This window comes from Sinohyriopsis cumingii, chromosome 3 (assembly GCF_028554795.1).
Source record: "Sinohyriopsis cumingii isolate HCF-2022 chromosome 3, ASM2855479v2, whole genome shotgun sequence".
Classification (NCBI taxonomy): domain Eukaryota; kingdom Metazoa; phylum Mollusca; class Bivalvia; order Unionida; family Unionidae; genus Sinohyriopsis; species Sinohyriopsis cumingii.
Genome location: NC_142963.1, coordinates 154,143,393 through 154,215,481, shown reverse-complemented (window position 1 = coordinate 154,215,481; position 72,089 = coordinate 154,143,393). Strand labels below are relative to the sequence as shown.

At 36.8% G+C, this 72,089-nt stretch overlaps 1 protein-coding gene across 4 annotated transcripts; it reads right to left on the bottom strand.

Annotated features, from left to right (window-relative positions):
- Positions 1–19,005: 19,005 nt before the first annotated feature.
- On the bottom strand, positions 19,006–69,840 carry LOC149804182 (RNA-binding protein 5-A-like). 4 transcript variants are annotated; one of them, XM_089954166.1, is made up of 23 exons: positions 69,785–69,840; positions 64,853–65,163; positions 64,334–64,496; positions 59,019–59,219; positions 56,345–56,411; positions 54,314–54,387; positions 53,097–53,204; positions 50,705–50,765; positions 49,534–49,593; positions 48,049–48,313; positions 43,145–43,184; positions 42,288–42,501; positions 39,713–39,795; positions 38,544–38,634; positions 35,416–35,507; positions 34,718–34,888; positions 34,232–34,378; positions 33,407–33,445; positions 32,827–33,060; positions 30,419–30,484; positions 29,018–29,103; positions 25,583–25,709; positions 19,006–19,841 (listed from the first exon to the last, which is right to left on the bottom strand). In XM_089954166.1, exons 1-23 carry the CDS (start codon positions 69,794–69,796, stop codon positions 19,716–19,718), a joined length of 2,838 nt encoding a protein of 945 aa, XP_089810292.1. In that variant the 5' UTR covers positions 69,797–69,840; the 3' UTR covers positions 19,006–19,715. The 4 variants fall into 4 exon arrangements, with proteins under 4 accessions (XP_089810292.1, XP_089810293.1, XP_089810294.1 ...); XM_089954167.1 differs by having other exon boundaries at positions 42,288–42,498; XM_089954168.1 differs by having other exon boundaries at positions 49,540–49,593.
- Between the last annotated feature and the right edge of the window lie 2,249 nt (positions 69,841–72,089).

The window sequence follows — 72,089 nt, the reverse complement described above, 5'->3', positions numbered from 1 at the left end:
GTGTGGAAAATTTCGAGAACTGTTCATGGAACACGGAGGGGTCGATCCTTTGAAAGAAGCTTGCACCATTGCCAAAGCGTGTTCCTTAGTGTACCGGCAACGATTCATGCCTGAAAACACCGTGGCTGTCATCAGTCCTCAAACGACCAACTATGTCAAACGTCAATACTCGGTCAAAGCCCTACGCTGGTTACATTACTTGTGCGACAAGGAAGACAAATGGATTCAGCATGCCCGCAACGGAGGAGGCGAAAAGACCATCGGAACGCATTCCGTCGATGGTTGGGACTTAGAAAATCCCAAGATCGTGTACGAGTTTAACGGTTGCTTATTTCACGGATGTCCCGTCTGTTACCCTGACCGCGACACTAAAAATCAGTTTTTACAACGAACCATGGAAGACTTGTACCAGGCCACTTGTCAGCGACGCCTAAAGTTAGAACAGCAAGGATACCAAGTGGTGGAAATGTGGGAACACGAGTACGATCACCGTTTGAAAACCGATCCCGAGTGTAAACGCCTCGTGGAAAGTTACCAGTTCATGGACCCCCTGAACCCGAGGGATAGTTTGTACGGAGGAAGAACCAATGATACCTGTTTGCTGTACCAAGCCGACGAAGAGAAAGGAGAAGAAATCAAATACTTGGACGTGTGTTCGCTGTATCCCTACGTGTGCAAATATTGTCGCTCTCCTACAGGGCACCCACAATTGTTCACGGAACACATCGACCTGAAAAACATTCGACAATACGAAGGCTTGATCAAGTGTAAAGTTTTGCCTCCCACGGACTTGTACCATCCCGTCTTACCTCACCATTGCCAAGGCAAACTGATGTTTCCCTCGTGCCGTACTTGTGCCGAAACGTGCAACCAAGACCAGCCTTGTCAGCACACCCAGGAAGAACGGGCTTGGACGGGAACCTGGGTCAGCGTAGAATTGTTCAAAGCTCTGGACATGGGATACCAACTGTTAGAAGTGTACGAAATTTGTCACTTTCCCAAGACACAACAATACCACAAGGGTGACCCCACTCAGAAAGGCATTTTCGCCGACTACGTGGATGCCTTTTTGAAACTGAAGCAAGAAGCCAGCGGCTATCCTTCCTGGTGTCACACTCCCGAAGACCAAATAAAATTCAAAGAGAAATACTTGGCACAAGAAGGCATCACTTTAGATCACATCGAGAAAAACGAAGGCAGGCGATCGTTTGCCAAAGTGATGTTAAATTGCTTGTGGGGAAAAATGGCACAACGTCCGTGTTTACCCAAAACGGAATATTTGACAGAAACTTCCCGCTACTTTCAGATGATTCACGACAAAACCAAATTCATGAAACACGTGGACGTCGTTCGCGAGGATTTGATCTTGGTCACTTACGAAGAAGATCTGGACTTTGTACAAGACGACCCCTTTGGAAATGTCATCATTGCGGCTTACGTGACAGTCCATGCTCGCTTAAAATTGTACGAAGCTTTAGAACTGTTATGGGAACGCGTCCTGTACTTTGACACGGACAGTTGCATTTACATCCATCACCCGAGTCAACATCACCCTGACATTGAAGGAGACCGTTTAGGAGCCTGGACAGACGAGCATCCCGACGACAAGATTCTAAGTTTCGTCAGTGGCGGTCCTAAAAATTACGGCTACGAATACCGGGACCCACAAGGAGAAGTGCACACGTCGTGCAAAGTGAAAGGATTGACTCTGAATTATCGTACCAGTCGTGTGGTCAACTTTGGGGTATTGAAAGAAGCCTTGCAATCGGGAGAGGATGGAAACTTTAAAGTCACCACCTATCAACCGAACAAGATTGTACGTTTACCCACTCACCACATCGTCAGGCGACCCTTGGAAAAAGTCTATCAAATCGTGTACCAGAAGCGAGTGCGACTTCCCAATCATTTCACTTTACCGTATGGACACGTCGGTATTGGTCTGTATATAAAAAGGAACTCTAGGCAAGATCGATAGTTCATTGTGACTACTTAGCGAACAAGATGAATACTTTGAAAGAGACATCGTTCCAGTTTGGGGATTGTAAAAAAGTTGTATCTTCCTTTAGTGTGACTAATATTGGATGGATAAGACCCAGGCATTGCAACGGAAAATGTCCGGAAGGAAACTGCGATTGTCCATGTGGTTACCATTGTAATTGCGTAACGGAGTTTGCAGACGAGTGCGATTGTGAGCCTTGCGATGGGAACGATGCTGTACGCTGTGACCTTAGCGATGCCGTAAAGCATCATGGGAACTTTGTTCTCACTACTCCTATCATGGAAAGTGATGCTGTGCGTGCCAAACCTAAGGGATGCGAAAGCGATGTCGCTCGTCCTCTTGGACATTTTGCTGGGTTTTGTTTTAAGGGGGGATGTTCACCTTCACGTCTACCTCCCTACGGATGTCATCCAGCCCTGAGCAAACACCTGTCCATGTCACCCACCCCTCATCGAAACGAACCTGTGAAAGACGAATATTCGTTCCCTGTGCGTTTGTCGGAATACTGCGACTTTGAAAATCGTCTTCAATCGTTCAAAGGAAAATGGCCTAAGTATCTGGGAGGCCCGACCCCCGAAGAATTAGCCAGAGCCGGATTTTTCTACTTGGGCGAAGGAGATAAAGTCAAGTGCTTCAGTTGCGGTGTGTCACTTCACCACTGGGAACCGCAAGATTCGGCCTACGTAGAACATGCTCGATGGTCACCGAATTGTCATTACTTACCCTTAGTGGGACCGAGACATTAAAGTAACTTACCATGTCGTTGACGAAGAAGAAACCAGTTTGGCTAGGAGTCAAATGTTGGACATCACCGAGACCAGTATTTAAACTTCATTTCAAAAACGATATTGAATCATTACCTAAAGAACTACAAGAGAAGATTTACAAGGAAGTTTGGCAGGGACTTGCCAGAGTGAAATCTCAATGGGTCACTGTAGAACTTTTGTGCCGAGAAATTCACAAGAGGAAAGTGAAAAAAGTCAACCAGTGTGTTAGATTTCTCTGGGTCAAGGGTGCATTCATCCTATTTTATCGCTTTAGACCGTTTACATCAAAAGAGTTCAGTGACATTCTTGGACGTTACCCTGAATGGCAGTGGTCAGAAATTACTCACTATGTGGATTACTTTTGCTCTAGGAGAAGATTGTGAATTGTACGGACTGACCTATTCATGGATGCTTTGCTAGAGAACATTCGTGCTTTGCCTGTGGAGTTGAGAGAACGCATTTACCGAGAGCTGGTCAAAATACAAGTCAAACGTAAGGAACAATTGCATCCGTTACGTCACCAGATGTTTAACCACTGGTACCTGAATGGTATAAGAGAACTGATTCGTCAGAAATTGTTTCAGTGGTCAGACCTTGTTCAATACTTCCAGGCCTCCGATGATCGACGTGTTGGTTATTTTGGTTACTTCGAGATTCACTTAGTGCAACGCATTGACGAAGAAAAGGTAAAGGATTACCGATATATTTTACGTGGAATCCACTTAGCGGAAGAGGAAACTTCTAAACGAACTCTGACGTTTCGGTTACAGTATGCAACATTTAAATTCCCCACTGGAAAACGAAGATCTCTGGCTAGAAAGTACGTGCATTGTTTCCGAAACAAAGAGACTATAAAAACAGGCTGCCATGCCACGACTTTTATCACATGTAATTGAACAGATTCCGTGGAAGGAACTCAATGACCATATTCAAACCGTGGATCATTACTATCGATTATTACAAGAACTGTATCCATTTAATTTGGGTCGACAAGTGGTGTGTGTCTTAGTGACTTGTTTTCTGGGATTTCGTTTACCAGCCGATTCCTTGTGGACTCTTTACGAACAGTATTTACCACCCTATTCAACATGAAAGTGGTGCCTTTAAATGTTCACGAGAGACTCCTTTTGCTCAAAGCCTTACGTTTTCATCTGGATACTTCTCGACCTCTACGGGAAAAAAAGATTCGTCAACTTTTAGCTACCCAAGACGTGTATGACGATGTGTGTGTAGCTTGTGACTTAAACCCCCATTGGACAGATGTCCGTGCCTGGAAAAAATGGGATTTTGAGGCTTGGACCCAAGAAGTGACCCAGTATGCTCGAGAGTTGTGATCCTTCCTTTCAACGTCCAAAGAAGAAAGTTACTTTTCAACCTGTGTTAGTGACAGTACCAGAAGAACCCGTCACCCAGGACAGAACTGTCGTGGACAGGCCTGAAAGACCCTTTCGGGAGGACACTTGTGTGACCTTACCCCCAATAGAACTGGTCAGAACATTACCCAAAACATGTTGTACAGACACTTGTTTCTATTCCACGTTGATGGTTATCATGTGCATTTTATAGTTGTACTTAAGCCTTTGGCTTTTATGTATTTTTGTCTTTCGTATTCATATTTAAAACATTCAATAAACGTGTCCTCAAAAAAAGAATATAAACTCTCGTCTTGTTTGTTGTCGTGTCACAAGTGACATTCCTAACACTATGGCTACCTCTGCTGTCTCTGCTCCCTCTTCCTCCACTGTCAGAGTCATCGACGAACACTTAGATCGTGCCAGTTGGGAGGCTTTGTATCTTCGCCATCCCTTTAACATGCTCATTGCTGGACCTAGCGGTTCAGGCAAAACCGAATTAGTCAAACGTTTGATCGAACATAAACATCATTTGATCGATCGATCAACTCAGCGGATCGTGTGGTGTTACAAAGAGTGGCAATCGGCGTACAGCCTCTTGCGAGAAAGTCAAGGCGATTCCATCGTGTTTGTGGAAGGCATTCCTAAAGAAGACGACGGCATCGTCTCTGACTCCCGTCAAACCCATTTGGTCATTTTCGACGACATGTTAAGAGAAGACGAAGAAGAAATTAAACTGTGGTTCACGCGCAAAGGGCATCACCGCAATGCCAGTGTCGTTCACATCACTCAAAATTTGTTTCAACAAAGTAAAGCCCATCGCACCATCAGTCTCAATGCGCATTACGTGGTCTTGTTTAAAAGCCGTCGAGACAAATCTCAAGTGCAAGTCTTAGCCAAACAGTTAGGACCGCCTTGGCTGACTCAGGCGTACGACGATGCCACTCAAACGCCACACGCCTATTTACTCGTCGATTTGAAACCTATGACCCGGGATGATTTGCGATTTCGTACCCACTTGTTTCACCACTGGTGCCAAGACGGAGGGCCTCTCCTTTACACATCTCCGTCCTCGACTTAATTTCACTCCACAAAAAAAATCTATAAAAACCTCAGACCCTTTTCGTCTGTCTCACACACATTTTGAACATGACGTACCTTCAGTCGCATCTTCCCGTGAAATTGATTCGTGCCTTGTATGGCATCAGTCGAGAAAAAAATCCACAAATACGAGCTCGTGTCTTAGAAGCTAGTCTCAAAGAAGTCTTACGATGGTTCACGGTGACGGCACGTCAATTACTCCAAGGAATCATTCAGATTCCTCATCAAACCAAACGCTTTTTTGATCGAAACAAAGTCGCTTTGACCCAACTGGCCGATCCCCGCATCGACACTCAAACCAAAAAACAAATCATTTTGAAACCTGGAGGGAGCGGTACTCTAGGAGGCGTCATCATTCGCTTTCTCTTAAGATGGGATCCTAATGCCCCCAAACTTCTCCCCAAGAAAAAAGTCAAACGAAGCTCCAAGAAGAAGAAAAAGACCAGGTTCCCAAGGAGAACTTCTCCAGTGGCGGGACCCTCCTCTTACCAGACACCACCCCGGAAAAAGAAAAGAAGCCCCCAGAAAAAGAAACAGAGAAAATGTCCCCAGAAAAATAAAAGCCCACAGAAGAAAACTAGTCGCAAGAGAGGCACTTCGGCCAGGACGCAACCTTACACTCGCAAACCACGACCTGCCACGGCGGTGACTGCGTCTCCGGCAGCCTCACGTTCATCCACTGCTCCGTTGATGACACCAAGAACTGAAGAGTACTTGGAGACGTTGATCACACCAAGAACTTCTCCGTTGATGACCCCAAGAACTTCCCCAGTGGCAGGACCCTCCAATTTAGTGGCAGTGGCTGCTGCTCACAAAGTACCTTCTCCCAAAATCAAAGTCTAAGAAAGATCGGGCATGTTACAAAGTTTACTGGATTTGTCCAAGCAAGAACTGGCTCGATTTACTCCGTTGCGTACCCCTGCACGACGTGTCATGCCTGTCCTGAAGTTGATACGACGTAAAGACAATCAGTGGCGACGCGTTCCAGTATAAAAAAGGCCTGTGACCAAGTCGGGGTATCAGTGTTTTTGGTGCTGAAGACTCAAAGATGTCACCCTCCAGAAAACATCCCTCTTCTAAACAGCCCCAAGGAAAGAAAAGAAAAGGACTGCCTCCTCGTTTAGTCAAACATGGGGACATGTTATCTGTCCTGTGCAAAGCTTCTCCACCCCTACGAAAAAAACTCATTACATCAGCCTCCAAAGAGGTCATCGATACCGTGTGCGAATGTTGTTTGAACGTCTTGAAAGGCACGATCCCTTTGTCCAAACACCAGAAACAATGCTTAGGCAAACATCGTCACGTTCTTCGCTAAATGGTTCAAAAGAAAATTCCCATTCGTCAAAAGAAGAAGATGTTGGTCCAACGTGGAGGAATTTTACCCCTCTTGTTAGGTCCCTTACTGAAAGGAGTCTTGGGAACCATGTTGGGATGACTTGTGGGAGCAAGATAAAAAGGCCCTCGGAAGTCGAAAGATCTCAGAATCCACCCCTGACAACCCCATGGAAGGACGAAAACTAGCTTTAGTGCCTTACAAACGATGGATGGAATACCATCGTTGGCAAGAACAACGCACCCCGCATTTACCTCCCAATCCCCATTTGAGCGAGATGTCCCAGTTACAACACGAATTGCAGTCCTTGATGGATCGCCAAGATTTGTCCGAAACAGAAAAATCGCAAGAGTACGGTCAACTCTTGCAACGACTGCAACTCTTTCACTAGAAAGCTTTAGACGAAACAGCTCTACCCACTCTGAAAGATTTTAAGACCTTGATGAAAAGTCCAGCACCATCACCAGTACCAGTACCACCACTACCAGTGACCAAGACAGAAAAAGGAAAAGAAGAAGAAGAAGGGTTTCAAACTCCACCAGAAAAAGTGCGCAAGTTAACAACACCACCTACCTCCAGAATTGGATGAATTAAAAAGATGATGGCCACCCCTTCTTCATCACAAGAGAAAAAGAAAGTGAAGACAGAAGTGAAGACAGAAGTGAAACAAGAACCGATATCCCCTGTTCACACATCCTCCTCCTCGACACCTATTGGCGGTCGCACACGCAAAGCATTGCAATCCAAGAAAATACCCCAAGAGAAAAAGAGTAGCATCATCCAAGAGTGGGTGTCTTATTAACACACAAACAAAAAAAAATGGAAAAAGTGTTAGCCAGCATTTACTACGATCCCTCCCATCCTGCAGGTTACGCAGGAGTTCAAAAATTGGATCGTGCTGCCAAAATGCGACTGAAAAGTTTCCGTTTACCTCAAGTGCAACGATGGTTACAAGAACAAGCTACCTACACTTTACACAAACCCATTCGACGCAAGTTTTCCAGAAGTCGCACCCGAGTGGAAGGCATCGATCATCAATGGCAAGCCGATTTAGCCGATGTCTCTCATTTGGCCAGTTACAATCGCGGTTACAAATATTTGTTTTGTATCATCGACGTCTTTTCCAAATTTGCCTGGGTCGTGCCCTTGACTTCCAAATCGAGCAGCGAGTTAGTGCGAGCCCTGCAACGGGTGTTGAAACAAAGCGGTCTTCACCCTCTTCGATGGCAAACGGACAAAGGTACCGAATTTCTGAACCAAGCTTTCCAAAAAGAATTAAAGAAACGTGACATTCATTTTTTTACCACCGTACGACGATTATGCTTTGTGGGCTTTTGATTTCACTCCAGACCAAGGCAGCGACGAGGGACATTTCCACCCTATAAAATCGGGCCAGATTCGTGTGGAAATTCAGTTTGCAAAACGAGTCCCTGATGAAACGGTGAACGTCATCCTGTATGCAGAATTTGATAATACAATAGAAATCAACAGTTTGAGAGAAGTCATTCTAGATTATTAGAAGCCATGCAAGACTGTTATCCCTCTTTACCTAGTGGAGAAACTTTGGAGATGGAATGTAAGGAGATCGTGGAAGAAGAATCCCAAGACAAAGACGAAGAAGTTGTCATGATGAAGTCAAGATGGCCAGAACAAGAAGCCCATTTAGTCTCCTGTTTTGCCAAACACTTGGTCGAAAAAATGACGGAATTGATCAAAAAAGATTGCTATGGATGTCAAAACGATCATCCCAGTCAAATTCAACACGATAAATGCCTGATGTTGAGTCAAGAAGAAAAATTGGACGAGTATCTGGACGAAGCTTGGAGTCTCATCTCGGACGAAGTCGTGTTGCATCAGTGGTATAAAGACTTGCGTGAACATTCTTGTCCACCATTAACCACTCAAGAGATCCATCGTATCGAAGCTCTCCTGAATCAGAGTGAGGAGACGAAACGAAGAAACGGTTATTTGTCAGACATTTTCAACCAAGAAGTCAGGATCGAATTGATGACTTATTATTACCTGTGAAGAAGAAAAAAACATGGATACTTGGGAACTTTATTACCTTTTGAACCACAGTTCGTATACGGCTTCTTGGAATCCTGTCATTTGTGCTAAAGATGAACTCCCCAACGTAAACCTCAAGACCATCAATCTTATGTGATCAACACCGACGACAGTCATCTCCCAGGAACCCACTGGGTAGCCGTCTACTTTCCTCAAGAAGGATGTGTGGAATATTTTGATTCGTACGGATTGCCCCCTTTGGAAGACGATATCATCGACTTTATGAGAAGAAATGCTCAGACCACCCTATTCAATAATGTGAAATTACAAGACACAGATTCCTTGGTGTGTGGACAATATTGTGTGTATTTTCTGCATCATCGCAGCCTGGGCCATTCCTTAGAACATTTAGTGACTCATTTTGATCCTCTTCAAGAAACGATGTGAAAGTAGATCGATGGTTTTGTGACCATTATGCTTATCTTTTGTCTCAAGCTAGGAAACGTAGTGTCCATCAATAGCCTAATGACTTCCAACAGTGGAAATCACAGTGGAAATCACAGTTTCATTCACAACGTTGTCAACCCTGTCCAAAATAATGTGTAAATTGAAAAAATGTTTGTGATTTGAAAATATTGTTTGAGATTTGAAAAAAATTGTTTGATCTTATATTGTTGGATTATTGTTAAAAAATGTTAGAGTTGTTGGTTAGTGTTAAGTGATTTTTGAATAAAAAATGTTGTGTTTTGAAAAAAATGCCTTTGTCTTTTGTTTGGCTATAAGAATGTTGATTCATGCTCTTTGACTTCTTACTATCCCTCTCATGACACTCATTGAACGTTGCGGCTCGAAAACCGTAGAGTGATGTTTTCCTTCACTTCCGCGCTTTGACTTTAAGAACCGGGGTAGTTTCCAGTCTAACCATCCATTGTCGACTCATCCTCCTATGAAGATGTGCTCCAAACTAGCTAAGCTAAACGAAGCCTACGTGAATTTGCATAGGGTCAGACACAGTCTGATACCGCAGCCAGAAGAGATAGAGAAAGTGAGAATGTTAAAAGTCACTGAAGACCTGATAGAAGAGCTCTTCAGAGAAGAAGTGAACAGGGAGAAAGAAGAATGGACAGAGAAGTACAGACTTCAGAGACAGCAGCAACAGCAACAACAGCAGCAGCAGCAGCAGCAACCTGAACCTGACAGAGGCTTTGTCGATTGTCGTATCGACACCAAGGAGTTCTTCTTCTCTTTCCGAAGAAGCAGACCTATCGTCAGAAAGTCTATCCTCAGAGGACGTCGCATTCTTAGAAACTAAAAGATTGTCATAGCAAACAAAAAAAAACAGCCCTTTTCAGGGCTACCCAATACTCTAGAAAAGAAATAACAATCCATTTGCCAATGTGTGTATGTAGAGTAGTGTGAATATAAACTCTTTTTTATAGTGTGAGGGTATGTGTTTGTGTATATGATTGTGCGTTTGTAAGTGCTCACGTACGTTTGTGTGGATAGTAGATTAAGATCATGTTTTGTTTTTTTGCTGTTTGACGTGTGGGGAGAGTAGATTTGGGGTTTGATTGCTTTGCGTATGTGGATAGTATATTGAAGTGATTAATGAAAATTTTTAAATTAATAATGGGTAGTATAAAAAACTGAGTGAGTGTTTCTTTCAGGTCCGCGCGTTGTTTGGTTATGATCTAGGTAAGATCAATTTTGTTTTAATAAATGGCAGGAATTATGGAACACAAGCACTCAAGGCAGGAAACTAAAAACCATCATTAAAGAAGTATGTAGAAATAGGAAACCACCCAAAACAAAAGGCAGTGAACAAAAATTCATAAATAGAATACTCACGGGCAAAACCAAGCTGGCTAACAGCTTCGGACAGTACATAGGACCACAACCACATAACCCTAACTGCTACCACTGCAGGGTCCCAGAAGACATAGAGCATATTTTTAACAACTGCCATACACTTGAAAAAGAAAGGGCTAAGTTTAAAGTTAAACAGCATAAAATTGGATCCCCTACAACATACCCAGAATTCTTGATGAACACAAACCCCAATATTAATCTAACATTCAAAAATATCATAAGTTTTATACACGAATCCAATCTACTCAAAAAAATCTAAGAAAGTAAATCAAAGACCAGTTAAAAATATAACAAATCACTGTTTGGGAATTATGACGGCCGGCTCGGTCTCGTGGGTTCACAGACTGACACAGCCGTTCATAGCCCGAATAATAAAAACCAGTTAAGGACGAATATTACAAAATCACTGTTTGGGAATTATGACGGCCTGCTAGGTCTCGTAGGTTCACAAACTGACACAGCCGTTCATACCCCGAATAATAAAAACCAATTAAGGCCACAAAAAATTAAAATAGGAAAATAGGAATTAATTAAAACAGGACTCCATAATAACATACAAACAACCATAAAAACAAGTTTTCATTCCAAACCAATAAGATAGGGAATCAAAATAAATAAGGAATTGATGAATAAAAAAATAAAAAAATAAAAAAAATACTCCTAACCGTCTCCTTGTCTCTTAAACAACATCTGGCTGAACTTTTAAATCAAGCTTCCACAGCTATTTCTACTAACATACTCAGCCAAATCCAGGCAATGTTGGCAGACGACACTGAAGAATTTGAAACTTCCACGCTGGCAGCGGCCCTGGAAGTATCATCATCCAGCGGCGATGAAGCTGATGAACCTGCACCACCTAAACAGAGTGGAAAAAAGGAAGGCTCTGTCTACCGGAATATCGGACTGGGAAAGGCAATTGATGATATCAAAAAAGCGGGCCACTTCGTCAATGCCACAAGACCGGGTGTCCTAATGTGACCTCATCGCTGCCGACCAATCATGGCGGGAGTCACATACTGCTTGGTTTGACACCTGGGGCATTTCAATCCAACTAAGAAACACGAGTGTGTGGTGTGACTATTCCCACTCATGTCTATTAGCCTTTCAGTCAGGTTGTTAAGGACTAGTTAGTCCTACACCTGAGTGGCTAAATTAAAAAGTACTCTTTGAGTACATAAAAGCCTGGGGGATGAGGCTCCTTTTCCTTCCCCCAGGAGTAATTAAAAATCACGCAGTGCGTGAATAAAAAAGTGGTACATGTTCAAAAGAACGAAAACCACTATAATCCAACTAACTAACTAACTAACAATTTTGTTTTAGGGGGATGTTTTCCATCACGTCCGCGCTTTCAGTATAAATTAAAAACCGTTTGGCAGTCTAGCTACCCTTGTTGATTGATCAACACCACCAGAATGAACACAGACTAGCTAAACTGCTTGAACTTCATGTACATCTGGAATATGCCAGGCATATAGTGAATGAGCTGGCTGCAGAGGCCATCGTAGAAGAGGGAAGGATGAAAGAGGAGAGAAGAAACAAAGAAGAGGAGAGAGGAAATTTCAGAATCCCAGACAGAAAATTGGGATTCTGAAGCCACTTATCCCGCCTCTGCTCTCCCCCCAAAAAGAGTGAAAAGAGACTGGGGAAGAAGATGTGTGTGTGGTGCCAGGCCTGGAAGGTGCCATCATTAACCAGGTGTCATGGAGTTCAAAAAAACAAACAGCCCTTTTCAGGGCTATCCCAATCTCTAGAAAAGATATAGTAATTTATTTGCCAATGTGTGTATGTAGAATAGTGTAAATATAAACACTGACTCTTTTTTTTTTCTAGTGTGAGGGTATGTGTTTGTGTTTGTGTGTTTGTGTTTGTAAGCGCTCACGTACGTTTGTGTGAATAGTAGATTATGGGTTTGTTTATTGTTTCTTAGTGTATGTGGAGAGTATAGTTTGGGTTTTGTAACCGCTCACGTACGATTGTGTGGATAGTAGATTATGGATTTCGTTTTAATGATTTGCGTGTGTAAATAGTAGATTTGGGGTTTGTTTATTGCTGGTTCACGTATGTGGATAGTAGATCATATGAAATGAGAAAAGTAGGGGATGTTTTCCTTCACGTCCGCGCGTTGTTTGGTCAAGATCTAGGTAAGATCAATTTTGTTTTAGGGGAATGTTTTCCATCACGTCCGCGCTTTCACTATAAGAACCCACAGTATTCGTCGTTCAAACCATTCTACAGAGAATAAAAAAGAAGATGGCTTCAAACCAACTTGATAAAATGAAAACATTGCAAGACGTCCTGGACAATTTGGGTATGATGGAGCAAATGTTAGTGAGGCTAAACGAGGATCACTATTCTTATAGTACCCATCGAGTGAAGATGGAGATCAACAATTTAAGAAAAGTAAAGGACATGATCAGTGCTCTGATGAAAGAAATAAAGGAGGAGAAGGAGGATGAAGAGGAAAGGTTAAGGATGAGGGTATGGAACGAGAAAATTGAAAAGGAAGAAGAAAATGAGAAGAGGAAGAAAGAAGAGGAGGAAAGCCAAAAGAAGAGAAAAAGGAGGAAGAAAAGAAAGAAAAGAAGAGAAAAATTGTAGGACAGAAAATAAGAAGTTGGTGAGAAATAGAAGAAATTAGAAGAAGAAACCCAAAGGCCCTTTTCAGGGCCACTCATAGGTCTCGAAAAGAGATTGACTTTCAATTGCCTACCCTTTTTTTATTATTTTTTTTTATTTTTTAAAAAAAAAATCCCATGTTAAATTTCCCTTGACGCTATACAGTCCCACCCTGTTTAAATTCCTTTGACGCTATACAGTCCCATATTCCCATGTTCAATTCCCCTTGACACTCAACAGTCCCAAAATCTATTTCCCATGTTAATTTCCCTTGTCGCTAAACAGTCCCAGGGTTTTTCGTCCATGTTAAATTTACACAGTTGCTAAACAGTCCCAGGGCGGTTAATGTTAAATTTACATAGTCGCTAAACAGTCCCGGGGGGTCTGTAATGCTAATTCCCATTGTCGCTGAATCGTCCCTATTCACTACTTATAATCATAATCTGTCAAAAGATTTTTAATTTTTTTAAATTTGTCAAATATTTTTTCCAACCATACCGATTCAGTGGACATATCAGTAGAATGGACAGAAACATACCAGAAGGTTAAAATCAATTTGATACATCTTTTAAGTAGCTAAATTCATATTGGTTTAGTTAACTGTACACCCTTTATTTCTTCCTTTTGATGAAATTTCTTACTGAAACTAAGAAAATAATGTTGCACACATAAAAAAATGAGGCAAACTTCTACTCATTATTGTTTTTATTATACTTCTCCATTCCAGCCTGTTCTTATGATCTTCTCCCCCCACATACTGTTTGTCTTGTTTATGATGTGTCTAAATTTCTCACTTACTTTTCCTACTGCTATACAAATGTTCTGTGAAAATATGCATATCAGTGTGAAACACAATGGGGAGACTAAATCCGAGATTGAAAACCTCTACATTTCTGGATGTATTCTGCTTGGATTCCATATTTCTGTACAAAACTCAGGAGTTCAGGACTCTGCACTAATTCAGTTCCCACTGTATATTTGTGCAAACACCACGATATTAAAATTCAGTAACTTAAAATTTTGAGTGCTCATGATCAAATTTATATCAGTATAGACACATCTATGACGACAGCGTTTGTGAAGAAAAAAAACCACAACAGCTGTACCATTTTCTGGATCTATACAAATTTGAAATGCATACTTTCAATACTGCACCAAAGAGTCATCTGCTGATTTCAGTAATGAGTCATCCAAACTTGGGTCTGTAAAGGGATGGAAATTATGTTAATAAAACAATGTCCCTCACTTTTTTCAGTTACAAGTAGGACAAGCTCTTAAAAAATTGTTTTTACTAAAATCTTACTTTCATTATCAACCAATCAGGGACAGTCAAACCCATATATACTCTGTTTTATCTTCACTGATTTATAGTATGGTTCTCGTTCTTTCACATCTGTAGTAATGAGTCCTTGGACAACTCTCAATGGTTGTAAGCCTTTTTTGACCATGCTGAATGGACACACTGTAAGATAATGTTCAAGTAACAGAAATACCATGGGATAACCAGAGACCAATAAAACTGAATAGTCAAGTTATCTCCTCTGCAGGAATGCTGCCAGGATTTCAGGATGTACTCTAAGTTTTGTGTTTGTGTTTGTGATCTCCAATGAGGAAGTGGTGGTGGTGGGAATAGCCATTGTTAAATATCTCCCTAACACTTAAATACCTGTCACTCTTTCTTACTGTTCCAGCTCTACTGAAATAAAAATTCTCGATGAGATGTCATCTCTAGTTGTATAGCGATTATTACTGTGATGTCATTGGGCATGGTCACGTGGTTGTGGTGGGGTCTTGGTTGGGATGGCATAAAGAATAGGCTTACTCCATATTTGACAGCTAATTATGATGTTGTCAAAAGAATTCAAAAATTTCTTGCAATTCAGTTGGACTTGGATACTTGATTCATAGTCAATGAACAGGTTCTAAAACTGACGTGTTTATTTTGGAGTTACGTTCCTCCATCACATTCAAGATTTGGATATACCAAAGGTGAAATTGGTACAGTTGCATCCTAAACTACTATCGTGGCTACTTCAAATGTTATTTAATGTGAGACTTTAATGCAAGAACTCGTAGCTTCAGTGATTTTTGGGTTAAAAAAAATAATTTCTTCTCAAACAACTCAATTTGGTGCAGATTACATTGTTTTTTAATGATACGGTGAGAATTCTTGATGTGTAAAAATTGCACAAGAAATGAACAACACCAGATCAGAAAATTACTACCACTGGGAAAATATCGATAGGAATATACAGAAATAATGATATAATTATTTAAGTAGAATATGTGGTGACAATATGAGCGCTAGTTCTACAACTTTGTGCAAAATACATCTTGTACAATTATTCTGTTGTTTCTAACAGCACTGTAGTATGGCAATAATTTCTGTCCACTTTTTACTTTAGTCCCTTGCTAATTAATAGTTTTAGATTTTACAACACTAAGCACATTTTACCTTTTGACAATAACACATCATTACAAATATTTAGATTGCAAGAAAATAGAAGTTACAATTTTATTAAAAGCACTGGTACCAGTAAGACTAAAGGAGATGGTAAAAAAAAAAAAAAGAATCAGGATGAACAGATTTGTAGTGTAGTAAAGAATCCATATATCAGAATGATATCAAGTATTTTTTCATCAGTTTCATCATCAGTTATTGATACTGCTTAAAAATGTATTGTACTAGATAATAGACTTTTTTAGTTATCCATTTTGCAATACAAATACCAAATGATGTCTTGGAACGAAGTGCCAAAAGGTCTGCAGAAAATACCACCATGATCAAAACATACATAGGAAGAACCGAACAGAAACAGGACAAATTTTATCCATCTCGCTTTGAGTTTACACAGATCAGTCTCTTATGTTTAATGTCATTTAATATTTGCACATAGAGAGCATGTACATCATTTGGTCATAAATCTGCATGATACAAAAGTCTGTCTTTATTCTTTTGTTGCTCAGTGGTTCTGCCAACTTGAGATCTACACACACTTAATTATTTTGTATGGGGATTCTCTGATGTTCCCTATGAGCATTAATCTGTTAATTGTTTCTGAATTTAATATGATCCTCCTCCTCTGCGTACGAATATTATTCTGTGCTGTGAACTTTCATTGCCTGCTGTCTGAAACGCATATGCATAACTAGTTTGAACAAGTTACTGTTCTTTATGGTTGTACAATTTTCAACATCTCACATGTATGGCCCCATGGGTATTCTCTCTTGGATATCTCTGTCCCAAAAAGAAAAGTTTTGAACCTGAGGTCTTGTTAGGATTTTAAAACTAAGAGTCCATGGCTCCCATTTTGGTAAAAATATGAGTCCCATCAGGAAAAGTTGCAGTCCCCTCTCAGAAAACTATGCCAATTATAAGAACTATTGGTTGCCATAGAGTTTAATTTCTACATTCTTTATAACACTGACAGCTCTTGCTTGTCCATCAGAGTGAGTCTGAATTTTTTCAATCCAAAGAAGGTCTTATTCAAAGCACTAAGCTAGGCATCACACACTTTCTTACACTTGGCTAATGTCCCTTTCAAACTATCAGTTCTAGCAACTTTAGCCCTCTCCTGGATCTCACAATCTTCGTCAGTTTGCCTTTAAACCCCAAAATACTCATTCAAGTCTATGTCTCAACATGTCACGATTCCGAGGTCACGTGCACTGCTTATTCCGTTACACTCGGAAATGAACAAAATAATGAAAGCTAAAGTTGTTTATTTGATGTACTGTTATAAATGACCACATGTACATCTCTGGGTATTTCTGCCTCTGAATTAAAGCATTGTAAATATCAGTAGATTTTCCCACCCAGCTGCCAGTCAAAGCCTTTGATCTCGCCGCTTAGCTATTGCACCATGTTCTTTTGATGTACTCTTATAATGGTGACGATGTGGGGGGGGGGGCTTTCAACCACTAAATTTTGTCATTGTAAATATCATCACAGCTAACTGATCAACACATTTTCCCACTATGCAGGTGACTGAAGCAGGACTGGCAAGTATTTGAATTTTACCGCCCACCTAAATAAAAAAAATTGGCGTCCAAATATGCCTAATCATAAGCGTTTCCGAGACCTCTGTCAGTTTTCACTAACATTAACCCTGCCAAAGATTCACTTCTTTGAATCAGTGTTTTGCTGCCTCTTATGCCAGATTTTTCTCTTCCATAATGATGTATTAGTCTTTTAAGTCCAACCGTTCCATAATCTGCTTGTTTTAGACATGGGCATCGTGAATAAATATAACTGGCAACACGTACATCGGACTCGCACTCAGCATCATTTTTGGGCTCAAAATCACACAATGGTATTTCCAGTGACATTTTCCCAATGTCCAACAGACCGATATATATGAATTCATTGTCATCATAGCTATCACCAGCCAGTATTTGCCGAATGAATAACGTCGTCTGAAGACAAACAGTCTTGTGATTCAGCCATTTTGGTTTTCTGTGTGGCCCGAAACATGCATTTGTAAAACTTCCACGATGAAAGTAAGGCTAAAACTCCATAAAATGCTTGTTCCAGGGCCAATGAACCAATCAAATTTAGTTTAACAGCCATTCATGTCGAATCTAATTATCCAGATATCTGGATATCGCATCAAGCGCTGTGAGACAGCTGCGGCAGCGCAAATTATGTTGCAAAATGCACTTTTAAAGTTAAAAGTTTAATAAAAATTGCATACTGCGCAAAGCACATTTTTTATATCCGCGATGTTGACGTAATTTGCCAAACGTGTATCACTGCTTTAAAAGTACGCGAATTTGTACAAATTATGTGCACTCGCGTGTACTGGCATCATTTTCTGACCCAATGTTTTATTCACATTTAGACTGTTAAGAGGGGATTAGTTGTGATTTTAAATATATATTCAGGTTTTTTTTCTTTCTTTCTGACAACCCCACCAGTGATTTCTCATTTTGTTAACACAACCCACAAAAGAAGTGATTTTCCTAACCAACCTTCCACTGTCAGAATCAAAATTGTTTGAAACACAACCTCCTACAGAAGTTTTTTTGAAGTGCCGTCCCCGGGGGGATATATGTTTTACTGGAACAGCCCTTATGTGTGTTGAATCTTGCTAAGTGTTTGATTTGGGTGTGTGATTTGGATTTTTAATATAGCTTTAACAATTTTTCAGTCATATCGCTATGATGTCTACAGTGTGGCAGTTTATAGCGATGTCTAGCATTGGGGCATAATGCCACAGACATGTAGCATCATATCTCAACCAGTCACATTATTCTGACATCAGGTTAACTAGTCTTAACACTAACATCTTAATGCTGAGAGCCAAGCAAGGCAGCTGTGAGTACCATTTTTATAAGTCTTTGGTATGACTCAGGCAGTGTTCGAACCTGCGACCTCTTATATCCAAAGTGGACACTAACACTAGGCCACCAGTGGCCCTGTTTGATTTGTGCTCATGCAGGTGGTAGCATCGTTTTAATCATTTATATGGCCATTTATTGTCAGCAAGGATGTTTTTTTTTTGTATTCTTTATTCAGAGTATTTGTATTAGTTGATCCACAAAAGCAAATACCTACACTCTTTTTGAGGCAAATCCACAAATTGAAGAATCCATGAAAATGTCTTTTTCTTACACCCAAAAAAAACCAATATAAAAAAAAATGACTCACAAAAATATGATATTTCAAAATTGTACGGGGGGGGGGGGAGACCTAGTTGACTTTGTGGTCTGAAGCATTTGCCTTTACCAATCACTGCCATCTCACTGCTGTCCACATGGATTCGAGTCTCGGGCTCAGTCATTAAGGTTATGCAAGCAAGCTTGCCAGTAGCTTCCCATGGGTTGGTGGTTCTTACTGGGTTTTCCCAGGTCCTTCCTCCACCTTTTATACTGGCCTCCATGAACAGCTTTTCTTGTGCCAAGTGAGAAATGGCATTAAATCAAAACCAATAGCAACAAAGACAACAACAAACAAGACAGTATTTAGTAAATTGTTTATTGATTTCTCCATTCAATTTTTATCAAATTCATGAAAAGTTACACAAGGTATGAGCTGTGGAGTTCATTCACTGACATGAGGAAGCTATCATTTTAACAAAAAGCCTACACTTTTATCACTGTGCACAATCTCTCCCAGCCACACGACTGGCATATACATTACATAAACAAGTATGTAAATCAACGGACATAATTTTGTTACTGATCCCATGTCATCCAGCTTTTTGGTGAACAAGCGAAGTTTCATGTACAACATCAAGATTTCCATACTCAATACAATCATGTTCCCAAGATAAAAATAAGAGATTCAACAAGAGTTAACTAAGTACAGTACTTGATGTATCTGACTTTCCTTCTGCAATGAATTTATCCATATTCCCATGTTCAGTACTCAACATGACAGACAGAGCAATCCTTACGTTTGTTAACTGTGGAGTCCAGTTGTTCAACTAGATAAACTGTAAACTGCCAAGGAGTCAATATTTAGCAGCTTCTGCAAGTCATTTCTGAATTCCACATAACTGAAGAGAAAGGTGACGAGTGTTCAGCATTAATTCATGTATGACAGAGACATGAATATTTTTACAACTTAAAACATTTATTTACAGATAAAAGTGGCATAAATCTACATCCATCTCAGCACATCACTCTCTCTCCATCTCTCTCTCTCTCTCTCTCTCTCTGTACACACATCAGTCCATCTCATGGTATCTGGCATACATGGTTTTTTTGACAGCATCTTTGTAGCTATCTCCGGCTGCTGCCCCATATGTGGACCCTCTCATACCTAGACCTGCTGATACTGCTCTTTTCTCTGCCTGCAATTACAACAAATTACACATTAAAAAAATAGGGTTGACAGATAGGAAAAAAGCAGAATTCCTAAATCTTTCAAGATCCTATAAAAATTTCCAAACAAGTTTTAAAAAAAATCCCAATTCTGAAGAAAATATCTCATTATTAATTTCTCCACTTCATGGATTTAGGGATATTTATATTGCAATTCCATCAAGTTTGGCTATGATCATTTAAGCTAGTCCTGAAAAATATGCATTTCTTTTCTTAAAAACCCGATGTCATCAAACTAGTTTGAATTCATGTATTCATCAAATATATGTACAAACCAAGACTGGAAAAAAGCTATGCAAGCTGGTTATTATAATCGTATTCAAGCCTGTACAGATAAACACTCAAATCAAGACCTTCGACCTTAAATTCAATACTTGATCACTGACTATCAACTTGCTAATTCAAACAACTTTAAACATAATGTCTGGTCAAAATTCATTTGTACATGTCACTGTGTGTAAACAGAGATCAAGCAATTAGGAGACGTGACATGAAACTTAGCTTTGAACCAAACAAATTCAATATGTTAATATGCCTGGGACAACGGTAGAGTCCCTCTCTTCTCAACCCACACAGAACAAGCAAGTGTGAGAAGTCTTTATCATATTGGTTTGAATTAGCATGACAAATTCCATCACCTGCATGGTTGACACAAACAACACCTACATGGTTGTTGACATTTCCACCACCTGCATGATAGAAACAAATAATACTAGGCTTGCTTTGCCAAGATCACTGCTTTAGAACAGTAAATGGATTTGTGATGAAACAGTCTGTGAAAAGTGAGTAAATGAAACCTGAAATGTCATCATTTTAAGATGTTATGGATCACTGAAACATACTCTTCTGGTAGTATCTGATTGGATATTACAAACAGATAATTTAAATTTCTGCCCTTTTTATTACAATGGGGGGGGGTTAGATGATTGCTTTTAGCAGTAATTTTATTTGATATTCTGAACACATACACAAGGACATAATATACAATGATGAGACAAACTGCATTCAATTGCTATTAATTTACCTAGCCAGCTATCTAAAGTCACACACAAACATATACATATCATATACTTACAAACTACTTTTAAGATAACTTCAACATAAAAATAACCTTTAAAATAACTGAGATGTTTTTCAAAAGTACTACACACAATTGTTTCACAAAAAAGTTATCATTGTGTAGAGTTTAACTCGATTTTCAGAACTCAACAGGCTATACATGGCAGCCAGTACAACTGGTGGAGGAAGAGAATCTGGAAAAACCCCAGTAAGAAAAACCATCCCACATTAATCTTCAGGCAAGCTTTCTCATACCCCCAGTGGCCACACTCGAGACTTGAACCCACACAGACGGAGGTGATAATAAAAAAGAACCTTGCCATTATGTTAAAACTATTTCTGACATTTTTGCTTCACTTGACCTTATTGTGCAGAAAACAAGTTTGGTTTAGACCTTTCTCAAAGTTTGGAACATTAATTACCTAAATATGAAGAAACTTTCAAGCCTTGACAGAAATATAAATAAATATATAAGAATATGCAAGACAGCATACAAGTTATTTAGGGTGTTTGCACAGATTTTATCAAATCTGGATGTCTGCTACTTGCCCGAATAAGAGAACATCTGAACTGAGTGAACGTTACATGAACTCTCTGCTAATTTTTGTTTTATTTACTAAAAGGAAAATGCAGCAACATACAAAAATCTGGAATAAACTTCATTTTTTCTTTGAGATGATAAATAATCATCAGTTTGTACAAACTTACAAAGCATTTTGATTCAAATATTTTGTTTACTTTATACATCCTTTTAAACCATTTAAATTGACAATTTTAGATAAGCTTTCAGCCTTTTATAATACCTGTATTAAGAAAATGTAGACACAGATTGCACAGAGATGGTCTGTATGTATTTCAAGAATGAAGTGGGGCCCAGGGCACTCGCCTCTACAGACCACTCACAATGTGCCTCTTCCTGTATGGGTTGGAGTCTCTGCTTGACCAATTCTGAATTGGCTGCCATATATAGCTTTGGATGGCGAAGTAACCTTAGCTTTGAGCACTATCATAACCTCAATGAACCAAACAAATGCAAGCAATGACCTCTGACCTAATTACAAGATCAATTACGTCTGGCTTTCAAACCCCTTCACAAATGTACAGACGTGGTGGTCACATGTACACCATCTTCATTCAGAACCAATTAAACACTGCAAGAAATTTAGTGAAAACCCCCAAGTCAAAGCTAGCATTCATTCAGGAGTTTGTGTTTTGTGTTCATGTTTGTGGGTTTAATGCCATTTTTCTGAATATAAAAGGCTATACATTTCAGCCAGTATATTTGTTGGCAAAATAAAAGGAAAACCCCCAAGAACCAATGACTCATGTGAAGCTACTAGTAAGTTTCTCTAATACCCATGCTGGCCAAAACCAAGTGGACAGAGGTGAGATGACAAATCTGTGAGGCAAGTGCCTTAGGCCATAGTGTGAAATTGATTTTCTAGAGGACACTACCATGATAATGGTATGTTAGACAGCACCAATTTTTGTTTAGGGCTGTTCCAGTACAATATACACGAGACTCAGGGAAGGCACTTTTAATACAGAATAGATACACATAGAAGCTTTTAGAATTTTGCATTGTTTTCATATGAACTCTTTGGGTAATCTGATTATCTTAACATGTATTTTGTGAAAAGTACCTTCCCTGGCTACCAAGTATGTTTAAATGGAATAAGCCCATTAAAATAAGCTACATAATGCAAGTGTCTCAATGAATATCTTTTGTCAATGTGACCAGAATTTCAGAAATAGGCATCCAATACTTTTTAAGATGGCTGTCAAGGCAGCACTTTTGGAGGCTGGATCAGTTTACTAGTACCACATACGGCAAGAAAGAAAATATATACACACACACACACAATAAAGGTTATACAAGCATCCATTCAGAAGGTTAAAAAGTAATAAGAGTTTTCACAATGGCTACTGAGTACATTTTGATAGTTCATATTGGTAAGATTTACCTTTAGGATCAATTAAATATAGCGAAAAGTGCTCTTCTTCAAGAGTAGCAGCAATAATAATATTGCTAAGACAGGGTCCAGGGAAAATTTTTCTAAGCACCTGAGTGAGATGCAACAGTTATTTGCCCCACCATCATTTGACTTGGCACGTTTCTTCATCATACTACTTAGGCTCTTGCCAAAAAAAACCCAAAGGTACCCGACACAAGCTTGAAACTGAAGTGGGTCCATATAGTGAAAATATTATAATCAGAGTTAAGAGAGTGGCTTTAAAACACTTCTAATACATGGTCCCCTAGACAAATATGTAACAAAAGACATGTGTTTGCAACTTGAGATTGAAGTTTCACACGGAGGCCTCTATTTTTAAATGGTAGTCTGCATTATCAATGAAACTTTTCTAGATGTTTATGTTATTTAGAGTAATGTTCCTTTTCAGTGATCCAGCTCACACTGCAACAAGTTTGACCTGTAAAGCGCTGGGAGCCTGAAAATGCCAGAATTTGGTGATTTTTCTTTGGTCAGACTGTGTTATAGGGTATAAACATCTCCAAGACTGCTGAAAAAATCAATAATTTATGTACAATGGATATTCAGCACTGTTAAATATAGAGAATGCATACGTATATATTTAACTACGTCAGAGACAAGTAAACTGAGAAGTTTTACTCTGCACAGTCATTATTACTGTCAGGATGAGAGACTTTCCTCAGCCATGAAGTTAGAGGTCCATATGAGCGACTGTCCTCAGCCCACTTAAGTTAGAGATCCATGCCATTTAATACTGAACAAGCTAGATAGCATATAAAATCTTTTAATGAAAACCCCATGTTGATATGATCATCTCATCCGGAGCAGTGAAAACAATATTTTCCAGATGGTCATGATGATGGCAATGTCTGACCAGCACCATTTTTATATAGCACCAGCTGCATATTATCAGAAGCTTTTCAGAAGTAGCAATAACAAGATTTTCAATATGACCAGCATGATTGATGTCAGATTGGCACCATTTTCATATACGACTAATAAACAACATAACCCGTCTTCCAGTGAAATGGCTGACACTGGATGCCATGTAGGACCATTGAGTTAGGAACAAGTAGACTTCAGGATGATTCATTGTGCATGCATGCAAGAATTCCAAAGGCCATTATTTTTAATATGAACTGTAGTCTTTTAAAAAGTTCAAGATCTTCTCAGTTGCATCAGCATCAAGAGACATGTCCCAGGTAAAAATGTTCCCTCCATTAGCCACCTCTTGCAGTATATACAGTGGTGTACTGGGCCTATTTTACGTCCCTGGTCTTGCAGGGAGAAAAACAATAATGCAGTTTTTGTATGTGTTCAAGGTAATGACACATTGACTGCTTTTTTATTACAATCTTAACTCATCTAATTCTGCTTTATTAGTAACAGCTACAAAATTAAATCACTTTTTAGAAGAAAAAAACAGAAAACAAAATAAATTCTGGGCTATTCATGCTGTTCACAGCTGAGCATTCTGAAATAATGTGAGGTGGCTGAATAGGGATCATACAGTTTGCTGTGTGCAATCATTTGCTGAACTACATGAGAATCATTTAAATCAAAATCCTTCCCAAGCATTCCAAAAACCATTTTAACCAGAATCCTTCCCATGTGCTTTAGTAAACGTATTAAGCAGCCTTTCCCCAAGTTTTCCAACAACCATTTTAGAAACAGTCTTTCCCAAGGACTCCAACAGCCATATGAACCAATCTTTCCAAAGTGATCCAGCAATGCTTGTACATAACAATCTGAATATGATCCATCTCTGTGTGATCAATATTTTTACTTCCTTAATTAGTATGTAAAGATTTTTTTAAACACACAAAACATATGTACTCAAACAGTCTGTACAATTTTGATACTGGCATACACTAAACATCATAAAACTACATGTCCAACCTGCTTAAACCAGTAAGATCAAGTATGTGTAAACAATTACAGGTAATAAAAAAAAAAGATTTGCACAGTAAAAGGAATGACACCTCTTGAATAGTTTTGTTATAACCTGTGTAACGAGCTCTATCCAATCAATTTCGGTCATCTAGGAGGTAGTCATAAACTTGCCTTATCTCCCCCGACCCAAACATCATGTGGAAAAAAAATTCCTCCAACTCTTATGATTTTTAAATAGTTTCTTTGATAAAATAAGATAATTAACTGCAACAGATGTTACTTAAACTGTAACTTGTGACATGTACACTGATGACTAACCAGTTTGTGTTTTTATCTTCCAGTGTCGAAGCAGGTTACTGTTTAAAAGCCTAATTGTCCAAAACACTTTGGCATGTCCTTTAAATTACATGCAAAGACAAGTTCACATTTGTCTGTCACAATGTCCCACAGCTAAACTGAACTACTCCTAGGTATGAAAAATGTCAAAATCAGATTGGAAAAGAACTTGGGTTGCTGAAATTCACTGGCTCTGCAAAAAGCACACAAGTATGTTCTCCTGAAGTAGCCTGCAAGACCATGTAATTCAAGCATGGTAGTCCTGACCCAGTAATCTGGTAGCCCCTGAGCTATGGCACAAAATTTTCAGACCCTGCTTCTTGAAGCACCAAACTAAACATAAAACACCAAGTTACTAAGTGCAAAATGCACATAAAGGAAGCTCCATTCTAGAAACTGACAAAATCTGCTTTATCATCTGACTCTACCTCAATAGGCTTGACTATTCCCTGGCCAGCTCTCCCCAGGCCCTGACCCTCTGACCAGCCCATCTTCTGAAGCAACTTGTTTCCAATATTTTCCTGACCTATTCCAGCCTTTGTTGGCTCCTCGTAACTGGAACATATGCAAAACTTGTTACATTTAAAAGACAATAGATGTATCTTGTGGATGCTGTACTCTCCATTATGACCAAATTGATTGCAAAGAAATATCTATATTATGAAGCTTATTCCAGTGTTGTATTTACTATGCTACCTTTTTTTATTCTAGGACTAAAATGGGCTTCATTTTACAGTCTACCTTACTTATGAGTAATTATTAATAGGAAATCAATGGCGTTTAAAAACATAAATAAAGTATTGTGGAACAGTAAGAATACCAAGATTAAAGCTACTCATGACTGGCTTCTTTCTGGTGACATCAGGGTTCTTAAACTGTCAGGGGGCAGTCAAAATAATGTTTCAACATACGCTACATATAAATCATAAATATTCACATTAATTTAATGCAAAGTAAATTTGTCTGTTCAGAAGGGAATCAAGTATTCAAAAGATATATTTCTATCAATACTATATAGTATTGGAATCATCCACAAGCAAGATCAAAGCCGATTTATTTAAATAATCTTTCAAGTATGACCAGCATTATGATATTGACACCGTATTATATTTTCATGACAAATGTAACTAAAGATTATTTTTTTTATTAATTTTTGTTTCTTATTTTTCTCTTGATTCAGTTGGCAAAGCATAGACTGAATTGTAGGTTCAATATACACCAAGGTTGGACACATTGGTGTCCTTTAGGAAGGCACTCAGCTCCTATTTTCTCAGTACGATATAGATAAAAATGTGCTGAAAGTGTTGCTAAAACCAACAAAAACCAAAATGGGCTGAAGTGTTGTTAAAACCAACAAAAAACAAACTTTGTTTATATACATGTAAAATATCTCATAGCAATGGATGTAAAATCCAAAACTATATATTACTGCACCATTAGAAATTTTCTTGGGGACCAGTTTTTGTGGTTTTCATTGTTGCCTGAACCACAAATTTAAAGACACAATTTAAAATATTTACCACATATGATGATTACCCCCCACCACCATTTTCTTAGTGCACATTTTCCCAAGAGATTAACAAAGCTGCACGTATCAGATAAATCAATGCCAATAAGATAAAAAGGGTATTAATATCTTAGCTTTTACCCAGGTTTGTTTGATTTTAACCATTGAAAGAGGTATAAAACATTTCATATTGCTTCAATGCACACATATCTATAAGGTATCTGGTAGCTGTTACTCCCACTCACTGCCTTAAATGTGAGACATGGGCAGAGAGAGGAACCAGAAAAAAAAAAAAAAACATGATGCGTTCAAACACTAGTAATACTGAATATGAAATAATGCATAATAAATTATACCAACACATGAAAATTATACTTATTCAAAATGATCATTCAAATGAGTCCAACTGTTGTTGAAAATTTAAATCCTCCTGAAAGGTAAAGAAGATCTTCCATCGTGTACGAGACAATATTTCAGTCTTGATTCATATGGGAAGGTGGTCATTGACTAAAGATGCATTTATTTTTCTTTACAGGTTCTTGGGTGAATTATCAAATTTTAAACAAACTGGAAAGGAAACATTTTAATATCTTAAACAGAGCCTGAAATACCATTTTAACAGTTAACTTTATTACGTTCATTCCAGTCAAAGCACTGGATCAGTTGCTTCTGCCAATTCGTGTTGTGCCATCATGAGTATTAACAAAAGACACCTGGTACAATCCGCACATTCTGCACACAACTACTGGCTTCTGCTACTGATAAATGCAAATATTTCAGCTGTCAAGAATAGCAATAACAACAACAAAAAAGCTTCAAGTGCAGCAAATCTATTAGCATATGGATTCTATTTCAAGATCGAACAATAACAACAACAATTATCGAGTAATTCATATATCGTTTAAACTGACATTTTTGGCAAAATTCAAAACTTTGTAATGGACTTGAACTGGCTTAAATTACTTAACCAAGTTTGCAATGAGGAATAGAAATTAAGCTACCGAATGCATCATTAATCGTATATAAAAAAAATATATACTTTTTGATGGATATTTGGTCTTCGTATAAACTTTTCCAACTGATCTGGCATTTTGGGTTCCACATGTGCATGTATTGTACAAAGAAAGAAAGCACTGACCCTCATTTCCAATGCAGATTTCCTGATACTAATCACCAGACAGGATTTCGCTTCTTTGAAAAACAAATTGAAAATACTTAGGGGTACGTGGGGGGTCCCTTCCCAACAGGGTATCAAGGGGCAATGCCCCTGATCAGGGGGTCCAGGGCAAAATGCTTCTTAGACTCCAAGAACATACAAAACTGCTCCTGGTCCCCCCAATATCATAATATTGCACACCATCATTCAAATAAAAAATAAAAACTTTCCCAACTTTAAACACTACTTGAAGAATTTCACAATATTCACTGTCATCATAAGTTGTTTTCCAATAATATTAGTGCTACATGTTCTTACAAGTGCATGTCTGTGTTCACACGATGATTTGTTAATTTTTGCATAATGTATTACATGTATATTACACTTTTCTCTTATCATAACATATTCTTTTCCTTCATTTTTTCAGTTAAGTTTTTAATTACATATATCAACTATATTAAACTATTCACATAAAGTCACTAGTATTCCCCACACCACCACCACCACAGCCTGTTGATGCTGATGAATTAGACTTGCTTCTTTTGCAGCCTTGGTAAAAACTTCTTTTGCTTTCCTTTTTGTAACCACTGTTCATGTGGGTTCAACGTTTAATTTTTATTTTCATTCTCAACAACCGTATTTTTCCTTTAAAGCTCCTCTCTGTATTAACTTCATGCAGTTCACATATTCTGACATGTGGCTGCATCTGCCCTCTATGTAAGAAATCATTACATACTGTATCACACTTTTACTGACATTTTCAGGTCAAATTTTATTCTCCCAGATTTGGAAATCAATATTATTATTCATGGCATTCAAAGATGACTATTCATGGGCCATCAAATCTCTGGAACTGCAAGACCATCTTTGATAGACAAAGGTAACCGACAACAATATCATCATTTCCCTTACTAATGTCTACACAGTGTCCTCCTGAAATTCTGGAAAGGAATCAATTTGGAATCTTCTAACATCCAAATCATATTGGTCCAATTCCTCATTTAACACGTAATGATTCTAGAGTTGGCATGAATGACAAGCTAGGAATTTACATTATCTCCTCTACCCAACTGAAACCAGGCTAACTATGTTGCAAAAGCCAAGTTACTGTACCTACCTAGGACAGAAAATGACAAAATTGATAAATGAGCCAAATTCTGAATTCCGAAAGAATTTTTAAGTTTAAAAAAAGCAACTTACATGACAGGACTTGGAGCTTTCCTCCGGGGCTCTGGTGGGGCTGGCATTCCATATTTATCTCTCCTTTCCTTGGCTCTGTCTCGATACTGAAATGAACAACAAATGAACAATCAATGAACTTCTAAAGAACAAAATTTATGTGAAGTTTACAACTGACACTAAAAGTCTATCGTGGCAAAATATCTCTAAATGAACTGCAGAAAACAAATTTATTTTTTATATAATGAACCTGGAATAAGTTTAACTGACATTAACAATTTAAGTAGTTTTAAAAGAAAAAGGACACAGGTGAGACTTTGAAAACCAACTCAATTCTCAATTCTTCCAGAAAAGCAAGCCGATATTTTTTTTAGCAAGTGTGCTGATGACGGAATCTTTTTAATGTACCAATACGATCAACTGAAAAACATTTACATCATTCTGCACTCATAAAGTTCCTATCTCGACAATAAGAAACTCAACTGAAAAATACCGACATCATTCTGCACTCGTACAGTTCCTACATGAATTATAAAAACCTCAACTGCAAAATAAGTTTTTCCAGAAATCTTGGGTAAGACCAGAACTTGCTGTTAAATGCTGCAGTTAAAACCATCTCAGCTTTTCTCTAGTGCTAAAATGACTTTAAAGATGGCTGCTGTGGTGTTCATACTTGATGTCTGATTGGCCATTTTCATTAAGGACCAACCAAACATCACAAGTCTTTTAATGAAAACTTCATGTTAATATTACCTTCCATTTAATTTCCAAGATGAACAATGTAGCAGCCATAATGGATGTAAGATTGGCATCATTTTCACTTGGGACCAACTAGGTAAGTTAAGAAGTCTTTTGGTGGAAACCCCATGCTGATATAACCATCCCTTCTTCAGAAATAGCAATGACAAGATTTCAAAATGTTCCAAGTGACACCATTTTCAAATAGGACCATCTGAGCCTTGTGATGAATCAAGTATCATGGCAGTTTAGCAGAAATAAGAATCTAGTGCTATGTGCTAATGGATGGACGCACGGCTGGACGTCCGAGATCTGGCCATTGCATAAGCTCATCTGACCTATAACCAAAACAGCCATAACCAGAAATGTATCATGGAACTCAATCCTAATCCAAATGACCTGGAGGCACAATATACCCAAATGGTGATGTACAAATGTAAGAGTAACAATATATGCCAATAACAATGATGTGGCACAGCATAAAAGAGAAAATTAAGTGATAGTTAACTGTGGAAATGTTGAGGACAAACGCACAAAGTTAAATAGGAGTATGTCATCTAGTTTCCTGTTATTGCAACTAACATGTTACTGTCTTCTGGCATCCAAATAAAATGTTTGTCTTGTCTGCTGGCAACCTAAGATAATGTTTGTCTTGTCTGCTATCATTAAAAAACATTTACTTACATGTATGTTGTCAAAACCCAGCTCGCTGCTTCCTCCTTTGGATTTTTGTAAAGCCTCAAGATTTTGCTGGAAAAAACATTAAAAATACGGACTTTAAACTTGTTGAAATGCATCAGAACAAACTTTCGAGTTTCAGCCCAGATTTAATGTCTATCTATATTTTTTAACAATTTTGTAGACAACATTGTTAAGAATAGCTTTATCTGAGAACTACAATGCTAATTAATGTGCAATTTGCATATTTTTACTTTGTGGAAAAAAATGTGCAAGTTACGAATTTAAGATTTTAACATTAAATTACCAAAAACTAGAGCTAACCAAGCCCCAAGCACACATCGATGTGCTTACATCAAAAACTCCATTTTCCAATAAAAAAAACCACCAAACAAAACAGCCATTACTCTGTATGTCAATCAACAGGTGTAAAATGGTTAGAAAAATAAGGCACATGACTGACCTACATGCAATATTCTATTTGTCAACCATCAATGGAAACTGCAGATCTGCCAAATCTAACAATACCTATGTAAGGCTATTTTTTCCACTGACCAAGTTTCAGCAAGATGTTGAATAAAATGTTATGGCGCTATTCACCACTTGGAAAATATGCATTTAAAAAGTGCAGGAGTGTGATATGATGCTGTGAAGGCAAGCATAATGTTGCAATAAAAAAGTGCCAGTACAGAACTGCAGTCTCACACCCCAATGAGCTCAATGGCGTCCTGCTACTTCACTCAACAATCAGTTAAACATGGATTCTCAAGAAATGACTGATGCTCCAGACCACGTCTTCTTTTCTACTGCTCAGTGTTGAAACTATCTCTGAAATTCTTCAGCAATAACATGATTTTCAAATTAACTGCTGAGGTGGGCAGTGGGAGAAATGACAGCATGATTTTCAAGATGGTTATTGTGGCAGCTATACTGGATGTACAATTGGCACCATTTTCATTTCAGATCATAAGAAGATTACTGGTGAAAACCCCATGTTGATATAACACTTCTTTTGAGAGAACAGAGATAACATTATTTTCAAGACAACCATATTGATGGTCAACTGGTATTCTTCATTTAGGACCAACAAGACACCACAAGAACTCTTCGGATGAAAACTGTCAAAACTACTTTTCATTTATAAGTAACAGCAACAACAAAATTTTCTAGATAGACATCATGGTGGCAATACTGCATGTCAGACCAACACCTACTGGATGTCAGACCAACACCCACTGGATGTCAGACCAACACCATTTTAATTTAAGACCAGCATGATACTGTAAGACGTTCTATGGTGAAAAGTCCACGTTGATAAGTCTTTCCATTTTGGAAGAGTAAGAAGAAGATATTTTCAAGATGACTGCCATGGTGGCCTTAAGTTTGTATTTGATATGTACCATTTCTAACTAGACATCACAAGAAGTCTTCTGGTAATGTTGACATGACCAGCCATCTAGAGCAGTGATAATTAGATTTTCCTGATGGTCGTTGTGGAAGTCAGTGATAATTAGATTTTCCTGCTGGTCATTGTGAAAGTCAGTGACAATTAGATTTTCCTGCTGATCATTGTGAAAGTCAGTGATAATTAGATTTTCCTGATGGTCATTGTGGAAGTCAGTCATAATTAGATTTTCCTGCTGGTCGTTGTGAAAGTCAGTGATAATTAGATTTTCCTGATGGTCGTTGTGAAAGTCAGTGATAATTAGATTTTCCTGATGGTCGTTGTGAAAGTCAGTGATAATTAGATTTTCCTGATGGTCGTTGTAAAAGTCAGTGATAATTAGATTTTCCTGATGGTCGTTGTGAAAGTCAGTGATAATTAGATTTTCCTGATGGTCGTTGTGAAAGTCAGTGATAATTAGATTTTCCTGATGGTCATTGTGGAAGTCAGTGATAATTAGATTTTCCTGATGGTCACAACAGCAGTCATGTTCGAGATCAACTAACGAGCTCTACAACTACTTGGCATGATCTGATCATTGATTCCCTGAAGCATGAACTAATACCGAGGAAGCAGCAATATTGTCAATAAAAATAAAAACTGAAATATACACCAGAAATGTATTCTAAGGATACATATACCCACCACCTTAGTGCCTAAAAACTGACCTAATATTAACACCTACCCAATTTTTGATAGATGGACAAGGATAATAATATATGCCCTACCACTGCATGCTGCCAGGATTTTATCATAATCGAGTATTTCCTCCCTTGGCACAAAAATAAGGAGCAGAACAAAAATGAAGGGGAGGAGGAAACGGCCACAGTTCAACTTTACTACCCTCAGGTGTGGGCATTCAAACTGCATGCAGTGTTGTTAATGATCAGCCTCACACAATTTTTCAGATCTAAGATACAGTCCACAAGATGAAAGACACGTTACATCTGATATTTCAATCTGTACTTACTTTATGAAGATCTGACATCTGCTGATGGCGTAGTAGAGATTCTTTATTCTGGAACCGTCGTTTACACAGGAGACAAGCCATTTTTGTCAAGTCTACAAGCTTGCTCTCATCCACCTGGCTACCCACTGAACTTGCCACTCCCCCCATCTGGTCTTCTTCCTCAGAGTCACTGTCTCCACCATATGATGCCACCAAACCTGGAATGTTCGACTGACTGGGGGCCGACACTACCGGCTGAAAATGCAAGACTTGCTTGTTTATATTATATTTATTAAAACCTTGCAAAAGAAACAGTCAAGGAAAATGCAATTACAAAGTTTTAAAAATAACGTCTCATAAAATTTTTAATGGTTTTACTCTTCAGGTTAAGTTTTTCCCAATTCACCTGATGATGGTGCTTTTCCTTCACATACTATTTCAAGACATCTACTACACTCTGGCCAATTCACACCAAATTTTATGAATTATTTATATATATATATGATAGTGCTGTAAAAGTTTATGTAAAATAATGCACAGGTATTCAAATTGTTAAGACCCAAAAGTTAATCAGAAAAAAATGGTGCAAATCTCTACTTACAGTTGGGGGTGGAGGCATCAACTTCTTGTCTTCACTTTTCTGTAATAAAGAAACAGACATTTTTTATAAAGAAATTGATGGATAATTTACTATGTGAATTACTGCACCTCAATTCTCTATATTGTATGCATGGTATCTAGAAGGATCTTTCACTTTCTCAAAAGCACACACATAAACACCAACAAAATGTATTAAACCATTGGACAATCCACTTATTTTTATACCCATTATATGCCAGTCAAAAGTCTCCAAGTTTTTCAAAGTATTTATCTCAAGGATCATTCATTTTTGTTAGAGTTCGCACTATCCAGACTATATAGTGCTAAGTTCCAAAAACAGTACAAGGATAATAACGGAAACAGTAGGTAAAATCCTTAATATACAAAGTCAGTTTATTTCTGTATAAACCAAACTCTTTCAACACGTTTAAGACATTTTCAGCATTAACATCATCATGGGACACAACTCTGATCTGAAGGGTCACATACATTATTCTACTTCTGACATGCAGGAGAGAGCAATGTGTCTATTCTACCTCACCAAATTCAGAGGAATATCTTGAGATGAAATCCAAAACTTTATATGGATGTTTGTTTCTCTTGAGCTTTAAATACTGATGAAATACATATATTTTAAGAACTGACAACTATTTCAGTAGGTATATAAGCAGAAATGTAAACTTTCAAGTCTGTGTTCCTCAGAGGAATCTCACTTTGCAAATTAGGTTTTGCTGTTGCAACACACTAAGGTACCTGGCTTCAATATGGTGATATAAACATTTTCCGTATGTGCTCGTCAAATAACTTTCCTCAGAAAAACACTTACTGATTTTTCCAAAATGGCAAATCCAGCATCAGCTGTTGCAGACTCCTTTTCATCTTTCCTTCCAAATACCTGTTGCAGCAGTACCCTTTTGCCTTCCTTTTGGGCCTCCTTTTGAGCATTTAGTGTCTTGGCCCACTTCTCCATGTCCTACAAAACAGATTGACCAAGAAGGTATTAATTTATAACATGTCTGCTAAAAGACTATTTGTACACACTACTGTTATTATGCATTAAGTTAACAAAGAATGAGGTCAAGGCCTGATTGTGGACTCCATAATAAAACCATTACATTAAAATACGTTACAATGACCCAAGGTAAAAACAGTTGTGCAAATATGTTGCTGAAGCTTCATAAAGGTCCATATATATATATATATATATATATATATATATATATATATATATATATATATATATATACATACACACACACACACATACACACACACACAATGAATAGGCTATAGGCAGTCTCAACTAGTGTACCTTGGCAATTTTCTTGGCAATCTTAACTTTCTCTTTTTTATCTTTGTTTTCTTTCTTTTTCTCTTCCTTGTCCTCTGTTGGTTTGTTCTCATCACCAGTGGGAGCAGGCAAATAAGTTGACTTTTCTGCATCCCAGTACAAAAATTGACCCGTCTGACCATTATAGTAATACTGAAATTAAAGCAGGATGTAAGCCATACATAGTACCTACACCATGTAGATCTATATATTTTTTTTTTAATTTTGTACTGTTATGCGCATTTTTCTTTAATGAACTGTACAATTCTTAAATAGCTTGTAGACATATCAATATAGTTAACCCACAATTTCACTAGGTTAATACTTTATTTTAATACCAAAAATCTAATTAACAACCCCATCTGCTTGAATGTACAATTTATAAAAGTCATATAATTTTCTTTTAAAACATTTAGTATTTTATGAAAATGTGTCTTCACAAAGCTGATTGTATCTAGCTTGACATCCATTAAAAGAGAATGTTTAAATACCTGCAAACTTTTCATACAGAAAGAATAGTCTGATAAGAGCTACAGTAAGAAACACCATGTGGTGAATTTTAAAAGTATTTTACAAGAAAACATTGGTATATTGGCCTATGATGCCATAGTTTTGTATAGCCTGTACAATATAAGATACAATACTGCCAGCCTGAAACAAACTCATTCTGTGACACATGCCTGTGTGTTGGCATCATAGTAGAGCCCTGTTGTAGGGTCATAGTAGTAGCCAGAGGACTCGTCGTACTGGTACACGCTGACATCTGGTGGAGCTGAAATCGATATAATAGAGACCAATATTACAGTTAGACTTTACAATGTGAAACTGTACAAATCTGGTTACCTTGTCCCACCCTATTTCAACATGATTATGTTAAGATTCACAAGAGCAAATATAGTTGTAAACAATCCATATCATTCCTCTCAATTTCAAACCATGGATACATCACAAACTGCACTGGTTATTTTCCAAGAAGATTTTAAGAAACATCTTAAGACACCCTGTGCGCCTATTTATATTGCCAAGACTCAGTCTGCTTATTTACATATTTTACCTGTGTAGACCTACAGCTTAAGCAAAATCATTAAGTTATGTCCTTGTTGTATCAATGTACGCATTGGGGTTTAAAATGTCAGCACAATACAAGCTATATGGTGCCAACTGAAGGTCAAGTTCTGAAAACGTAAGACTGCAGAAAACTTCATTAAGATGATCCTTCCAAATCAATGCAAACTTAGAAGTACTAAAAGATAAAAGGCACAGATGTTAAAATTCAGTAAAATGTACAGAAAATAATAGACAAAGGTAATAAAATATAAAACCTGTAAGTATGACATGACAAGCACAAAAGTAATTTTTAATGATGCTTGCTGACAAGTAATGTTTCTCCACAGGATCTAACAGGGCATGGTAGTTATTCTATTAAACACCTCTCATACTGGAAACGATTCCTTGTATGATCATGGACTGTTGTTGCTGCTATTAATATAATTGTCATTATTTAAACCTGGAAATTATGAGAGTAACTGAATTGTAAAGGTTCCAAAAAACATACTTGTACTAAAAATGTTACTGGAGTAAAATTCTTCATACATTCTTTCTCTGGATTAATTTTATTCTTTTTCCATCTTATCGCAGCAAATGATGCACGTAGCAGTAACACTCTGAACAGAGACTGAATGCATGGATGAATTTAAAAAAAATCGTACCAAGAGTAAAATGTGATTGTATCAGGTGTCAATTTTCTTGAATGAACTATATTGTTAATTTCCTTAAGTATGGGTTTAGCTTTGAAATAAAAATGATACAACCTATCAGTATTATTTAGTGATCCCTAAAATTGTGTTCTTTTGAAGATGTAGAAGTGTAGTACATCTAAAATGGAAGCAAATGGTTAGGGTTGTACTGTAATACTAGTATACTGAAGTAGAGGGTTAGGGTTGTACTGTAGTACTGGTAAACTGAAAGTAGAAGGTCAGGGGTGTACTGTAGCACTCGTAAACTGGAAGTAAATGGTTAGGGTTGTACTGTGTACTGCTAAACTGAAAGTAGAGTGTTAAGCTTGTACTGTAGAACTGGTAAACTGGAGGTAAATAGTTAGGGTTGTACTGTAGTACTGGTAAACTGGAAACAGAGGGTCAGGGTTGTACTGTTGTAGTGATAAACTGTAAGTAGAGGGTTAGGGTTTTACTTTACTGGTAAACTGGAAGTAGTGGGTTAGGGTTGTACTGTAGTACTGCTAAACTGAAAGTAGGGTTAGGGTTATACTGTAGTACTGGTAAACTGTTAGTAGAGTGTTAGGTTTGTACTGTAGTACTGGTAAACTGTTAGTGAAGGGTTAGGTTTGTACTGTAGTACTGCTAAGCTGGAAGTAGAGGGTTAGAGTTGTACTGTAGTACTGGTAAACTGGAAGAAGAGGGTCAGGGTTGTACTGTAGTACTGGTAAACTGAAAGTTGAGGGTTAGGGTTGTACTGTGGTACTGGTAAACTGGCAGTAGTGGGTTAGGGTTGTAATGTGGTACTGGTAAAGTGGCAGTAGAGGGTTAGGGTTGGTTGTACAGTAGTACTGGTAAACTGAAAGTAGAGGGTTAGGGTTGTATTGCAGTAGTGGTAACCTGGAAGTAGTGGGTTAGCGTTGTACTGTAGTACTGCTAAACTGGAAGAAGAGATTTCCTATTCAATTTTTTCAGTTGGAAGTAATAAACTATCATTAATGTCATTAACAGTGATCAAAATCTGTCAGAAGTTATTTGTGAAAAACAGTCTTTCTCACAGATCAAGAGTCAATCCATTACTATCCCAAATTTATTTCTGTAACTTCTTGGATAAATGGACAATAATCATTACATCATCTAGAATAATCACAATTGCCCATTCACAGCCCCTAGATGCAATCTGTTGGAAAAGAGAATTCTTCTAATCAGATCTACTCAACTGCATTTGAAAATGTTGTCCAGTACACGCTGCCACGAGCATTTCTAAAGGCCCCCTTTATGCATCACCCTGAGTTAATAAGCAGTGACCTGCTAAGCAGCCAGTAGCCTAAATAATATGTCATGATATTAACCTCCAGTCATCTGTTACACAGTGAGTAGCCCACATATCACTGTGGAAATCAGCAGTGAGCTGTTACACAGCAAGTAGGCTAAGGACGATTGCATGGAGTTAATCAGCAGTGACCTGCTTTTACACATGAGTAGTCAAAGCTTTGGACATAGGAAATTGGCTTTATGTTTATAAAAATGAAAGCTCTGTCCCATGATACTTTCTCTGAAACTTGGTCAAATTTATCAAGTAGTTTATGAGAAGATATGATGAATCGGCATCGTCACAACAAAAAGACTATCATGTCAGAATACTTTTGTCCAGTTATTGGAGTCAAACTCTATCCAGCGGTTCTTGACAAGTTGTTTAATTATTTTTCTGTTTTTGCGAATGGTGATCATATTTGATGGCAATATAGCAATAATTTCATGCCAGGATGATTTCCATCAAATTCTGTAAAGCACTGTTAGAGGAGAAGAAGTAAATGTAATGAGCAGTTAAAAAAGGGAAAAAGGTGATGCACAATGGACTAAGGACCGAGGCCTTATAGCCAGGAGAGTTAAAAACTACAACTTGACAAAAGAACTGAAACCACTTCATCTTGCATTAGCAATCTCCTTCTTCAATGATAAGTCACACAGGATATTTAAATTGAATCAGTCTAAAATGGCAAGAGCAAACAGGCAAATAAACAGTACATACGATATTTAAATTTAATCAGCATATAATGTCAAGAGCAAACAGGCAAATAATAAGTACATACGATATTTTGTGTGCTCAGTCTTATCCGTCTGGGCCTGTGCTGCCGGCTGTGCTGTGCTACTACTGGCTTTTTCATTTGAACTTTCCTCAGTCTAAAATCACATATACATGAGAGTTCATTACCCCCAAAAGTTAAGCCCCATGTAATCTAACTTAAATACTGTTAACTCTGAATCTACAGAACATGGCGTTCTTGTGTTGGTCTATCCACCTGAACCCGACTTGTACAACTTTAGCACAAAACTTGAATACTGTTGATAATGGTGCAGCAACACCACTGGAAAAGTAACAGCAAAGAAAAAATTGGATGGTGTAACCTTCAAATTCATAAGCAATATCACCCATCAAGTTTAATTAAGAAATACTGAAAATATGCATTTTTTAAAGTCTGAATTTCATCTGTCAAGAAAGCCTACAAAAACAAGTGTATGGGACATATGACAGTCAATTATGAATCAGAAAATTTAGGTATGATATTCCATGCCATAATCAAGACAATTTAGACTATATCTTTGGGCTGTTGTCCAATGTTCTGATAACGTATCACCATACTGTTTATTATTCATCATCAGTGGACCAACTCCTGGTCCGTTATTTAACTCTATTTATAAATAATCACATCTAAATAGTGTTAAAATATTTAAACCCATGCATCCTATCCAGTGGGACAATAATTCAATTTTGTACAGATATCATTTAATTTCAAGTCTTTGTATCTGGTCATTGGTCTTGTGTTTACAAAAAAAGTGAATATCACAATTTACAGTGCCAGTTTTAGTAAATTTTGTGGCTGATACAAGCCTTTCGTTTAAACAGCAAATGAACTTCAGTGGAAACAAAAGCACCCTTCTCTCAAACCACGATCTTCTTGTGAAAACAACAGTACCTCTCTCCAAGCCACAATCTTTCTGTGTAAACAACAGCACCCCTCTCAAAATTCACGATTCTTCTATGACAATGCCCACCTTTACCAACCCATGATCTTTCTGTGGAAACAGCATCACCACTCTCCCAATAAAAGATCCTTCAGTGGAAATATGACATTCCCATCCATGAACATAAGTACCAACAAATATCTTGTCTTTGCCTAAATCATAAAAATTGGTACACACCAGTAAAAATATCTTAACGATTTACTACATGCCACTTGTATATGACACTGATATTTACCTGTTTTTTGTACTGCTGCCTGGCAGCCTGTGCCTGCTGAATGGCTGCTTGGGCTACTGCTGCTGCTGCATTTGTCGAATCAGCTGCCAGAAAGAAAAACACAATCAAAATCAATACAATTGTTCTTTCCTTTAATTCTGATACAGGACTGAAATAATTCATCAACATTTAACATTTGACATAAGCTACGTATTCCTTTGTGGTTTCAAGTATGATTAATAAATACACCATCACAAAAACTTTACCTGAAAGTACTAAAACAATACAAATCAACTTTTTGATTGCTAATGCCCAACCAACATTTGCAAATGTGGTACAATACCAAGAAATCAAACAATGATAAAACCGATTTATTTAAAGAATAATAATACACACGATATAAACAGAAGCTGGCCTTTGTAGTCATAAGAAGTAAATAATAATAAAAGTAGAAGAACCAAGATTTAAATAAAGAGCATAAACATTTCATCTGTACAGGTCAAGTGATTTGTTGCTTGCAGCCATTTTTAAAGGAAAAATGACTAAATTCTAAAATGCATAGAAGACTGATAATATATAAATAGGTCAAAAATCTACCCAGGTCATCTATTTAAGAGGCCAATTCAATTCCATCCATCTAGGTTAACCAGTTAAGCAACAACCATGCTTTTTAATACAAAATGTCTAAGTATAGTTATCTAATATCTAATCAGCTCATCAGGCCATTTACATGATTTTCAAGCTAAACCTAAAATCTGCCCCACCAGCTGGGGTATAAAATACATGAACCAAATTGCAACTCTTCAAACACCTTATCAGGTCATCTACTTAAGCCTATAAATATGCCCAATCCATTTCATCTAAATCATGCAGTTCCTATGCAATTCTGCTTTACAACTAATCAAGAAGCACTTGCAAAGGGATGTGACAACAGGCAACATAACATTAGTTTCTGTAAAGTATGCAAACAAACTCAGCATTTGGGGACATTTGTAAATTATTTACATATGAAGAGGACAGGAGGGGATTTGAGAAAACTGTGCACCTGTATGGACAGGGGGTGGCTGTTAATAAGCATGTACCTTCTGCACTGTCAGGGGGTCATTATATGTTAGCTCCTTTATTGCATGTGTTCTACTATTTGCTGTTTAAGCCAGGAAACACATCAGTTTAAAGCTGCTTTTTATTTAAAATGAATGAATCATCATCTCTCAGTTTGACTGTCCCAGTTATTGTTTGGGGGTAGGAGTGGTGGGGATGCACAAGCATACTTACGTGTGTGTGCATGTGTTACAAAAGTGCACACTGCAAAAGAGAGTGGGTGTAAAACTGGATGATTGTGTATGTACTTCATGGATGTCCCCTTTAATGTTCATGATAACTATGAACTGGTGAGGAATATAAACAGTACATTAGTGTTGACCTGAGGGGTGATGGAATTAAGAGTGCTCTGAATTGCAGAGATGCTCCCAGGATTTTATCATAAGAGGGGATTTCCTCCCTTGTCACAAAAATAATGGGAGAGTAGAATAAAAATGAGGGGGAAGAGAAAAAGGCTGTAGTCCAATATTTACATGACACTTAAATATCCCTCTTTCTTTCTTCCTTATCCACTCTGTAAGACCCCTATCGAAATCAAAATCTTTAAAAGATGTTGCCTCTAGTTTTATATGCATTAATCTGTTCATTAAAAAAGTGCATATATTAATTTGGCCCGTTTGTTTGCCTTTTCTACATTTAATTTTGAAATACCACTGAAAATGATCGGCATGCCATCTGTTTGGTCCATCCAGCATGTAGATCAGATTCAAAATTAATGTCATTATTTTTGTTCCAAATCACTCACTGGTATCTCCATTAACACTTTCCGAGCTCCTATAATCTGATATACTTCCCGACATTAAAATTAAATTGCCTTCATTACTATGATCAGCCAGTATTTACCAAACTAAAACGTCATTTATAAATGAACGCTGCAAATCCGCCGTTTTGGGTCTTCTAGATAGCCCCTATTATAAATGCGCATATGCAAAACTTTGTTTATGCAAGATTCAAACTTTGACACAATGCTTGTTACAAGGCCCATGGTGCCAATCAAATTTAGTTTAACAACCATGCATTTCAAGCCAAAGAAACCAGATGTGTAAACAGTTACAGAAAAATACAAATCAAGACAAGCACAACAATATTTTTACCACTTCTACAAATACTTTATGGGTGAATGACCGATTAAAGTTTTATACTGCCCTGAGTATAGTTTCATATGTGCGACTTCAAAATAATTTGTGGGAGTTCTCACGCATTACCGCTTTCCAGGTGCAAGAATTCATACAAATTTTGCGTGAATCATGCAATTGCACATCATGAGAGCATCTCTGGAATTGTTGTGTCATCCTTGTGTTACAGGGCCATTTACTTGGTTTACAAGCCGAACCTAGAATCTGCCCTTCCCTTAGGGTTTAAAGGACTTCATCCAAAACCAAAAAATGCGCACAATGTACACATTAAGAATGGATGGTCTTAGAAGAGACACATAAGTGTGCCTGGTTTAAACTCTTTCTTTGATGACTGCTCTGCAATACTGATTGATGCTCACTTTGTGTGTTGATGGCAGTGGAGGATGTAACTGCAGTGCCTGCTGCTGCCGCCTGTTGCTGGTTATAGAATGCGTAGTCGTAGCTCTGTCCATCATAGTACTGTCCTGTCTGAGCATAATATGACTGGTCAAACCCCTGCTGAGCATTGTAGTCATAACCTGGCTGCTGGTAGTATTCAGTTGTCCCAGACTGCTGACTTGCGTCCCATGACTGCTACAGATGACACCAAATTGTACATTATATAACAATAACTGATTGGAAATATTGTGTGTTTTGCAATACAACTCTTTCAGAAAGTTCAAAAAATCACACACTGTCATCAAAATAGATGATACATATATTTCATATGAATGCTAACTTTAGGAAAACAGTATACATGTATGTATGAATTCATTAGGGTATAATAGTACATGAGCAGAATTATGGCCATATGCTGACCACTTAAGGTATAGTTTTAAAACATGTAAATATAAAGACATACACAACATGTACATATAAAGACGTACACAACATGTACATATAAAGACGTACACAACATGTACATATAAAGACATACACAACATGTACATATATAGATGTACACAACAAGTAAACCATTCCAAATGTAGATGTGATGCACTACAAGATAAAAGGTAACAATGCAAATTAAAAAAACTGAAAACAACTTTATATAAAGTTAAACCCTTCCAAATAAAAGCAGTACAAAAAAATATGCTAAAATTCTGTAAAATAGAGAAGAAAATAGACAATAGAAGAAAGGATATAATCCTATAAACAGCTCCACTGACAGTCTTGATTACACATACGAGGACGAGATTAACATACTGTACATATTCAAAAAAGTAAAGCAACTTACTGCTTGTGTTCCTTGTGTTGTACTGACAAAGGTTGCCATTCTGTAACAGACAAACAAATCCACTGAAACTTTACATAATCCCAAAATATCAATGACAGACAACCTGAATGGTGTCAGAAAATATAAATATAAATAAAAAATAATTCATTTCCTTTCTTGTTCAAGCTCATTTTAAAATTCTAAAAGCTTGAAAGTCCTACTGCTGTGTTATTTTTGTCTGGGTTTCTTTTCTTCAACAAAAAGATTTTGTAATTCAAATTCATAGTTTAGCCTGTCAAGTCAAACTTTGCATATTTGTACGCATTTAGTTTTATGGATTAGCCCCAAATATTGAATATGAAAGAACAGAATGATGCCAACAAATGGCCATTGCCTAAGTGGTTTAAAACATGGTGCAAAACGGAAAGGCCTTCATTCCAAGATGCTTTACGTCAGATTTGGTCAAATTCTACCAAAGAATATCTAAGGATAATTTAAGATTTTAAAATTAATAATGCAAACCAAATTTGATGCCAAGTCAACATTTGTCAAAATTTACATGGACTTCATGCCAAGATGCTTTTTGTAAAAACTTGGTTTAATCTATTCAACAGTTTTTGAGAGACATAAAAGTTTATATATTTTTAGTAATAGTCTCGCATTTGCAAAAATTAACAAGTGTACTGCGTATGGCACATGATACACTGATTTTGTGGTCATTTCCCTACTAATGAATTCTGAATTTGAACCAGGGATTAAAATATTATACGTGTTGACCTAGATAAAGCGTCATCAAAATATCTGCAGGTGTTAAAAAAGTGACAACCTGGACAAGAAAATGGATCAGTGTCATTAAAATATTTTCACTGGTTTAAAAGTTATAAATGGATTGAGGTTACTAAATATTTTCACATCCCATAATCTTGACTACAAGGCAGTGGTATGGCTAAGGTCATGTTATCTTAGTGTCACCTTCACACTGAGGCTAGGGGCATAGTTATAGTAGGTGACAAAACATCTGTACATCTGGCTATCTTTAGTAGTTCAAAGATTGACTTCAAAACAAAAACACAAGACACAGAATCACATTTTCCTGGCTTGGACCTTGCCCTCGAGGTAGAAGGCATGGCTATCGTAAGCAAAACGCTGTTAAACAATGATATATAATTACCCAAAGTTTTATAAAAATTCTCAGCAGTGGATCAAATGCTATACAAGTCACATAATTATACTTTTCCTTGACCCTAAGGTAATTGACTATGGTACATTACATACCAGCTAGTCATGATATATATTTGCAATGAAGTGGCATGAACATTTTCCCAACTAATACCAATTTATGCGCCAGATATGCAAATGTTAATGGACAGAGGAAAACTACCATAATACACAATACACAATGTGGGACAGGCATATAAAAAAAGCTTTCATGCCAGAATGCTTTTTTCAAACTTTTAAGTTCTTGATTTAAAGTTATTTTATTTAAAATTTAGAATGCTGGCCAAATTTTGTACGGTAGGACACTTTCTTTGCTATCAGTTTAAACAGCCTTAATGCCATCAGGCTTTCTGTGAAATTTAGCCCTATGATTTCCAACAGTTTTTGAGAAGTCATCTGAAGTTATTTAAATTGTTCAGTAATGGTGGTCATCTTTGATGGTGACCCAATATAAACTTTAAAAATCAGAAAGAACTCAAATTTCGTTCTGCAGTTTTAGAAAAGTCGTTTAAAGGTTTTTTGGCATATGCATAGTGACTTCATGGTGGATCAACATTTGTGTACTTTCTGTAAAATCTGGTCAAGTAATATGGTTTTTGAGATAAAGTCATTTACAATTTGTTTCCTTCTTTCTACAGTAAGGGTGACTATACCTGATGCCAGATTGGCTGTATTCGTAAAAAAAAATTTAAAGGCCTGGATGCAATAAAAGCTTTCCATCAATTCTGACAAAATTTGGTTTGGTTGTTTTGGAGAACAAAAATTTTAAACAAGGTTCTCTATTCTTAGTAATGCTTGCTATATTTAATGAGGGATCATAACTAGTTATCTTCCCTTTAAACAGATAGTTGGCAGCATGGAACAAAGCAATGATTATTTCCAGTATATATTTCATGCTCAATGAAAAGATAACATCTTCATCTTGCTTTACAAAAGTCTCAATCGGATGGAATGTGAACATTATCATCTGTGAGAGAGAAATTAAAAATGATGAGTTACATGGGCGAAAAAAGGAGTTAATCAATAGATAATATTAGGTATAATCGGTCATATTGTAGTTGCAATGGAAAATCAAATTCTCTTTTATCTGTATTAAATATTTTTTTTTACTCATTTTCACAAAATTAACTTTTCTAAAATTATTTTTCAACATATTAATATCCCTAAAATCGTATAAATCTGGATTCCGCAATTTATTCTGAATAATTCTTTAGATAGTTACTTGGTGGGGTAATTTAGTAAAAATGTTTGACTTTCTTAGAAATGATTTTAGCTGTTTAGTTTGGAAATATAATAAAAGATTCTCAATGAATATTTTTTACACTGAACATATATCTAATATATTATTAAGGTAATATCATATCTGCATTATATGCAACTGTATATGTTCTTTTTCTTCTCTGGTTGGAGGTCAACAACAATACGTTTTTTCAAAGATGTTGTCCTAGATGAGTATTTTATGTCATAAAAGTGAAAAAAGTTTGCTATGTTACTGCTGCTCTCCTCCAGAAAATAGTTTTAAGTAAAAGAGACAGAGTATTATTAACTTTAAGAGAGAGAGGGGATGTTCAGGTGTGTGTGTTTTGTGTGTGGGTGTGTGCAATTTGATGTCAAAATTACCAGAAGTAAAAAATCTTTCTTTTTATTCAGACAACACACACATAAAATATTACTTTAAAGGAAAAAGCAGAGAATTATCATGGTCTAAATAAAGTTGTATTGTTCTTGGGGTGTTAAACTGAAATGACGGTTTGCAATAAAGATTTAGAACATTACATTGGATTTTGTCGCAATAAAACATACGGTGCAATATTTTAAAAAGGGAATTCTTTCTGATTACCATACACACGTTCTTTTTTAAATCAGTTATTTATACGAGTCCTGGCCCTTTTCGTAGATGTAATTATTATAAATTTATAGCAAGTCTTATCTACCTCTCTGTGACCATATATTTAACTATTGTTGGCCAAATAAAGGCAGTTATTTTCTTTTCGTTTAAAGTTTAAGTCTGAAACTGTTCTTACATTTGTTTTGCCTAAATATGTCTTATTATAAGTGAATAACAATAATAAGACTAGGTTGTACATTTTGTATTTACTTATTAAGTTCTTTCTTCCAAATACTTAATTATAAAATGCATATTCTACTTGTAACTATTGTAATAAGAGATTTTCTTTAGGCCACACTAATCTGGCAGTCAAATTTAAAACCACACTAATCAGAGGATAAGAAAATGGAGTTAACAGCATTAAGATTTTATATATAATTGGTTGGCACTAAAGGGTTCAGTGGCCATAACTGATGACAGATAGGACTCATCGGTAAAACTTCATAGGTTTTCATGACAGGATGCTTCTAGTAAAATTCTGTTAGGGACTGGACACGTTTAAAAGTTTTCTTTGTTTAGGAATGGGAATCTTTTCTGATGGCAGATTGGCTTCATTGGTACACACTTGAAAGGCCTACTATATGATACTCAGGGCCAAGATTGGTTGAAGCTGGTCCAGCAGGAGGTGAGATACGTGAAAACACATTTTTGACAGACAAGGGTTAAAAAGTACACAAGTACACCTTGCCTTCCAACCAGGTGAACTAAAATTTGGCAGAAATTATTCTGAATTACTCAGGTAACACCTCATGGTATCATACTCCTACAAGAAAAAGACTTTTTTCAGCTACCACTATATTCTCAGACCTGCCAACCCCGACGAGTCCGTCTCAGTAAGGCAGTTGATATTCTTCCGTAAGATTGACCAGTTGTCAATAAGGTGCAGCAAAATATCAACAGCTGCTATTGTACAGCTGGAAAACGTAAAAGTTCATCACAGTGACGGTAAACATTATGTTCAACTGAAAAGTTTGTAAAGTATGCGTAGACTTTATTTACCACTAGTACAGTAGCACAAACTTTAGTTCCAAACCATATGCAACTCAGTTGCTTGGTGCTATCTCTCAACTTGACGACTTTATTTACCACTAGTACAGTAGCACAAACTTTAGTTCCAAACCATATGCAACTCAGTGGCTTGGTGCTATCTCTCAACTTGACGTAATAAAATACTTGGAAATTCTTTTTCCATTTCACATGACGATGGCAATTCTATCTCCTGCCAAAATACTTAAATTGGCATGTGATGTCCAATAAATGTAAATGTGTCATTTCCACCTTTTATTCACAATAATCTGAACACTCCTTTTTATTATTCAGTGTTGATTATTAATACTGTTCTAGAAGCTTATTTTCCCTTTTGTCCTAAACATGCATTGCTTTCTGGACGCCATTTTAAAAAAATAATCAATAATCAACAGTTTGATCATGCAGATGCTTCTTGTGAACTAATAGGTGCAGTTTAAAGCATTTGGGGTGCTGCTGTAAAGCTAGTCTGGTTCCCTGACTAATTGCACTAATTCTAATATGAAACCTGGATCCAAATCAAACACAAATGAACCTATTATCCAGATTTTTCGGCAACGATCATTTTTCCATAGTGTTGCTTATATGCCTTAAGTCTGTATTTTAATGGGAATTTTCGTAAGACAGCAAAATCGTTAAGGGTTAGCAGGTCTGTATTTTCAAACATGATACTGAAGATTGGGGGGGGGGGGCATCTGTCTAAATATTTCATATTTACTCAATTCTGGCAATATGAATTATCTAACACTTTAAATGATTTACAAATTCAGAAAAAAATTATCATGGAACTTACACTGTAGTAAAAGTGTTCTTTGCAAATGAAACAAGAATTTGTTTTCCATCCACTTCAAAAGGAGGATTCATTCCCAGTAAAGTCTCCAGCATTTGTGTGGATTCTAGCACAGAATTCAGTTCTATAAATCCATATCCCTGAGATGTGCCTGTGACTGTGTCACGAATTACACGAATATTTTTCACTGTGACTGATGTAACTGCAGCTAGAGCTTGCACAAGATTGTCTTCTGTCGTGAGTGCATCTAATCCACGAAATATTAATGCTGAAAAGAATAAATGCATCATCTAACAAGGCAACATAATGGCAACAAAAGAAACTGTTCATTACTTTTTACTCTCTCTTCATTTCTAATCTCTCCTTACCCTTAATCTGATTCCCTGATCTTGTTCATAAGACTGTTGTAGCACATCGTCCCAGAATGCCATCAGGTGCAAACCCTTTATATAACAGGGACAAAATTACAAAATATAATCAACCGACGATGACTGCATCAGATTTGTACATAAATGAGTACTTCAGAAGGACAATACTGACTTGGTAATTCATAATCATTGTTGATAGGGGTTTACTAGCTGTTTGCACTGGATACCGAAATTGTCCCATTTAAAGTTCATTTCGATCTAGTGTTTTTGATAATTTATTGAGTTTAAAAGCAATTCAAAATTAGTACTATTAAATCATGTCCTTGTACTGGTCTCCAATTTAAAGGTTTTGGTCAAAACTGGGGAAATACATATAATCTTTTACCTGGCAATGCACAAGTATGATACAGGCCCTAACCAAACAATCTAGGGCGATATATAATAACTGTTCCGGTTAGGACAAATACAGGTTAAGTTAAAATGAATCAAACAATAATACTTTAGCATAATAAGTTTGTTGGTTTGTTTTTAATGACACTCTGAACATATAATAACAAGGAAATAAAAGCCAAGTGCCTATTTCCAAGCTCAAATCATGGCTGTTCTGGGTGGGTATTGTAACCACGACACTTCGATTCCAAGGCCAATGCTATGTGGCTCCGGAATGTGTGGAAAGGAAACTGACATTTAATTACAAGGCATCCAACTACATTAATTTCTTAACTTTATATCTATGGAAGGACACATTAATCTCTCCCAGCAATAAAGTTTGGGGAATTAGCAAATGTAAACAAAAATCCCCATCCTTCCCAATTTAATACCTTTACAACAAAAAGATACTGTTTTGTCACCGACATATGCTTAGTTTCAGCTAAAGTCTTAAACAGATTTTACCAGCCGAACACCGTGCAAATCAAACCTTGCCCTCAAATAGTAATTAATAAAGCAATTATATATGACAAGGTATCAGGTCATATGGTAAATCCCATAATAAATAATTATCTTTGTTATCTCTGCTGTACCAAATATACGAGTCATGTTTGATGCAACTGTATGCAATATCCAATACACTCAGATGCTAATTATTGATGTACAGCAGTGACAAATTAAAATGCCTTACTATTACATGGATTGGTTCCCACTTGATCGTATCCATCTCCCTCTCTGGCTCTGTCAGACTCTGAAAATAAAAACAGACATGGAGCTGTAACTAGTGGATGGTAGCTGACTTTAACCCCAGTACAGTAGAGACTGTGTACATCACCATATTCTAATGACCCTGATTTTGTCTTTCCACTTTTTCATCTATAAAACAAAACAACCAAAAAAAACTAAACTTGTAAACTTTCATCTTATTTTTTTCTTCATTACAAGACAATACACTGACTGATCCAGCTTAAGTTTTACTAAGATATAATGATATTATTTTGTACTGTTAGAGTTTTGTACATTTAATTTTTCATGTGATCATGAGTGCCAAACATCACATGGCCAAGGAGCTGCCTGGAAAGGGACTTTCACATAACAGAAGCCACAGTAGGCTCCAATGGACTAAATTAATCTAAACCTACTAATCCATTTTGTTTAAGGTTTAAGAAAAGTAGCCACCTCCAGACCATTACCTTGGAATTTGAAAGCAAAGCATATACTTTTGTTCACAACACTAAATTATTTTATTTAAAATATGAAAAATAAGTTTTGAACAGCTGGGCTGCTCTATTTAAACATGCTACCCTGGGAAGGCAGTTTCCTAAAAATATATGATAGGATACTTAGATTACTGAAAGGGTTCATATGAAAACAAACACAGAATTCGAAACTGCGCATACAGGTGATTACTACACAAAGAAAATGCTTTCCCTGGATTCCAAATATGCTTTACTTAACAACCCTCAGCTTATCAGTCTCTTGGAGGGCATGTGCTTTTTCGTTTTTTAATTCTACTGCTAACATTAGATATCCTGAAGAATCCAATTCCCTAATCTGCATGTAAAGAGAACAACTATTAAGGGATGTGCTGTACTCAGAATTAAGAACAGTATAACTGGTTAAACTGTAAAGATAATTATTGGAGCTTAGAGCACATCATCTCTCCCTCTATGGGATGGAGGGTATTGCAACTTATTCCTATTCATACACTAAGTGTATCATCTTCCTCTTTGGGATGGAGGGTATTGCAACTGATTCCTATTCATACACCTAAATGTATCAACACTTTCACACATTTGGTTCACTCTGTATTCTGTGCCACAAGGCTAGTCCACCTGCAGCATATGGGAAAAGTATTGTACCTTCTCTGGAAATATTGCACTTGAAGCAGTAGTCACGGCGCTTGAAATTGTGAACTCCACACTGGCAAAGAAAAGTACAATCTTATAAAAATCAACATGTTACATTTACCTTGTACCACCGCAGCTGTAAGCAAACACTCCCTATACTCAGACACAAAACATAGTTCTCCACTTTTCAATAATCTGCATTTTAAAGATAATAAACTTGCTGCTGTTAATTATAATATGTTCCCTTGATATTATTTATCACATGCTAATAATCACTCTTATGACTAAATACTACCCTAATCCCCACCCCCAAACCAAACACTTTATACAGTGTACACAAGACCAATCAATTTACTTTAATTTATAACTGTATTAAAATCTATCTGGCTGGTTTCGACTTTTGAGAAGAGTAATACTTGTTCAATTTAATATTCTATAACTTAGTCCAGAAAACCAAGTAAACTTGACAGGAATAAGTGTACCTGAGATTGCTCCCCTGGCTGACATGTCCCTAATAACAAATGCAACTGCTCTTGGCCAATAATTTGGGGTCAGGAGGGTTAGGGTTAAATTGGGGTCAGGAGGGTTAGGGTTAAATTGGGGTCAGGCGGGTGCATTCTGTACAAATTTCTTCCACTGTTACTCTTTGATATCAAAATAATTGTTGAGCAGTTTCTCAACGTTTTTTTTTGTATCTTCATTAATATAAGATGGCACGACAGGATCAATACTGATTTGATTGTGTTGTTTTTTCACTATCACATTGCTTAAATTGTTTTCATAAATGCAGCAGCAGTGACTCTGATGGCCAATCAGAAATGCTGGTGAAAACTGAAAGACCCTTGAGCCGAAATAATTTGTCAAATTAATTTAAATGCTGAATATGTATCAATGAAGTACTTTTTGCTAAATCTGGTCTATTTTTTATTAATTGTAGGCATATCAGATGGCAAAATCAGCATAACTTGTTTAGAAATCAAAAGCCTGCCCAGAAACTTTCTGGAAAATTTTGTCAGATTCTGTTCAACTATTTCTAGAGAATTAGTTTTTTAATGTTTCTTTTTTCATTGTTACTAATGACAGCTGAAAATGGATTGGTAACAGTGGTACAAAACTGAAAGCCAGAATGTTTTCTGTCCGATCGGGTCAAATGCTATCAAGCAATTATGGACAAGAATCTCTTTAGAAGTTTTTTTCATTAACAATATTAGTGGTCATATCTGGTCAAAATCCATCCAGCAGTTTTGAAGATTTTGTTTAGATGTTCTTCTGTTTGTGGTAATGGTTGTCAACATTGTTGGCAGGTAGGTCAGCATCTGTACAAATTTTAACACCCGTCACACAACGGAACTTGCTGTCAAATTTGGTCCATTTTTGTCGAGTGGTTTTTGAGAATTTATCTCATTTTTTAAAATTAATATCAGCTATTATTTGTACAATGTGGAAAACCTTTAAAGCCAAGTGTTTCCTGTCGAATGTTGTGAAAATCTGTTTAGCATTTTTTTCTCCCTATCTTTAGCAACAATTTTGACTATTTGATAGCAGATCATCATCCTTTTTAAACAAAACTTAAATGTGGCCTGTATGTCGTTTTTACCAAATTCAGTTGAAAAGTGGCGCTGGTGTTGCAGCAGCAAATATCAAGAGATAATGCATACCATATGCATGGCCATACCATTTGTTCACGTGGCCTTACAATACAACCAGGAAAGCTGTACCCTCCCCTGACAGGTAATACATTTTTCTGCTTCATGATTGGGCTCCCAATTGTGAAATGAAGAAAACGTCATAACTCAATTATGCTGCCATGATTTAAGTAGCTGGTGGAAACTTACAGGAAGAATAAAAATAATTTTAAAAAAGTTGTGTACTGAAGACCTAAATAAATCATTCATTTATAAAGAGCTGAAACAGATAATATTTACTATGAAGACTTTGTTAGCGATGGATCTTGTACAATATTAAAATTCACAGAGATGCATTTTCAAATTTATTTTGTTTTCCATACATCAGAGTGACACTTAAATAGCAGACTGTCAGAACTAAAGCTGCACCCAAACTAAACCCTGCACACTGTGCACTTTGTACCAAAGTAGTGTAAACTTGATTAACTACTGCTGCACAATTTGCACACATCATGTGTAGAAGGGTGAAAGATTTAAATAAGGCACAAATGTAAAGCAATTTGGACTCTGACACTGCAGTCTGTAATCACTTATACATGGTCAAACTTTGTAATGATACACTTAGATTCAGAGTAATAAATTACACTGCATTAAACGGGTGCCATATTTCCAAGGTCAATTTTAACTATAATTTCTTTTTACAGCTAAGGAAAAGACCGATCATGCTCAGAACAAATTTAGTTCAGACAAGATCTCATTCTTCAAATCTGAAAGCCTACCTTGCTACATGTCCAGTCTGTTTTCATGACTTGCTGCTTGTCAGGTCCAGTCTTGGGAGTACTGTAATGCATGGAGGCTGTGTATTGGTTCTGCAACATCAGTTTTCCCTGAAACAACCAATGGTAAGTCATTATACTACTGAAACTACATCGAGTAAGGTTAAAACCTTTCCCATGTTTCCATCTGACAAAGCATGTCCCTGATTGACCGAGTGAAGTCAAGACTTCAGTGTGTATGCAGACCACTGAGAAAGTTTTAGAAACTAAAACTCTCCTGCCCATCTCAGATATTTCTGCCCCCTGAGCCTTTCTATAGTGTGTGGGAAATGTATCAAAGAAATACCAAAGTTTTTCTTTGATACATTATACTGACCACAGTATGGTCTTACATAAGCATCCCTGAGATAATGACGATTTGAAAAAATGGCTCCACTGACAAAATACAAGTTTTTCGTTATCTGCACTGTACAGCACTGTTTGCATTCTGCTCTTTGTTTTCTCTCATGACAAAAGCAGACAACCATTCCTGTGCTAGAACATGGTTGGAAAGTGACAAATTTTACAAGCATTATGGTCAACGTTATTTAACAACTCTATCTCTCTCTCTCATCTAATCCATTCCAATGGATGCAGCATCTAAGTCTCTTAATGAAAGGTACATCAGAAATTATTTAAGGGTTTTTATATATAGTTCTTTAATTTTCTGAACTTAGATACACGACAGTCTTTCATAAAATGTTGCAGCATATCTATACAGAGTTCTTAAACAAAATTTTTCCTTTCATACAATGTAATATGGTTTAAAAAAGTGCTGTACATATCTATCAAGAACATTTAGCCATTGTGAAAAGAATTACAATGTATTATAGATGTCATATCATTTATTATACAAAGAAAAACACCCCACCCTCACAGGATGCCAAAAAGTGGAATACATTTCAACATCTAAATGTATGGCATTTGTCTTCCAACAACAGGGTGTGTACATATCCAAATCACTACACATCATTTGACAGTGTGATGTTTTCAATGAGAAAAGGAATTTATTGTTTTTTTTACTTGATCCTTCAAGCAAAATACATCCATAGACTCTAAATGGACTTAGCATTGGAGTGGGGCTGTCGTAATTTCTCACACGCCAAGTACTGTACCGTATGGTAGTGGCAAGAAAGACAACTGATGCAAGTAAATATCATCTGTATGAAGCAGTATTAAACCTGATTGAGATCCATCCAGCGCTGGGCGTCTGCCACATTCTGAAACTCCACAAAAGCAAACCCCCGGGAAGCACCTGTCAGAGGATTATATAAAGTGTGTCATATTAGTTCAATACACCTGTGGGAGGGAGGCAGCAAGCCTCACTCACAAACTACAAAATTATCTTATAATTTGTCTTCTGTGTACACAACCATATGATGGCCTGCTACACAATGAAGAAATTTCTGGCAAAGTGATTGCAATCTCGCTTTTCTTTTTACCCGCATTCTAAAGCAGATTCACCTACATCCAAAATGCTCTCCACAATCTTTAACTTTACTATAAACAAGTGGAAAGCAATTTTCAGATTTATTTATATCAAAAGAGATGCAACCCTTTCATTCCTCATGGAAAAATGGAGTCTTGTAAATATGTACAGTTAAGTAAATTTTTCTAATGCCAACCCATAGTTACATATTATGTGCCAGAAGTCTCTTCCACTGCACAGCAGGATTGTAGTACGAGTTATCATTGCCGTCTGCTGGGACTCATACATTTGTCTGCATGCTATATTAAGTATATATATATAAATATATAAAGATCATAACGTGTCTCTCTGTCTTTCATAATAAATCTTACAAGCTATGGGAGGACAAAATAAAATAATTTTTTGTACAGATAGAAGTAAACCATAAACCTGTCCTTGAGCAGGTATGATACGAGAAAATTTGATTAATGAAGCTTTCTGAAGTCCACATGTTCTTCACATTTGATCATCAGGATTGCATTCATATATTACCTGTTCACTTTATCCAATTACATCCAGACGATCAAGACAAGAAAGCTGAAACATGGAAATGCTTCAACTATCATCATCCATGAAATTTCCTGTCTGTGCAAATATTTCTTACACTGCATATCACCAGTGATATGCTAAGCCTTTCCATTCATCATTTACCAAACAAATTGTAACCTATCAATTTTGTCAAATAATGAATTATTTCTTTCATGTTAAAACTCAGGTAGGAAGTATGCTGAAGTTTATAGTGATAGACTTAAGCTGTGTAACTCCTGGGGTTTTTTTTCTGTGTGGATAAATATCCATGGGACCAACAATATTGCTTTGCAAAGGCGGGGGTGGGGTGGGGTGGGGGTAGAATCATACAAAATTCTCATGCTGGGTATCATTGTAGACATCTCTTATTCCAACCTGACCATCCTTACCTCACTGAATAAGACCCAAGGGTCATAATCAGAAGTCTGTCTTCTTGACTGACTAGATATAAAGTATGTTACCTATCCTTACCTGTTACTTTTTTTATTCAAGAAAATTCAAACAATTCTAATTATCAGTGTCCCATCTGAATTCCTCATGCTGGTGTAGCTATTCCCCTCCAGACATTATTTTGGACACACAAGACAACATTTTTTCATTATATATATCATTGTACATAAATATGTCACGATCTTATCCACTTTCAACTCGTCGACTACAAGGTGGAAGCCACAAATAATAGCTCCCATTCCTGCACAAGGTCATACCATGGACAAGTGAAAATTAACGAGCATGGTATATTTCAACCATGTCAGATAATGGTCATATGGATGGACTGATGGAGGATGTCATGTTACAGTGGCGGTAGCTGTGGGTGGGGTGGGCTTATTCATTTGGATACAAGAAGAAAAAAAAGGCCCACTGTGATCCCTTGGTTCCCCTACATGACAAGAAAGACCCAACACCATATCTGTGCTAAAATAAAATAGAGTGCATTCTCTGCATGATGCCAAATAACATTTCATTACATGTACTTTTGGAAACCCAAGGTAAAAGAGGTTGATACATTATGGTCAAAGCAACTTGAAGAGACATGACTATTTAAATCCAGATTGTCGAATAGTGTCATGTGTTAACAGATCAGCAATGCTATGTATTACTCCATGCTGTGGTTTGTGTACACAGATGTCCCTCCCATAAGGACAAAGTCAAAAGTCAGTCCAATTTAGTCAATGTAATGAACTCCCATGCCAACATCTGTTCACCAGATTCTCACCTGAACTCCGTCTCATCAGTCTAACATCTTTGATAGGAGCTCCAAAGAACATCAGTTCTGCTCGGATCTGAAACCAAAACAGCAAGTATTGATCAGACATGATCTCTCACAAATGATAATGGTTTAATTTTGCCTAAAAATATAGAAAAAAAGGAAGCAGCTTACAAAGTTTAAAACTGAAGGCAATAATTATAATATTTTAAAATAGTTATAAAAGTATTTTTAAAAAGAAGACCTTTCTTTCATTATAAGGCCATGACTTTGGCACTTTTATCATTTATTGTAACTTCACAGATCAGGTTATCACTGAAATGGCATTTTAGTTATTCTAGATACTTATATGCTTCTTTTTTTCATAACCTTTTGTGACTAAAATTGTAAATTTTAAAATAACGTTTTGTCAAAAGTCCAATACTTGCGACATTAATTTCTAGTCAACAGTCTTGATGCAACTGAGAAATGAACTCCAGAGTCCCATCAAAAGACTAGCACACTACTGGCCCAAAAGAATTTGTACCATTTCGTAAGAAGCCCATTTGTTATCCATCCATTTAACTACAGAGTAATGAAATGAACACTGATATTTTTAAATAAACTCCAGCATACCAAATTTGGTAATAGTTTTTTACTGAATGTTCATGCATTGACAAGAGCAAATCTTGTGGCATTCAACCTAGAACCTGATATAATGGATTGATCACCATGGTTTGTGCTATATGCTCATAAGCCATCACAAATAAAAACCTAGAGCAAGTACTCTCACCTTACAATCCGAGTGTCGACTATAACAATAAACTCCAAAAGTCAAGTCAAAATTCAATTGTATGCACATTATAAGCACAAGTCAATGTGTTCATAAGTTGAATGCATTCGAAAAATGCAAGCAAAGACCTATGGCAGGTATTAAAACCTAAAGTTAGGGTTGGAGCACAGGATACCTATTTACTGATTATGTTGGGACACCATAAATTAATTTTGCAGTAATTTTTGTGTGCACTCTCTGTTCTGGAACATACTGTTTTCGAGTTGTCAGTTGTGGGACACCTTTTAAATTATTCATACATTACATGTTGGAAAATGCACTCCAACTGAACGCTTATTAAATAAAATATGTAACTGTGTAGTTGAGGTAAAACTCTCTAATCCACTGCAGCACACCATTTCATCATTACAACCATTCTCCCAGACATGTACAATCCATTCATTTGGTGCCTATTTATTTTAGCTTTCCCATGCTGTAAAATGTTATCGTTAAAGGAAACACATCAACTAAAAACAGAAACAAGGACTAGAGTCAGATTTTGACAAATGTGCACCAGTCATGCCAATTTTCACACATATGGCCCCCATCTTATCAAAATACATTAGAATTTCATCCATGTTAATGGTCATATTGTCAGCAAAATCATCTGCTTGTCTTCTGTCCTCGCAAATTCATCAAATGATTTTATTTTCTTCAAATCTTCTGGGTGACAATGGAACATCGTTGTCCATGCAAAAAGCACTATAATGTGTCACTTTAAAAACTGTTCCATTGTTTCAATTTATTTTCAAAATTCACTTCAATACAGGTGAAAAGGAACCAAAGTAAACTTTCATATTTTGGCCATCTTTGTATATTAAAGAAAAAAAAACAACCAGCACACTTAAAAGAATCCAAAGTTGGCTTCTGAGGTTAGCTTGCTTTGCAATAAAATAACCTTTGTATTGATATCCTTTAAAAAAAAAAAACAAAAGGAAAAATGGCTTCAATGTATCCAAAGTCAGCTTGCTTTGTAATAAAAATAACCTTTGTCTTTAACGTCCTGTGAGTTAAGTTAAAATAATGAGCTTAATGCTCGCTGCCAGTTGTGTTTATTCACCACTTGGGTTTCCATATGCTTGGCATCTGTAGTTATAATTAATACAAACGAGCATTGGTATACAGAGGAATAACTTGCTTTAACTTTTGTAACCCGTGCTAGCAAAAAGATTGACACTGGCACTCAAGTGAATATATTTTCAAAGAATAGATTTTATCTGCAAGATACTGTCCTATAGTTGACCTTGATATAATTCAATCTTGGTTATTTTGCACAAAACACTCTGTCATGCGTGAAGGGCAGTTGTTTTCAAGATATCAGTTGATTAATTCCCTCTTGTTTGCGATTCTGCTGGATCCAGTTTTCAGTCAGATAACATATTCAAACCTTTGAGCACAACCAAACACGATTTGTTTCTCAATGGTCATGTCAATGAATATGTCTTGTGTTATTGGACATGAGTGAGGCATGCTACTGTATGGAAGCCTACGTTACATATATAGAGTTTGTGGATATATCTTATTCTTTAATGATCATGATGAATAAAAAGGAATAACAATGCAAGGTTAGTTTCTTCTTTTTGTTATCAGATAAGTGTTTTGTTTATCTGTTTTATTGCAATGCGCAGTGGAGGGAGGGGGGACAAATTCAATACAAATTTATTTTGTTTCTTAAGTCTTGGGGAATATGACCTAGGTGAAAAAGTTTCATAAGTTCTGGGACAGGAAAAAAATAATTATTTTATCATGTCCCAATATATATGGTAAATACAATGACGAGCATTTAGAGTTGCCAGAACATGCTGTTTATGTATGACCATGTCGTGAGAAGACTAGTACAAAACCTTACAAATAAAATACAATTTGACTTGCATCTTTTTCCTCAATGTTAAGAGGTAGTCCTCGCAGTAAGACTGTATTTGTGGGTGTATCTGTCATCCACTTCTCTCCTCCTCTCTCTTCAATGCCATCTCTATCTCGCCGGTCATGATCACGGTCTCTTCTTCCATTTCGATCCCACTCTGTACGATCACGGTCACGCCCATCTTTGCCACTGTTATAACCACTCTCCGACTGGAAATATTGTTATGGATTAAAATTGATATGAATTCCTTCCTTGCCCACACCAAAAATATAAAAGAATGGAATTAGTCCAGCTCTTGGGAATAAAACAATGGAACAATACATAACCTGAACAGGCCCAAAGCTTCAAAAATGCTAACTGCAACTTCCTAATCATAAGACTGGGTACATGGTTCCCTTTCTTTTCTGAATATAAATTTCCAGGACTTTTCCAGGTTTAAATCAATTTTTTCAAGGTCCACATGTGACCATTACTGAATGGAATTAAAGAACATTTTGGATTATAAAACATCCATTTTCCAAATCTGACGCTGTTTCTCTTTCAAGACTCTCCAAAATGTGTCAGAAAAGTTGATCATGTATAAAACTACAAAATGAGTCACGAAACAAATCTGACTATATTACTATAAATTGGCATTTAAAGCCATTTCAATATACAGAATACAAATTCTAACTTTACTATGCTGACCTGCATTATGTTGCTACGTGGAAACAACATAATGAGCATAAATTATTGTTTCATTTCCAACCTTTAATCCTAAAGAATTCTAGAGCAATATATGGTCATGTTATACAAAGTAAACATTTCCTATCATAGTATGAAAAAAACAATAAATGCAAAGTATCAGAATCTTATCTTGTAATGAAAAATGTGTAACCTGGAATTTATGTGTGCCAATAAAATCTCAAACAAGATTTTTCAACTAACCTAAACTCCTCAAGATGATTTGGTTAAAAATTCCATCATGTAAAGAATTTATAAAAGGGCTGATCTAAATTTTGACAAAAGATCTTCAAAATGATATGTTGTATAAACAAGGACTGAATTTTCTGTCAAATTAGCTTGTCTTCATGTAGTGCAATAAACCAGTCCCAAACCTGTATTGATACATGGGCACTCACCGTTTCTTAATATATAATAAAAGAGTTGACAATTTCCCATTTCTCCTTCGTTCTATTCAAAATCTTAAACCAATGCTTCAAACTACATGTCACTGTGTAATAGTTTCGCACCAAAGTTCAGCTCAGAGATTCAAAGTTTTACTAATCTGGGTTTCCCTCGAATATTCCAACCCCATTTTTCAAGTATTATACTCGTTATGTCTTTAATCCACTTAAGACTAGACGAAACTCAACATACATAAAACCTGGCCCAGTACTCGCAGTTTGCAGGGATCGTCCTGGGCTTCGCCAATGTCGCAAATTGCTATTTTTTTTCCTTATTGGCGACAAAAATATCCCATCTGGCGATTTTTTTGGCAACATACTTTTTGGTTATTTAATTTGTACATACAATCATGGATTTGGACTAAATAAATTTAAAGCCAGAACGAAAGGAAGCCATAAACTTGACTAAGCAATGCATTGGAATCAATCTGTTACACAAACGATCCTTTGTTCTTATTGACAACCCTATCTTTACAGTGCATTGTTACATCATAATCTGCTTATGCTGACATCTGGGCTGAGTACTGTATGCTGCGATACAGTCAATCATGCTACCGCACTATACCTACAATTGACCGACTTCTGAAGACGCGAATAGAACAGATACAATTAATTGTATGGCTAATCCTTCTGTTTTTTTTATACATATACCAATACAATAGTTTTGCTGAACCTTCATAGAAAACTGATAACCTCTGAAGTACCAACTACTGTGTATAAATACAAAGCAAATGGAAAAAATCTCAATCACAATTACATCTGTCGCCAGTGCAGCATTTTACTCATTGATCTTTTTCTTTTGCCATCAGTCCCGTGTTACGGCTGCAGAGACTTAAACTCCGCAACAAGAAATAGCAAAAAAAAAAAAAAAACAGTTTTGCATAATAAATAATAATTATTTATTTCTCAAAATACAGGAGTGAAAGAATCCCTAAATTGGGTGTGAATTTACGCTTATATATACGGTCCAATATTGCCAGGTGTTGACTCGTGTAAGTTTCATTTGTGGGAATGGAGATCCTATTTTTCTTGTCGAGAAAATTTATACAGCATTCAGTGATCATTCTTGGGATTTAGGAAGCAATTCACTACATGCTTAGTGAAGCTAGCCATAAATGGGGGGGGGGGGGGGGTGCTGCTGAGAGACTACTGGTGTCACCTGTCAGCACTGAGGACTGTGAACGTGGATTCAGTAAGATGAACCTCATAAAAACTGACATCAGAAATAAGCTCTGCATCTCATCTCTCGAGAATTTAATGAGAATCAGCATGTACAGATGTGAAAAATTAGACTTTGAAACTGCATTCAACAAGTGGGCAGCCCTAAAATCGCGACGGATCTTCATGTAACACTTTGTAACATTTTGTTAATGCTTGTTGTAATTAAAGTATTAACTAATCCATCTTTTGTAATTTTCATTGCCTGTTACATTACTAGACTAAATTAACACTTGGAAAAATGTACACTACTTTTTTTGGCGACACTTTTTGAAAATTGGCGACAAAATATTGAGGTTGGCTATTATTTTGGCGACAGCTTTTTAAAAGCCAGGACCATCCCTGCAGTTTGTGTTAATAGTCGCATGACTTCACAAACCTCAAACAATGACATAGGAAGCCCAATAGTCACGCGACATCAACAACAAACGTCTTTTTTATGTTGTTGTTGTACAAAGTTTAAATTATATTAAATTAAAGTCTGATACATTCTGTAGAAATCAGAACATATAATTCTTTAGTACTAATATTAGTACCCTTACTCGTACCTCGTGGACAGGGTACTAACATGAGCATATACGTGTTAATGGAGCAAGCTGGGTGTGATTCACACCTGGCACTCTTTTAGCCTAATAATAACACTTTAAACATAGTCCATGCATATAATCCAATAAATTGAGTAGTCCTCTTATTTAATACCGGAAGTATCGAAAATCATTGTAGAAATAGTTGTAAAATCTTGTTTACCTATTTTTGCCGATATTTTCGTTTAGATCGTCCGCCATATTATTTCAAATAATGATTACTTCCGTTCTCAGCCTCGTTTGTTTGTGTGCCATATAAGGACATTGACGCCATATTTGGAAATGTAAACAAATCGTAGTAAAAGTTTGGCGCCGTTTGTGTCAGAAATTCTGCGCATTAAAAGTCAATACGGTTTATCGGCAACTTTGAAATTCCACCAAGAAGCGATTATTCGCACTTAATTGATAATAATATAGCATAGAATATCCAAAATATGGTCTGGCAAGCCTTACGTAGAAAAAGGGTCACAGCGAGAGTCTTGCGTTATCTGTCATGGCGGACAGGATACGGTTAGAGTAACCATGCCAATTTATTTTATCGTGTAAGGGCTTAATAAATTCAAAATCAGCCAAATTTCTTTCACAACATGATTATAGTAGTCACTGATTCAACACAACTTTGGAAGTTGGTCTCTGAATAAATATAGATAATTTTGTGCTCTTTCATTTTTGTATTTTTATTACAACCAGTATACAACTTTCATTTAATATTTTGTTTCTACAATATTTGGAAATGACGGTTGTGAAATTCTGAGTGCTCTGTGACTAGCAATAAAAATCGATTGTACCAGGTCAAATACCATCAGCACATTAGTTTTATCGTCTTTCAGCATATTAAAGACATAAGATTTTAATACTCGCAATTTCTGAGAAAATAATCAATTTTTATATTGATTTCATGCAGGTATAACTCGATTTAATGATGTTTAACTTTGCTAGCCCATCCTCTAAGCGGCTACGATTTAATGCCACCATGTTGGCCTCTTGTGATGCTAGACTGGTTTTCATACCTTCCATATAAAAAAAGGTACGGATATCGAGCTGTCTTGAAACAAAAAGTCCACTAGTCGAATCTAATCTACTGGGCATTTCGATTGTCTCAAGAAATATACTTATGACAAGCATCCAAATGATCCATGCTGCAACATTCTAATATTCTGGTTAGAACTGGATAAATTTAACTCACGACCAGTGCAGTTATGACTAAATTATGTAATTGTTTCGAGCATCAAGTTGTGGAGAAAAATTCCTGGGTTTTCCCCAACTTGCATCAATATTTGCAAAATTCAAGGATTTTTCACCGTCACAAAAATATTTATTTCACCCGACTTTTTCCAGATTTTCCGGTAGCACAGAAAACCTGTGGGTAAAAATGAGATGATGAGTAAAAAGCTCATACCAAAAGCTTTAATGCCAAGTAAGACAATCAACAATACAAGCTTAAGCAGGTTATAAACTGTTGCAGTATAAATGTGTTTTTAAAGACAGCAAAACAAGAACTTAAAGTGGGTAGGACTGTATTTCTGGTTATGCTATGCTCCCTTAAATCAAACTTGCTTGTGGAACTGTTTCCATAAACAATTCTTGTGTATGAATTTATTCCCATAGACCAATGATTGTATGAAAATGGCCGTATATGCATTAATTTGACTGAAGACTGGTGGTAATTACCATGGTAAAGACAATAAACAACAAAGTGTTGACAAGAACTTCATATGCATTTAAAATTTGTAGTATTCAAGCACTGAAAGATACTCTCCTGAACGTATAACACCATAATGTTGAGAATGGGTGTGACATTCTTGTTCCAAGACATTTTAAGTTCGTGTGTAAACCCTACTTACTGACTGGTCACCTCTTACAAATTACGTTTGTATGCAAAACCCAATTTTTTTTTCCTCCAGCACCCCCACAACTAATTTCAACGTCCACTGTCGACAATCTCACCTTGGTCCAGAGATAAACAGGTAGCACTGTACATGAATTTGATTAGAACGTAAAGCCTGATTATGGGCTACTATATATGGCAGAACATCAGATCTAATAATACTAACAATGCCTCTGTAAGACAGGCTATATATTTCCCTAAGTCAGACCAATTTTCAGACAAGATATTAAAATATCATGCATTGAAACTGCCAAGATGAAAAACACGCCTCTAAAAAGTTCAGAAGTGCAATCAGAGACTGATGCAGCAATGGTAAACATTAAGTTTAAGTAAAACTTTTGTAAATTACACATAAACCTTAATTACCTCCAGGGATCTAGTATATGTCCCTGCAATTAGCAGTGGGGAATATAAATGCATGTATACAACTTTATAAGAATTTTTACATGTATATATCTCTTACTTACATCTCCACTCCTGTCTCTACCTCTGTCCCTTCCATCTCTTTCCCTTCCCCTATCTCTACGATTAGTCCTGTCTCGAGTTCTATCCCTGTCCCGATTCCTGTCTCTGTCAGAGTCATGCCGCCTCCGATCTCGTCTTCTTTCTGAGCGATTTCCTCTGTTAGACCTGGAATAAAAGTTACGAGTATTAACATAGCTCAATGGCTGACACCAGACTAATAGGTAAATTTAAGAGCTGCTAATCAGATGTATGCTTTTTGTTGATTGCATACCTTGTGAAAACAGGTTTTTATCTGGTTGGTTTTAACAACATATTTAACATTTACTGGCTATATTAGGCTAGAAATGAGTGCTAAGTGCATTTCCTAAGGACACATAGGATGCTAAATGTCCAAATTTATCAAATTTTGTTAAGAAACAAAAATTTGTTTAGATAAAACGAAATGCTACTGTGTGGAAAATATCCATGGTGTATATGGAACTAAAGGACATCTTAATTTTAGAAACGAGTCGAAACCTTACCTATCTCTATCATTTTGGACTTTGTTGTTGCCGGGTTGGCTGACCACCTGGTGAAAATCACGATAACTAAACTGATCTCCATCCATGTAGCCAGGATCTTCTTCTGGGTACTCTCCATCCTGATAAACATCTTGGAAGCCACCACCACCAGCTCCAGTGCCATAATTACTGTCCTCTCCACCAGAACCATCTGTGAAGGCCCCAAATTCAACATAACTTCCATTACTAAACTTGCTGATGTCTGGGTACTCCCCATCCTGTGGTTCATACCCATATTCTCCTTCCTCAAGGAACTCACCATCCATGATTTTCTGCAAATAAAATATACATCTGTACAGACTTTCAGGTCATTCATCTGCAAAATATCTATTGCTTTAACAAGTAAAGAATCATAGCTGCCAACCTTCTAGGCCCACACTTAGTGAAAATAGGGATACAAAGTCGTGAATTAGTGAAAAATACCATGACAATAACTCCATCCACTCTGAACGTCAATACTACACTATATCAAGATCGCAATATAAAACTAAACACTACATATATGCAGAAATATATCTGCATTTCTATTTATTATGATATTCATAAACTTCACTTGTTCTTGTGGTTATTTACCAAGACATGATACTGTGGCAGACTTGAACTTTCTCAAATGCTTGATCGTGAATTTGTTTTCTAAACAGTTCAGACTTCTTGCCTGCTGGTTGATCTTGGTGACTAAAATTGCTGACAAATGTTCTGCAGCTAAGGATGCCCTAAAGTCTGTCTTATTTTTCCTCACTAGAGAAAATACTCTTTCGCTGTCACTGTTGCTGTCAGGAATGCACATAAACTGCGGCACTTTTGGTTCTTCCACAGGAAAATTTGGAAGTGATTTTCGAGTCCAGGAACATTGGTTGAAACAAATGTTTAGCATGGTCTCTAGCTGATAAAGGTAGATTGTGTTCAACAAGAAAACTCACAAATAATGCTTCAGCGTTGGTAGTTTCCAGGTCTTCCACCAATGGCTTAAAATATTCCAGAGCTGAAAACTTCTCTGTTTTTTACAACCGACTTGCTCCCTCACATCGTCTCTGCGACCTACTACGATGTCATAGCCTCAACTTGATTAGTTGTGGTTGTGGCTACGAACTGATCCCATATCGTGTATATTCCAAATCAGACTTCACTTTTGAGCATTTCTTTTTTCCTTGGTGGTGAAGACATTTTCAAGATCTTACATGTGATGCTGAATGGTAACTCAAATAAGTGTTGGTGACGCATGCGCGGAGCAGAATTCCGATTAGGCCCCAGTTTCTCTCAAAAGCATTTGTAAAACTGCTCTTATACATATAGATTAAAATAGGCTAAAATGCTTGCTACCGGGCCAACTGTACTAATCGGCTGCAGTTCTACTAATATCGCGACCAGCAGTGCCAGACCGTTTCAGCAACTGCGAATATCACGACTAGTGCTTAACGGTAAATCGGTTATTTTATTAAAGATTTAAAATACTGAGAATTGGATAATTTGTGAATTTTTGGCCTGCGGTGCAAATCCGTGAATCGCTGAAAAAGTCATCAAATTCACACCAAATTTGTGAGGGCTGGCAGCTATGAAGAATGATCAGTCAAAACACATTTATTCCAAGCAATGTCACAGAAACTTTCTTTGGACAAAGGTCCAGCGCTGGTGACTTTTTAAAAATCACAAGCTCAAATTCCACAAGCCTCGACTCTAGTTCCATGAGCTCAAGATGGCACTATTTGTTTTGGAACTGTTACCCATCATATAACTCTGCAACTGCAGTACTTTATGAAAAGAAATAAACAAAATCATTTTAAGTCGACTTGTGTGTTTATTCAGATGTCAAAATAAATCATAGAAAGCAATGTTTTCCTCCAGGTCCTGATACCAACTGTTGTCCAATTATTCTATCAAGGGCCTCCTTATTCAAAGGATCAGCTGTGTTGATGTTCATTAGCATCTAAGTATATCTTGCTTTATACAGTTTCTCTTAACACTTTTGCTACTGTTCATATGTGCACACAATATCTTTAACCAGTGTTGCATTACTTAAGTGTTTATGCTGAAAACATTTTTGGGTTGGTCATTCCTTTCTATCTCACTTCTACCAAAGGATGGATGATGTTTAACCAAAGACACAATATATATCATGGGACACCTTCAATCTATTACTTATAACATCTCAAACAACATTCCCCATCTGGCCTCAACTCACCAAATAACAACAAGAAGGTATTCGATTATTGTATACACATAAGCTTTATTCTGTTTAATCAGGATTCATAACTGCACCAGTCACAGACCACAGTGTCACTAAAAATAGCCTTTCTTCCCTCACTCCCGACGCATAAGTGTCTTGCTATCAATATTCTCCATGTCACTGTCGACTCGTACATGCCTATCCTGCCAAGAGTTGGGACGTCCCAAAGACACATTTATGCTTTTTGTAGTATGGCCCTGTACTGGATGAAATTGCAATCATCTGGTCTCTAAAAATAATTAGCCAATAAAAGTAATCCCTACATAAAATTATGCAAGTGTTCTATTAGTACTTTTGACATACCAAGTGGGAATTACCCTGAAAATGAGGTCAACTGTAGAAAGATAACAAAATGGCAAACTTCTTGTATATTCCAATAATAGCGATGCAAGTTCTGAATGAGTTAAACATGACAATGCAAATGACACTGATGTTATAATCAGATTAAAGATGAAGTATCATACATTAGTGCAATTTCTGTTTCGACACCCGACATTTCAGACATATAACTCTGAGGATGAAACATGCAAGCTTTCATTATTGTGTTCATTTCCAAGTGTAGCCAAATAAAGAGTGCATGTGCCCTCGCAATCAAGACATGTAGAGTCTTACACAAAATACCATTTTCAATCTGGAAAAGTATTTGGGGGATTAAACAGCAAAATTGACAAAGATTGTAATAAGATTCAGAACAGCACTCTAGTTGCTGGAACCGATGGTTCAGATGAAACTGTAGCCAAGTGTAAAAAAAAAAGTGCATGATGCCGGTTTCACTCTGATGGACAAACAAGAGCTATGGTCAGTGGTGTAAAGAATTGGAAAATCACTCGTGTTTCTCATCTGGACACTTAGCCAATTCAGGTATACCCAATATGCTTCAAAGAGGGTACTGCAACTTTTACTGGTGGGACTTATTTTTATTTTCATAATATAAAAACTGGAGTCTTGGACTTCTAGTTTTAAAATCCTATTGAGATCTCTGTATAAACATGCCTCATGTGCTTAGATCGGCCTAGATTTAGGGCTGACTGAGACAACAAAACTTAAGGAGGCTACTCATATTGAAATGAAATCTGTCAGGTTTTGAATTAAGCAATCATTATTGCTAGGATGTCTGCAGTGTGACAATTTATAGTGATGTCTGCCACGGGGGCATCATGCAAGAGACATGTAGCCTCATATCCCACCCCGTCACATTATCTTGACATCAGGCTAACCAACCCCAACACAAGCCAGCTGCTGCTAGTACCATTTTTATAAGTCATTGGTATGACTCTGGCAGGGTTCCAACCTGTGACCACCCACATTCGAAGCAGACATTCTAACCACTCAGGCCACCTGAGTGATCTAAGTTCATCTACAGCATAATCAATACATCAAAAATTCAAATTTAATTAAAATTTAAATTAAAACTGAACATTTTAAACAAAAGAGGCAGGTATAGGGGATAAAGATTGTTATGAATTTTATGAAAGCTTTTGTTTTGGCCATCCTGACAATGTTACGTGTTAAGTAACAAATTTTCACAGACCTTTGTGACATGCCCCAACTCCAATTTCCTTAACAGCCAGAATAATTTCCTTACAGCCTAACTAATGGCACTGTGTAGTGTGTTTTTGATGTCAACTAACATTGTTAAGAAAGTAAAATTTTCAGGGAAATTTCACCCAACTGACATCTAAAATAATGACGCTTTTCTACAAAGTACAGTTATATTGTCTTAGTCAGACTTTACTTACTATGATGCCTTTTCTCTAATAAATTCAAATTCTCACAAAAGAAATGGACCCGTTTTCAAGTTTCTTTGGCCTACTTTTTATTTGGCTGGAAAGTGACGAAAGCCGAGAATGCCGAAATCGGATAAAGTTGAAACATTATTTTTTAACGAAAGGAATAAAAAATATATTATGCCAATTGGAACTGTAAGCAACCCTTCGTTTCGTTCAAGAAACATATCCCAAACATCAACCTACTTAAACTTACTTCGGCATACCTCGACTACCGTCGCATTGCAACAAATTCAAATGTATGTCAACGGAACGTGAAAATAAATCCATTTGCTAGTGTCATATTTTCATTCCACCAGGATAAAGACAGCACAGTAAGTGTATTAATTACACATAAATTCGTGGAAAAATGTCGATATAGGCTGCCAAATGTGTGAGATTTTCCTGAAACTTTGATTACTCTTTCCGATGTCAACGACATCGGAACACACTATACAAGGCCGTTATTTGGATAGTAAGACAAAGCACCTCAACCAGATCAAAATGTGCTATGTCTTACATGTAGGACTAGACAAGAAACAAGAATGCCCAAACAATTTTCGTCGGGAATTTTCTTAAGGACAGTTTAGGTGCAGAACATTCAATAATCAGAACTGAACAGATTATGTTTAAAGAAAATTAGTGTACGATTTTTAAGGAATAATTAATATTCAATTTAAAATGAGTAAATGCGCATACATGGCCTATGTGATTTTAGTTTTAATACCAGGAGAGCTTTTTGCTCATTTTTAAAACATGTTGCCTCCATAAATGTAGAGTATCTCATAATACAAACCTTTAAAACAAAGAAAATGCTAATATGACTGGTTATTTTATGTCCACAAAGCAAATAACTGCTGTACACATATAAAACGCAAACGGTACGTATTCCGCAAAAGTTACCTCGCTGCCCATGCAAATGGCGTCGATAAACTGTGAATTGTGGGATATAACGCAAACAAAATCTAGTCTGGTTCCCTGGTCGTTCTGCACTCATTTATTCTTCGCTCTGTTTCCGCAAAACACCGGTTAACCGCTATTTCGATAGCGGCGTACCCTTTGTGATAGCGTTTAACCGGGATTTTTGAACAACGAAGCACTTACTTTTAACTAGCTGTCATTTTGTCTTTTGTCGCGATATTTTGGCGGTCAACAGTTACCTCAAAGCGTTAAAGAGTTCGAACATTTACGAACTGGATGAGGAGGCAACAGTTCGCCATTAAGGTAACAGGCTGATTGGGACCAGGCTTATTCTGTCCAAATTACTGGCTGATTCGGCCTAGATTTCTGGCTGTTTCGGCCCCTATTTCGGGCTGATTCGGACCATGGAAAATATTATTAAGTTTCGTCCGGGATTTAAACGTGAAATATAAATTTGTTTTTATAGATAATGTTTCTCTTTTTTTTCACAAGTACGCTAATCAGTTCGCAAGTCACTAAACCCAGATAATACGCTTGATAATATGGTTCTTATATATAACGAAAGTAAAAAACGAGAAAAATACATGCCACGATTGTATTATATATAACGAAAGGAAAAGACGAGAAAAATACATGCCACGATTGTATTATATATAACGAAAGGAAAAAACGAGAAAAATACATGCCACAATTGTATTATATATAACGAAAGGAAAAAACGAGAAAAATACATGCCACAATTGTATTATATATAACGAAAGGAAAAAACGAGAAAAATACATTCCACGATTGTATTATATATAACGAAAGGAAATAACGTACGATTGTTTATTCTGCATCGACAATTTAGTATTGAACTATTTTTAAAAGCAGCTCATTCAACGGTGCAAACTTTAAATAGTCTATTTTATTGAGAAATAATAAAAGTACTAACACAACAAAACGAACAAATATGAAACAGGGTTCATACAGCAAGACTTTTTGGTAACGAAAACGGTGGTGTTATCTATGTTGGAAGATGAAATACATTTTAAAAAATCTTTGTTTAAAGCACATCAGTTTATTTGTGTATATATATATATATATATATATAATGTTCCCTCTTTGGTAAAGAGGGGTGGATAATTATATTGGGCTATCGTTATCTAGAAGATAACATCCCTCAATTTTATTGTCCGGTGTGAGTGGGTAAATAGAGCATTAACGTAGAACCGAGAATAACTATTGAGAAGAAATAAGGCAATACGAGTCCCCTGTAGACAAGATAATAACAATTTAATCAATGACATAAATTAATAGGGTCAGATAAATTCAAACAAGTAGCAGTGTTCTATTATTGATTCATTTCATCATGATAACGAGATTGGTGAAATGAGCTCGAAGTCCACGCCTGATTTGCATCAACTACCGTCGCTTTCTGTCTTTGTCTCCTTGTATTCCACGTCTTCCCGCCGTCACGTGTATACGTTTGATTTTTCTTGATCTTTCTATCCTAACCGCTAGATCTCTTATCCGTACTTCCGTCTTTCGGAATGTCCCAGACTGTTCCAGAGAACTGTTTCCCTTAATACATGCCTTGTTCTTTCCAAGAAAATATGCGTCCTAGCACTAAAGGCCTGTCTTGGCCTATAAGAAAACCACCTGGTCCCCTGTTTTGTCTTAACAAAAAAGAACTACTCTTTAGTTTTCCTCGGAGTCAAACGAATATATATATATATATATATATATATATATATATATATATATATATATATATATATATATATATATATATATGTGTGTGTGTGTGTGTGTGTGTGTGTGTGTGAGTTGAGCCTCAAGGGAAATTTAACATAGGCAAAAATAAAATCTTGGGTCTGTTGAGCCTCAAGGGAAAATGGAACAGGGTCGGGACCCTATTTTAATAGGGTCCCGACCTGATGGGTCAATGGAAATGGAACAGGTGAAAATTGAAACAGGGAGGGGTCTCTATTTTTTAAAAAAATAAATAAATAAATAAAAATAAAAAGGGGAAGGCAATTGAAAGTCAAGGTCTTTTCGAGATATTGGAGTGGCCCTGAAAAGGGCCTTTGGTTTTCCTCTTCTTCTATTTCCTCTTCTTCATCCATCCCCTTATCTTTCCTAATAATCCTTTCTTTTTCTTCTTTATTTCTGACTCTGGTAACCAGTCAGGATGGCCCAACTCTCTGAACTTGGTCTGTATCTTCATCCAATTCTGATTTAGCCTCTCAAACTCTGTTTCTTTTTGTTTTCCTGATCTTTTCTTTCTTTACTCCATGTCTCTTTA

Coding starts and splice junctions, on each gene's coding strand:
- LOC149804182 (XM_089954166.1), bottom strand. Junction 34,379..34,717: donor TTGCCAAGAAAATTGCCAAG/GTACACTAGTTG, acceptor TCTGTTTTGTAG/GACATGGAGAAGTGGGCCAA. Junction 29,104..30,418: donor TGGGTTTTGACAACATACAT/GTAAGTAAATGT, acceptor TGTTCATTTCAG/TATCGAGACAGAGCCAAGGA.